Source organism: Euprymna scolopes, chromosome 29 (assembly GCF_053919585.1).
Source record: "Euprymna scolopes isolate OS-2025 chromosome 29, ASM5391958v1, whole genome shotgun sequence".
Classification (NCBI taxonomy): Eukaryota; Metazoa; Mollusca; class Cephalopoda; order Sepiida; family Sepiolidae; genus Euprymna; species Euprymna scolopes.
In genome coordinates this window covers 1,731,651-1,792,598 of record NC_136510.1, presented here as the reverse complement: position 1 = coordinate 1,792,598, position 60,948 = coordinate 1,731,651, and the positions used below count along the sequence as shown (strand labels likewise).

Below are 60,948 nucleotides of genomic sequence, written 5' to 3'. Positions count from 1 at the left end.
ATGGCGTCTGACTCCCTCTTTAACACGGTAAGTTTGGGAAAAGGTGTTATAAATAAAAAACTGGTTAAAATACTGTAAAAAACTCGCTCAATATATGTTACCGTGACATAGCTTGACATATATTTTTTCTAGTTTTTTTATTTATAACACCTTGTTTTTGGAGCTGAATAAACATGTTACATTGAATAAAAACACGAAAAATATATCTAGTTTGGTAGAAAAGTAACTTATCTTGCCTTTGATAACATTTATTTGTCATATATTTGTTTTTTGACAACTTTTTCGAATCTGTGTACATTAATACAAACCCGAAATGAACGCGCGTTTTTTTTTTTTTTTTTTACTTTTAAGTTTCATATATATATATATATAGAATTTAGGAAAACTCGTCCCGGGAAAACTCGTCTCGGGAAAACTCGTCCCCTTTCGCTAGGTAGGAAAACTGGTCCCTTATTGAATAAATATCGATTTTATGATCGTTCTTGAAGGAGATATTGCTTTTTAAAATAGACTATAGCCCCTCCCCTAATATTTAAAAAAAAATATTTTTATTTGTTTAATGTTTTTTTTTTTTTTTTTTTTTTTTTTTTTAATAAAATCGATTGCCCGTTTTCTACCTAACTGGCTAAGTTCTTAGTGGTTTCACTTATTTTAAAGCGTTTATTATGTCCATACAAAGTTAATTACAATTTTTTTGTTTCTTATTTTAACGATGTTTTTTGGAGTCATAAAAACAATAATAAAAAACAAAACAAAAAAATTAAAAACAGGGAGCGATTCGATTTTTCGTTACTTTTTTGTTTTGTTTTTTAATTATGATAGTTTTTTGTTGTTATGTTTTTGTTTTCTCTCATACCAAATGCATTCATGCGTTATTTAAAATTATAATTTTATCAATTATCAACATTTATTGTCGTCCTGTCAAATTTTGCAAAAATTAACTATTAAATTAAAAGCGAAATATTTTTAATTTTTTAAATTTTTACTTCAAAATTCTAAAATCAATCATTCAGAGAAAAAGTAATCACTAAATAAATTTATTAATCAATTTTATTGAAAACTCCGCTATGGTTTATCAAGAATCTTTTTAATTTCATTTTTTGTTGGTTGTTTTTCGGAGGGAGACATAGTTTTACCCCCCCCCTCTCTAAATTATATTTTAAAAAATATTAAAATTTGGGTTTGTATTACTGTACACATAGATTCGAAAAAGTAGTTAAAAAAACAAATATATAATAAATAAATGTTATCAAAGGCAAGATAAGTTGGGTTACCCGATAAGTTACTTTTCTACCAAACTGGATATAATTCTCATGTTTTTATTGAATTTAACATGTTTATTCAGCTCGAAAAACATGCCGTGTTTACCGATGTATTGGAAAATTCAAAATGGCGGCCGACTCTCTCTTAAACACGGTAAGTTCGGGAAAAGGTGTTATAAATAATAAACTAGACAAAATACTGTTAAAAAACAACCGAATATATGTCAACTTATGTCACAGTAACATATATTGAGCGAGTTTCTAACAGTATTTTGTCTAGTTTATTATTTATAATACCTTTTCAATATATGTTACCGTGACATAACTTGACATATATTCGGTGGTTTTTTAATAGTATTTTGTCTAGTTTATTATTTATAACACCTTTTCCCGAACTTACCGTGTTAAAGAGAGAGTCGACCGCCATTTTGAATTTTCCAATACATCGGTAAAGTCGGTAAACACTGTATGCTTTTTGAGCCGAATAAACATGTTAAATTAAATAAAAACACGAAAATTATATCCAGTTTGGTAGAAAAGTAATTTATCTTGCCTTTGATAACATTTATTTGTTATATATTTGTTTTTTGACAACTTTTTCAATCTATGTGTACAGTAATACAAACCCGAACGAGAAATAATGTCCGGTATATCACATCTTAGGGGTCTTGATAATCGCTAAAAAATAGAAAATTAAAGAAATTACGGTCGACCTAGACGAGAGGATCCAAAATGGCCGACCAGGACTGAGATATGACACGTGCCGTTGTTTCCTTAATAAATTATTTCAGTTAGAGCCGATGAATTGTCAGATATTTTTTTTTTTTTTTTACTTCGTTTTGTTTTGGTAAGGTTTCATTATTATTTAACATTTATTTGTGTGTAAGTTGCTATTTATTAGTATAAGCTCGAGCCGTTGTTTCCTTAATAAATTATTTCAGCTAGAGCCGATGAATTGTGTGTAAGTTGCTATTTATTAGTATAAGCTCGAGCCGTTGTTTCCTTAATAAATTATTTCAGCTAGAGCCGATGAATTGTCAGATATTTTTTTTTTTTACTTCGTTTTGTTTTGGTAAGGTTTCATTATTATTTAACATTTATTAATACATGAGATATTTCTTCCTAACTGAAATAATTTATTAAGGAAACAACGGCACGTGTCATATCTCAGTCCTGGTCCTGGTCGGCCATTTTGGATCCTCTCGTCTAGGTCGACCGAAATTACTGATGGAGATTTGGTTTTAAAAAGAAAATAATAAATTTTAATATTTTTTTAAATATAATCTAGAGAGAGAGAGAGAGAGAGAGAGAGAGAGAGAGAGAGAGAGTGAGGGAGGTAAAAACTATGTCTCCCTCCGAAAAGCAACCAACAAAAAATGAAATTAAAAAGATTCTTGATAAACGATAGCGGAGTTTTCAATAAAATTGATTAATAAATTTATTCAGTGATTACTTTTTCTCTTAATGATTGATTTTAGAATTTTGAAGTAAAAATTAAAAATGAGTTAACGAGAGATTGTTAGCACATGGCATCTCTCGCGCCAAAAAAATATTTCGTTTTTAATTTATTAGTTAATTTTTGCAAAATTTGACAGGACGACAATAAATGTGGTAAATTTATACAAATACCGTGACAGCGAATTAGTAGAAAAAAATGTACCCTAACCCTAACCCTAACCCTAACCCAGTTTTCAGATTCGTGTTCAGCACACCGAAACGTAACAGAATACTACGTAAAAGATTTTACTAATTCGCTGTCACGGTGTTTGTATAATAATACCATAAATGTTGATAATTGATAAAATTATAATTTTAAATAACGCATGAGTGCATTTGGTATGAGAGAAAACAAAAACATAACAACAAAAAACTATCATAATTAAAAACCAAAACAAAAAAGTAACGAAAAATCGAATCGCTCCCTGTTTTTTAATTTTTTGGTTTTGTTTTTAATTATTGTTTTTATGACTCCAAAAAATATCGTTAAAATAAGAACAAAAAAAATTTGTAATTAACTTTGTATGAACATAATAAACGCTTTAAAAGAAGTGAAACCACTAAGAACTTAGCCAGTTAGGTAGAAAACGGACACTTAGAAAATCGATTTTATTTAAAAAAAAAAAAAAAGAAAACATTAAACAAGTAAAAATATTTTAAAGAAATATTAGGGGGGGCTATAGTCTATTTTAAAAAATAATATCTCCTTCAAGAATGATCATAAAATGTGTTTTCAATCGGTATTTATTCAATAAGGGACCAGTTTTCCTACCTAGCGAAAGGGGACCAGTTTTCCGGAGACGAGTTTTCCCGGCACCATATATATATAAGTATTTTTAAATTTTATCTTTCTAGCTTTAAAAAAAAGTTTAAAAATGTTATCAGCCGGCATAATTTATTTTTAAATATTGAAAATTTCAGGAAAATTAATTTTTGCTAAATTTTTAAAACGTGTCAACAGCTTAAAAAAATCATCTCTTCAAAAGAGTCGATGTTGTCTCGCATTTTCATTAGTTTTGTATGCTGTAAAAAATTTTTTTTTAATATTAGCAATTTATTTGACGCTTCTTTTGAATGGTAAAAAACTTAGGATGATAATATTGAATTAAATTATAGTTACATCGTGTTAAATACAGGGGGGAGCACGTTAAAACTTAGTTTGTTGAATGGAGATATCCACGAGTTACTACCGGTGTTTACCGGTGTAAAGAAACAACTAATGGACTACCCGTGATGACGTCAGCAGATTAAATTATTTTTGCCCACCGGCCATCTTGTCTTTTAAGACGGTCTTGGTTTTACCCTCGGGCCCGAAAAGCCGGCCGAATCTAGCTCATTCTTGTAACGGCTTTTTACTTGTTGACTCCGATATATTGCTGATCCTGTTCTAGAAGGTTCATCGTCTCAGGCATTATTGGCTTCTTTCTTTGAGAAGAGGTTAGTTTATTGGTAATTGTCTGAAGCACCTCTGCTGAGGCATTTTTTGCAGGTCATGGCCCTCCCCCTCTAAACTTTTAATCCAATTTTCCAACCCTGGTGTCACATTTCTCACTGTAGGAGAGAGATAAATATCTAGATGTTAATCATGAAAGCTGCATGTCCAATGCTTTTGGTGAAAAACCATGGCAGACCCAATAATTCCTATTTCAGTCACCTAAATTATTTAGAATGAAATGCGTTTCAGCACGCTTGTACTTTGTAGGAAGGGAGAGTTTAGCTCTTTCCCATTGCAAGGTCAGAATGTACGATTGAGAAGTTAGCACCCCTGAGGAAAGGCATTATGACCTGCAAAATGTACCTGAGCAGCCCCGTCGACATTTTCCGGTAAGGGCACCTCAAGCAATTAGCAATGAACTAACCCCTTCTCAAAGAGAGAAGGCAAAGCTTGGAAGCGTGGACCTCCTAGAACTGTACAGAACACCGCAAAATCAACAGGGACTGGATTATTATAGGAATAGTCTAATCTCTGGTAATTTTGGAGGCCCAGAATAAAAATTCCTAGCTGAGCCAGTGGTACTTTGTTGGAATAGGTATCCAAGAAAATTTTAGTACTTAGGTTATCAGTGGTTCTCAACTCATTTCAGGCTATGGTCCACCAGCTCAATTAAATAATATTGTGGACCAACACAATACATGCACCAAGCATTTTGGTTTGATATATATTTCTTCAAAACAGAATTTCGAAAATTTATGTAAAATAATTACAGGTAACATTTTAATCTGAAATATATTTCTTTCAATAATAATATCTTGAAATTACATGAGCATTCATGCATCATTTTGCAATAGAATGTATGTTTAAAAAATGAAATGTATTAAAAAAATGAAATGTAAGTTAAAAAATGAAATGTATGTTAAAAAATGAAATGTTAAAAAGATAAAATATATGTTAAAAAAATGAAATGTATGTTAAAAAATGAAATGTTAAAAATGAAATGTATGTTAAAAAATGAAATGTATGTTAAAAAAATGAAATGTTAAAAATGAAATGTATGTTAAAAAATGAAATGTTAAAAAAATGAAATGTATGTTAAAAAATGAAATGTATGTTAAAAAATGAAATGTTAAAAATGAAATGTAAGTTAAAAATGAAATGTAAGTTAAAAATGAAATGTATGTTAAAAGAATGAAATGTATGTTAAAAAATGAAATGTTGTTAAAAAATGAAATGTTGTTAAAAAATGAAATAATTAAAGAATATACAATAAATATTTTTAATTGCCTGTTAATAAAATACGCTTAAATATGATATTTTAATTCATACAGATTTCATATTTATTATTATCAACCCAATTATCTATTGCTTATTATATTGTACCCAATATATATCAGGTTGACAAGAAAGTTTCTGCAGTTTTTAACTTTTAAATTCAGATGAACATATCTCGGCTCAAACAAAAATTTCTTGATCGAAATAAGCACTGTCAAATTCAACACACTTTTGCTAACGCAAAACAAGTTTATTTATGACAGTAACATAAAAATCTTGCGTTCTGGTGGCGATGAAGTCGCTGGAGGTGTTTTTGATATTGCTTAGGCTTTTGAAGCATTTCTCACACAAAAAGTTGTTGAAATGCTTGAAAAAGTCAGTAGGTGAGAGGTGTGGAGAGTATGGCAAACGAGACAGAGTTTTGTAGCCCAATTCATTCACCTTCTGCAGGGTCAGTTTAGCAACGTGTAGTCGGGCATTGTGGTGGAGGAGAATTGGGCTTTTTCTGTTGACTAATGCTGGGCGTTGTCGAAATTTCTGATGCATTTCATTGATTTGTTGATATTACTTTTGTGCCGTAATAGTTTCGCCTGCATTTAAAAAATTGTAATGGATGAGACTGATCGCAAACCACCAAACAGTCAACATGACCTTCTTTTGGTGCAACTCTGGCGTCGGGAAGTGTCATGGAGCTTCGTCAGCATCTAACCACTGAGCTGAGCCTCACCAGTTGTCATAAAGAACCAACTTTTCATTGCTTGTCACAATCCGGTCGAGAAACGAGTCATTTTTGTTCTCTAAAAGAAGGGAAGATGACACTTCATAACAGCGTTTCTTTTGGTTGTTGTTCAATTCATGAGGCACCTATTTATCAAGTTTTTCTAATTTCTCTCAAGTGGTTGGAAATCGTTGTATACGTTATGTCTAATTCAGGAGCAAATTCTCAAACAGTTGTGTGTGGATTGGCTTCGACTAAGGCTCTTAATTGATCATTGTCAACATCTGATGACTGACCATTACACTCATCATCTTTAAGACTCATTGCCACCACAAAATTTCTTAAATCACCATTGTGCTGTGTGTTCAGTAGTAATTCTCGGGCCAAATGTTTCGTTGATATTGCAAGCTGTTTCAGCAGAATTTTGGCCTAGCTTGAATCGAAATAATTGAAATAGTAGATATTTCAAAAGTAAAAAAAATATGACTTATTTGGCATCAGCCAGAATTGAAACCAAAACATTTAGTACTCCAGCTTTAGATGCTACCATTTGAGCTATCATCAGATGAATAAGAAATAGTTAAAAAGAACTATCTTTAATGTATATATATTTACACATGCATACAAGAGATCTTTAAGTCGATTTCCACCTGCCAAGTTCCAATTTCTTTCAATTTTGACCTCTTAGCAGCTATTTTTACCAGTTAAAGACCCATAAAAAAAGATCCGCAAAAATGCTATCATTTTACTTGCCTCGCGTTGTTCTGCAATCTCACGTTTCTGGGTTGTTGCAATTTGAAAAAATGGAGACAGACAGACATAGTGAGTTTTATATATAAGATTTCCAATTTGATTAACTCATTTTTTCTTGCAACCAGACTTTTGGATTCTCTTCTGACTGACAAGCTTCAATCTTAGGAGTAGTACTTGATAATGCACAATGAATATCAATTTTCACTGCAAGCCGATTCCTTTGTCTCAACTTAATGTGTAAATATGAAAATCTACTCACATCTGAAATGATCAAAGGGTCGCATCTTTTGCGGATCAGGATCTGATCACTTTCATCAAACATCAACTGATAGTTAAGATGTGATAGAAAAAGATAACATTCCTCGCTTGAAAAAAAAAAGGTGAACACAAGCAATGAGCCTGCGTGTATGAAAAGGAGTCAAGTATGAGCATGTGTTACTTGTTATATCGCATCACAAGTGTTCGGACGAGTTTTGCCACTTAACTAATTATACAAATCCTCCAAGATGCACCCTTCCCACTTTTAATTTTTTTATCCTTAACATTTGCAAAATGGCATTTATCTTGGAAAAAACATCCCCCATTTTCTAACATTTATCCTCCATTTTTTTCCTCCCCTCAAAAACCACTCCCATTTAAGAACTGACCTGCTTGTTTTTGGTTCTGAAGAAACCGGAAAACAGTAAGCAGTTTATTATTTAGAAAGGGTTATTAACCATTTTTTTTGTTTTTTCCCCACTCCTTGTGTTATTCAAATAAATTTTTGTACATGAATATAATTTTGAAAAATAAAACTTGGAATAAATTCGGGGATATCTTAAGTAGGATGACCTCTATAGTAAATGTGGTATTGTGGTAATTGAGATGATTCTAGAATAACCACATTTTATCAATTTAAACCAAGGATGACTGACAACATGCTTTCCCCTCACTCTTTTCATGATCTTGCACCTAATTTGTTTAAAATGTAATTTTTTTTATATTTTCTACAAATAAATATTTCAAAGTGTAGTATCTGTTTTACTACACTTCATCTTTTCTGCCTTCGACCAGTGAAGGAGAAATATTTCTAGACTGAGGCAATTTGAATTTTTGTCCCAATCTGGATAACCCGTTTTGAAGAGTTGAATTTTCTCCACGTTAAAAACCGACCTTGTGTCTAACTCTTCCCTCACAAGGAGGCAAGTAAATAGGGACTAACTTAAGAAGAGACGTTGTGAGCCTGTCTCTGCTTTATCCTTATTTTCATAGCAAGTGCTCGTCTGAGCTCCAATCTATGCCTCCCCCCTCGCCAAACATTCATGAGAAACATTCGTCTAGCTGAGAACACTATCAATAATATCCCCCACTCTTTATCTGTGCCTAAACCTAAACATAGATTCCATGAACAAAGTTTCTTTCTTAGAACTGCACATCTGTGGAACTCTCTTCCGTTTTCCTGCTTTCCAGCTGACTACAATATGGTCGTCTTCAAGTCCAACATAAACAAGTTCTTGATAAGCCATTTCCCCTTAAGTAATCCAATTTACTAAATTTACAGTTCTAACGATTACTATGACACTCTTTAATCCTTATCCTCGAGTGGCCTCTGGGCCTTGATAAGCGGTGATTCCTTAAAAAAAAAAAACCCTTCTTATTAGGTAAAAATTATTCATTTTGGTTTTATTGTTGAACAATAAAAATTGCAAGGATAGATATATTTTGAATTATTTTTCTCTGAACACTTTACCTTACAAATATGTCCCCATCATCTGGGCATCGCCGGATGGAGACAACATAGTGGAGTAAGTACGTAGGCTAGGACAACAGTATAATTCTTTTCGTTATTTTGACTCTCAAGGGTGTATCTGTTGATATCTTATATACTTTTATATAGAGTGATGTGGTTCTCGGTTGATTAACTGTATCTAACTGTGTCGGATATATACTAGAGAGTCAAAACAACGATAAGAATATTCTGTTGTCATAGCCCTAGTGATGAGTGACTGGGAGTCATTATTATGAACGCATGCTAAACATACGTTTTAGGTCCGGATGTTTTATCAGACGGGACTATTTTTATGCCTTCACCGCAGAGTTTGTTTTGCTTTTTGGTGTCATGGCGCGTGTCCTTATCGTCGGAGCGGGCATCACAGGTGCCTTAACAGCGGCATTTCTTCGGAGGCAAAATCCCCAGGTTCATATCTCGATTTGGGAAAAGGCTCGAGGACCAGGTAAATCACAGCCTCAAAAATATTTGCACTTAAATTTTTTTAATTTTTAAAAGAAAAAAAAAAAAAAGTCTTACATAACAAATCATAAAATTTGATTTTCTTTTTAAAAAATACAACTACTCTATCCATTTGGTACTTGTGCGGTTTAGTCAATACATTAAAAAAATGAAAATATCGAAAAAAGGTTATATTGCACGTATCCGTTATGGAACGAAGTTCTCCGAAAAAAAAAATTCACTTAATTTCATCAAGTAGTTTTTTTTTACAGCGAAAAAACAATTTGTTATGATACCGAGCAAAAGGTTCGATTTTTAGGAAGAAAAGCTAGTATTAAAGATGGGGAAGGAGTATCGGCGTTTTACATGGAGTTATCTCCCCGTGGCGTGTTCAGCAAATTTCAAAATGGCTGACTTAAACGCGCTCTCATAAGAACGTGTTTTTCAGCTGTACCCCCCCCCCAAAAAAAAAACTACTCGATCAAATTAAATGAAATTTTGGGTTTGTATTACTGTACACATAGATCCGAAAAGGTTGTCAAAAAACAAATATATAACAAATAAATGTTATCAAAAGCAAGATAAATTATTTTTCTGCCAAACTGGACAATTTTTTTTCGTGTTTTTATTTAATGTAACATGTTTATCAGCTTGAAAAACATACACTGTTTACCGATGTATTTGAAAATTGCAAATGGCGGGGCGGGCACTCTCTGGTAAACACGGTAAGTTTGGAAAAACGAGTTAAAACTAAAAAAATACACAGAATACTGTTAAAAACCCACCGAATATATGTCAGCCTATGTCACGGTAGCATATATTGAACGAGTTTCTAACTATATTTTTGTTAGTTTTTTAGTTTTAACTCATTTTCCCAAGCTTACCGTGTTTACCAGAGAGTGTCCCGCCATTTGCAATTTTCAAATACATCGGTAAACATTGTATGTTTTTCGAGCTGAATAAACATGTTACATTAAATAAAGATACTAAAAAATTATCCAATTAGGCAGAAAAGTAACTTATCTTGCCTTTGATAACATTTATTTGTTATATGTTTGTTTTTTGACAACTTTTTCGAATCTATGTGTACAGTAATACAAACCCGAAATTTTTTTTCGCCGATCTTCAGTCCAAAACGGATACGTACAATATAACCTTTTTTCGATATTTTCATTTTTTAATGTCTTGACTAAACTGTACAAGTACCATCCATTTAAGCGATTTTTGAAATATTTTAATTTCGTCACAGGTACGTACATCGTAAAGACTTTTCTTTCATTTTATTTTTTTAATATAGGGTGAATTTGGACCAGAACCTTAAAAATATAGCACGGTTTGTAAACTGCACAAGTACTTTTTATTTTAACCCTAAACTAAGACAAATTTTTTTTATACTTTAGTTCACCTCCAAGCAAAGCATACTTCCATTGAGAAGAATTGGAGAGTTTGTTATTCACATTACATTTAAATTTCTTCATAATAGTACAGTTGGAGAAACCGGGAACATGGAGGAATTCTGAAGGCAAGTGATTTGAGGAAAGAAGCTAAAAAGATAATAATAAAATAGATGTGCTAACGGTTATATTTCATAGTTAGCGAATCTCTTGACAGGCTTCCTTTTTAGGGTAATTGCTCTTGGCACATCAAAAACCTTTGATAGGGTATGGTGTAAAGGTCTACTCCACAAGATCTTCAGCTATGGTATAGCTGGAAATGTCTTCTCAATTATTAAATCATTTCTCTCTGATAGGTTCATAAGAGTAGTGATTGATGGGCAGAAATCCGAAGCTCACAGTATTAATGCTGGAGTCCCTCAGGGATCCACCCTGAACCCAACTCTTTTCCTGATCTACATCAATGATCTCCCAAATCACATCCTAAGATCATTCGTAGCTGACAACACTACCATCTATGGCAGCACATCAAAGATGGTAAATGACCAAGTTCTCTCTGATTTTCTTCCCTCTGATCTTAATCACGTGGTACAATGGGGAAAGAAGTGGCTGGTTACTTTTAATGCATCTAAAACCAAGCTTCTTTCTTTACATCATCAATGCTTTGATCCTCGTCTGGCATCAATTGAAATGAATGGCTTTCGTTTTGGGGAGGCTCCATGTTTTGACAAGCTTCTGGGTCTGACCTTTTTCCTGATCTGAAATGGAACATGTACATCAGATACGTTGCAAAGGTCAGTGGAAAAATGTGAGATCCTTCTATTGATCCAGTAGATATCTCACTGCTGATGCAGTTCTTTACCTATATAAGAGCTAGGTACGTCCAAGGATGGAGTACTGTTGCCACATCTGGGTAGAAGCTGCTAGAAGTAGGTTATCTTCCTTGGAAGAGCTCAAAATAGACTTCGTAGTGGGGATGCCCTTTTCTCTTCCCTGCAACCTCTTTCCCACAGAAGAGATGTTGCGAGCCTGTCTCTGCTTTATCATTATTTTCATGGCAGTTGCTTATCTGAGCTTCAGTCTATGGTCTCTGCTTGCCAAACTTTCATAAAAAACACTTGTCTAGTTGAAGCCACTGTCAGTAATTTTCCCCAATCTTTATCTGTGCCTAAACTTAAACATAGATTCCATGAACAAATCTTCTTTCTTAGAACTGCACGCCTGTGGAACTCTCTTCTGTTTCCCTGCTTTCCAACTAACTACAATATGGCCGTCTTCAAGTCCAATGTAAACAAATTCTTGATGAACCGTCCTCTTAAGTAATCCAATTTACCAAATTTCCTTTACTAACGGTTACTACGATATTGTCCCATTCACTACTGTACACTCATTAACCCTTATCCTCGAGTGGCCTCTGGGCCTTGATAAGTGGTGCCGCTGAGGTAAAAAAAAAAAAAAAAAAAGAGCCTCTAAAGTGGAAGGGTGGGATTTTGTTGTTTGTCGGGGTATTTACATTGAAAGGGGGGCACATATGCAGCAAATTTGTTGCCGCAAATTTTGTTGAAGTATGTGTAAAAATCAGCACAGGGATGCAACATTGAGGTGATGGGACAGGGGCTGCAGCTTGGTAGATAGTGTGCGACTTATTTGATTAGAGATGTTTTACACGGTCCGAGATGGAAAGACTAGTGTCTGATGCACCAGCTCTAATGTGACAACAATACTGCATGCACAAATGGTGGTTTTATAAAGATATAGGATAATGGCAAGTGGGAGAAGTTTTCTAGCTTGATAGAGGGATTCCACCTTCTTTGTAGCAGACTTGGCAGTGTTTATTCCAATCTTCCCTACTCCGTTACTTATCACTTTTCTCTTTTCATATTGCAGGTGGACGAAACAAATCAATAAACACCATAGAAGAAAAGAAATCCTGTATTTCTTTCAATATCAACGTTCCAAAGTGCATGAACAACATGAAATTGATATTCGTCATTTTTACACACATACGCATACAGAAAGACTGAAAAGAAATAAGTACTACTTATAAAAATATAGACATTTATCTATCTATACTCCTATAAATTTTTTTTTTTTGTGTATTGATATTCATATTAAAAATGCTTTTTTCTATTTATTTTAAAAAAAAATACAACTTTGTTATATATGGGCTGTGGAATTGCATTCATCTTCAAAATATCTAGCTAATTTGCATATTCTTTTAAACATCAATTTTTATTAATGTCACATTATTTTTTTCGGTTTTCTCCTAGGATGATCATCTTAAGTTAACTATTACATGTAATTATATTCATGCAGATGTTCTGCATGATTTATACTTGTGTAATATTTATGTAAAAAGGTTATAGTAAACACAAACCTCTTTCTATGTTTATGTATGCGTATATTTGTTTAAAAAATTTTGCCTACCAAACTCCTCTGTTAGTTTTTGGTCTACAGACATGAAATTTAATATACAGGGTATTTGAAACCATGCAAAACTTTGTTTTAGCCGAGGAAAATCAGTACAAATGTGTGAAAATGAAAAAAATGGAATTTGCCAGGTGAAGATCAAACGATGGCATTACGAATATGCGTGCATAACGTAGTAGCTATTGGTTCATGTTTTGATTTTTAGCCTTGCAGCAAACATGTCTTCATAGTACAGTTATTAACGTCAAAAGGAAAAGTAAATCGTAAGCTAAACGTTTTGGTTTCAATTCAGTGTGAACAGGTTATGAACTTCATTTTTTTTTAATTCTATAATTAACTTAATCTGTAGTTAGTGTTTACGATAAATTATATGAATTAAATTCGCTAAGGTGGACACGGATCATTGTGTAATGAACTGCAGGTAAATTTGGTATTTTCATTTTTGTACTTTGCTGTTTTTCTTTTTTTTTTAAATTATCCGTGAAGCCAGAAGATGAGGCAGCTTTACGGTCAAATGACCTGCTAGAACAGCTTAGCATCCACGGACATTGATATCATTGATAGAAAAGAAAAGTTTTGTTGTGTGAAAATGTAAATTGTCAATCGTTAAAATCAACCCTAACCCTAACCACAACTTGACGTGAATATTTCTTACTCGATTACCTATCACCTTTCTCTTTTCATCTCGTAGGTGGACGAATGACCTCAACCCGAAGTCCAAAATACAGTAAGAACACGGTAGATCTTGGTTTACAGTACATCACTATCACCCGAGAACTACTTGAGAAATATTCTTAGTAAGTTGAACCAAATCTTATTTTTATCTCTTGCATGACTGTTTCTTAACCTGTGAATCACAACTTATCATTCAAAAGAGAACTTCTTTTTATTGGCTCACGTATTAAAAATTATTTTAATATTTAATACTAGAAATTTAACATAAAAACTTTGCAGACTGTCATGTTACGAGGTGCCTTCAATAAGTTTCCAGATTTTTTGTACAGGCATTTAAAATTGTCGAAGACTCTTGAAAATTCAGTATGTTATTGCTATACATCTTATGAGATGACTGACCAGTTTTTATGATTTCACGTTCAAATCAACAGCTACAGCAGGAATTGGAATACACCCTACTAAAGCCTGATTGTCACAACTGGTGAATTTCAAAAATGCAAGCTGGACGTGAGGACACGTTAGAAGAATGATCTGCAATTAAATTGTTTTAAACTTGGAAAAAATGCCACAGAAACGTATGGAATACTTCAAACTGCTTTTGGGCCATCTTGCATGAATCGAGCATCAGTTTTTGAGTGGCATAAGAGATTCCAGGAAGGCAGTGAGTCTGTGAGGAATGATGAGAAGTGTGGGAGGAGTAAGAAAGAACATCAGAGTTGATTGGCCAAATAAAGAATTTCATGGATAAGGACCGTCATATGTCTCTAGAGACAATAATTGCACTGTTTGATGTCAGTGTGGGAACTGTACAAGCAATTATTCGTAAGGAACTGAAGATGCGGAAGATTTGCGTGAATGCACCAGTCCACATCTCCATCCCTGTCACAGACTATTTGACCAAGATGGACATCAAAACAGTTCCTCACCCTCCCTATTGTCCAGACATTGCTCGCTGTGACTTTTGGTTATTCCCTAAGCTCAAGGAAAACCGTAGAGGCTGTCTTTATAAGACAATTGTGGAGATGAAAGAGGCTGTGACGAAAGTCATTGATATACTCACACAAGAGGACTTTCATCAGATCTTTCAGAAGTTGTTGGAATGGTATTTGTATGTTTTTTTCTGTTTTTTTTTTTTTCAGATTAGTGACTTTTTGATAATAATCCGCTTTAAAGAAGAAAAGACGAAAAAAAAAAAAAAAATTACAGAGGGAGTCAGTTTTAAGTAATTTTTATTATATTCTTAGTTTCTCCTATGCCGAAGATTGACTTTTCAATATCCAAATGACTGTCACTTAGAACTGATTATATTTAGCACTTTATCCATTGTGCCACGGGTCTATGTGAATAATCCCAATAATAAAAATTATCCATTCTTCAAAGTTTCAAAACATATAAATAAGTAATATGCCACCTTCCTCCAACTCGGTTACTGTTTAGACGAATACTTAGCTGTTATGGCCATAAGCAATATTTGCTGTTTATGATGATAAGTTTGGTTATTACTGAACCTTTACAGTCAGTGCAGCCTTTAGGACCACATAATAGTCCAATTATTAGTCTTTAGAAGCGGAATTGTGGAGTCAGAATTTATAATAAATTTATAATACATGCACCAATTTTTATAATTTTTCAACTCGGATTATTTTGGTCCCAAACAAAAATGGCCCTACACTTAACATGACAAAAATGTCATAAATGACTTAATTGAATTAAAAATCTAAAAAATTTAGAACCATAAATGATTATTTTGCTTGAATTTGATCAAATCTTTTCTTATTCTACCCAGCGTCTATAATGGTTTGATGTCGCATGGAATATTACAGCCAATCAGTGGTTTTATTGATGGAGAAAAGAAGTCTGATCCAAATCTAAAAAACCTGGCTTGTCCGGAAGGATTCTCATCTCTTGTTAAATATTTTTTGATGCAAGCGGGTAAGAGTTTTTTTTTTTTTTTATATGACTAGCTGAAATACCCTGTCTACATAGAGTAAAGAAACATTCAAGCTAAACATTATATTCTTCACTTTTTCTTTAATAACTTGTCAGTACCATTGATCTAAAATAAAATTAATATTTTCATAATATAAAAAAGCATAGTTATTATTGAATGGCACAATAATAAAACTAAAAAGGACCCAAAGCAACACCAACTAAGTACAGTTAAAAACAAAAACAAGGTCCAACTTTGTCGCTTTTTTTAGTGTTTTTGTTTTTAATTCCAATATTTTTACTGATTCTGATACAATTACTGATTCTGATTCTTTCTAAATCTCTAAATATTTTACTATCGAGTTATATTTTCCTGATTCTCATAAAAATACACCTTAAATATGCTGATAGTTTTCTTGAACATAAAAAAAAAAACTTGTAGGGGGGGAGGTGATTTATAGGTTTTTAGTTTTACTGTTTTTTGTTTTAATCAATAAATCTTTATTTTTTTTAATCAATAAATCTTTATTTTTTTTAATCAATAAATCTTTATTTTTTTTAATCAATAAATATTTATTTTTTTAAACATTACTACCAACAGTGGATGATGTTATTTTAAACTAATTCAAATAAAAAAAAATGACAATTAAAAGAATCGTTTTTAGCATCGGAAAATAGGTGCAAATTTTTTTTGATTCTGATACCAATTCTGATATAACTAAGACGATTTTGGCTTAATCATTGAAAGAACAAGCAATTATAACCAAAGTTAACACCTTACACAGCCTAACATCATAAAACCGCCCTCTCATGACGACGACCGGTTCTACGCATGCGTCAGATGACGTCATGACCTGATTTAGTTTAAATAGTTGAAGAACTGACTAAATTTCATGTACGTCGTGTTAGCTCAGTTGGTTAGAGCGTTTTGGGTTCGAATTGTGGTGTGAGATGTCTTCTTTTTTTTTTTTTTCGATTTTTTAAATTTAAATATTGAACCAGTGTTATTTAAGCCATTTTTCACATAACGTTCGTTTTTCTGTTGTTTTTTTTTTACTTCGCTTATTCTTACGTTTTCATTAACAACCACACACACCTCCAAACACTCGGGCAACGTGCCAAGAAGATAAGTCAAAGTTTTTTAAAAGACTGATTACACAGGATGAAACCTGGGTCCATCACTATGATCCAGAGACCAAAGCCCAGTCAATGCAGTGGAAGCACTTGGACTCACTACCTCCAAAGAAGGCAAGGGTGCAGCCCTCCGCTGGCAAGGTCATGCTCACAATCCTTTTGGACCAGGATGGAGTAGTGATGACAGATTTCCTGGCAAAGGGTACCACAATTACAGAAGCCTATTATGCTTCACTTTTGAGGAAATTAAGGGAAGCTATCAAAATCAAGAGGCGGGGCAAGATCAGTAAAGGTACCCTCCTCCAGCAGGACAACGCTCCGGTCCACAACTCGCATGTTGCCAGATCAGAAGTACGGGTGTGTGGTTATGAAATCCTTCTCCATCCTCTCTACTCTCCAGACCTTGCACCGTCTGACTTTCACCTCTTCCCATCCATGAAGTTGTTTTTGAAAGGAAAGCGTTTCCCAGATGATGCAACCTTGATTTCTGAAGTCACGTCGTGGTTGGAGGACCAACCTGGGGTGTTCTACAAAAACGGTCTCCAGAGCTGCATCAAACGATGGGAGAAATGCATAACTCTGGGTGTTTCCTATGTAGAGAAAGACTAATAACTGTGCCAAGTTTCGTTGCTCTACTGCTATGGGAAGTGGGTCAGGGGCATTACTTATTGCACACCCCTTGTAGCTCAAACTTTCTTGCTTTCGTGTCTTTTACGCATTTTTATGAAAAGTTGATTCTAATAACTTAGTTTGTACGTTCTTTTTCCACTTATTTCAGATCCCGTTGAAACAATGTATGGCGAGCGTGTCGTGAATATCGACAAAGAAAATAAGGGTACAAACCGACTAAATGTTCTCACCGATTCTGGTCACAACGAGTTTTTTGATGCGGTTGTCCTCACAATGCCAATTCCTCAACTTTTCCTTCTGCAGGGATGTGTTAAAGACATTTTTGGTAAGTGCAGACGGGAATTTATTTTATAATACCTGTAACATACACGAGGGAAGAATGGATGTACACAAATATAAGACAATGACAGAATTGTTAAAAAATTACCTCTCGACCATAATGGAATGGGGCCATAAATGGAAGGTAACATTTATAACTAGTAAGACCAAGCTGCTCTCCTTTAACAATTACAAGAAGCCTCTTCAACCATCGATATCCATGACAAATAACATCCTACCTCAGAATTCTTCCTTGAAACTCCTTGGCTTAACATTCACAGGCAATATGAACTGGAACAAATATGTGACCTTACACGTGACCTTACACGACCATAAACCTCTGATCGCGGCCCAGTTATAATCTTAACCCTGGGTCGATGCCCAATTATGACTATCCTAGTCACCGGGTAATTAATTATGTCGACTGGGCAACCAGGTCTGCCAACCGTTGGTACGTCGCGTCACCCAGTGAGCCCTCGTCAAGGCGTTGGAGGACACTTCTCGGTTGCACGGTCCTCAAGGCCTGTTCTTCTTGATCATCTAGTTGGTCGTCCTGTTGACGGGAACGGGGTCACAAGTGGCAAGTAAAAGAAATAAAGTTACATGGAACAACAGCACATCAGCACACAAACTCCGGAGGTTGGTTGATATATAATGTATTTAGGAAATTCATAAATGATTATCTACAGACGTATGTACAATTGAAGATTAAATGGAAGCAAGCAATTAGATTTATGAATGAGCTTCTTGTTGTTGAAATACTCGGTCGGAGTCGCGGACCGTTGTAATTATCGTTAAGGTGTTCTGGCTGGTCTCTTCCTAGGTCCTCTGAATTCTATTAAGTTGCAAATTGAGCTCTCTAGCGACCAGCGAGGGGGAGAGAGAAGTTGGGTGGCTGGATTCCTCTGCCGAGACCTTTATCTCTGTCTTCTCTCTTCTTCTATCTCCTTCTATCTGATTAAATCGAGTTTTACAGATTTTATATAGTAAAACCCTTGAATAATGACGACGCCTACGTTCGTCTTCGACCAATCAAATTGATTGATAACAATCCACCTGATTCCTTCTCATTGGTCAATTTGGCCTGTGGCAGGTATTATTTTTCCAAAATCAAATTGACTCCTCCCCAACTTGCCTGACCCCGCCTTCTTGATAATGGTTTTTTTTCATATTATCAACTGATAATCAGAGGAAATATTATTTTTAGCTTGTAATAGATCACCAGGTTTCATCTATTTAAAAATATCCGTTTGATCTTCTTTCCTCTTTGAATTATTTGTTTTGTAAAAACATCCGTGTGATTTTAAAAAAAAATATTCTTTACATATCAGAATTCCCCTTAGCGCCCAAAACAATTTGCCAAAAGACATTTTTAGATAAGTCATAATTGGAAATAAACACTGGCTTGCTTTTGAAGTCCTTTGTGCATCGGCAGATTTGAGTATTTCCCCAAAATATTCTATTTACGCCGAAAACATATTATCATTCTGAAGTTTTTCAGATAATACATATTGAAAAACAATTCATGTCGAACCTTGGGCTGACGTCATTAATTCTTTTATCAGGCCCAATCTGTTTCGTGTGTATGTGTGTTTCTCAGATCAAAAACGATCCGACATTTCACCTGTCAAACACCACATTTCAAGCCGACCGACATTTCAAATCTCTGTTTCGGAATATTTTGTGTTGGCTCGTTTAGTTCAAACACGAGCGTATTTTGGTTAAAAAATGTTTTAAGTAATCTTTCGCTTTGAAGTTTAGCATGCGATTTCTATTTTTATTCCCCGACCGTATGGTATTTCAACAACAAGATTTTGACACATAAAAATATTAACTAAAAAAAAAATTTTTTTTTTTTCTGTAACCGACGTTCGCCCGGGATTGAATATTACATTTAACACAAAAAAACGTCACATCGACCCTACTGATCTGATGTGGCCCCTCTTTGGTGTTACAAATACATTGAGGACATTGCAAAGGCTGCTGCAAAGAAGGTGGGTTTTTTCTGTGCGAGAAGACTGCTCACACCTGAGAGTATCCTGTACCTCTACAAAGCCACCATTCGCTCATGCATGGAGTATTGTTGCCACATCTGGGCTGGCATCTACCATTAATCTCTCCCCTCTTGGATAGAGTCCAAAAGAGTTTTCACTCTAATAAATCCCACTTTATCTACTAAGCTCCAACCTCTGTCTCATCACTGCAATGTTGCATCTCTGTGTCTGTTTTACAAGTATTTTAATGGAAAATGCTCTGACGGACTGAAAGCACTAGTACTCCCTCGATATAAACACTCCTGAAAAACCTAACAAGCAGCAAAATCCCACCCCTACACTGTAAAGATCCCTTGTAAAGCCTTCAAATAGCTTCTTCCCTTGAACTAGATTTTGGAATTCCCTCCCAGCCCCCTGCTACCCTGACTGAATTGACATGCAGAAGTTCAAATGTAATGTGAACAGACATCTTGCTGCCCAACTCCCTGCATAATATCCTTGCAAATTTGGTCCCAAATAGTAGAACTTATGACAGTGGCACTGTGGGGTGAGTTAACAGGAAAAAAAAATCTAATAACTTTTCCATTTTTTGTATGAGTTATTTCCCTTGACATAGATAACAAGATAATGCTTGCTTTTTAAAAAAAAATTTTTTTTTTTTATTACATTTTCATTCCAAACAAGGCACGTTGCCACTTTGATGTAGGGGCCTACTATCAGGGACCTAAGTTGCAGGGGTACTATGTAGGGAGTTTAGTAGCAAGATGTTTGTTCACATTACACTTGAACTTCTGCATGTCAGTACAGTTGAGGAAGCAGGAAACCGGAAGAGAATTCCAAAGTCCTGCCATTCTGGGGAAGAAGCTATTAGAGTAAAAGGCTTTCTTACATCTAGGGATCTCTACTGTATAGGGGTGGGACTTCGCTGCTTGTCGTGTTTTTCGGGGGTATTTTCGTCGAGGGGGTACAAAGGCTTCTAGTTCATTAGAGCATCCATCATTAAAATACTTGTAAAACAGGCAGAGAGATGCAACATTTCCTCGGTGGGACAGGGGCTGAAATTTAGATGACAGTTCGGGACCTATTAGGTTGGCGATTCTCTTTTGGATCCTGTCCAGGAGCGTGAGACTAGTAGCAGATGCACCAGCCCAAATGTGCCATCAGTACTCTGTACATGGGCGAATGGTGGCTTTGTAGAGGTACAGGATACTTTCAGGCGTAAGTAACTTTCTAGAACGATAGAGAGAGCCCACGTTTTTTGCAACAGCCTTAGCAATAATCTCGATGTATCTATTCCAACTCATGTTTCCTGTGCCAAGGAGCTTGAACGAAGTGCTCTCAGGTAAAGTATCTCTAGCCATAGCTATTGGTAGCTGGTAAGGTTTCAAGTAATTACTAAAAGAACATTACCATCCATTTTTGATCCCATTCCACTACAGACTAAAGGTCTTCCTCTAGGGTTTCGGCCATTACCTTAGATATGTGCTCATTAGTTTTCCCCACGTGCCTGCTATAGAGTGTGGTGTCGGCAAATATACCCCAGAGACAATTTTATCTGGCAAGTCATTTACACTAGTTATCTTTTAAAATAACGCATTTCAGGAGAAAACATTATTACATACTTACAGAAAATGGCAAAATTAGTATTAATCACAAAAATTAGAAAAAAATGATCCAGTAAAAAAATAATTAAAAGTATAAATAGAATTTATCGAATTATCAAGTTTTATTGTATGTTTTAATGTGGAAAAATCAATTCAGTATGAGATACAAGGGAGATAACCCTCGAGGGTCCGCCATCTTTGTTGGATTTATTTGCTTCCCCACTGAGCAAATTAGGCACAAGGCCGTTTTTTAATGTGGAGATAGAGGGAGGGGGGAGGGAAAGGGGGACCAGCTCCCGAGAGGTGGGAAATGGGAGCTGGATAGTAACTGTTGGTATGAAGGGTTGCCCCTACATTGACCAGGGTCAGATATGTGGGGTTACCCCCACATATGGTCTTTGCTAGTCATAGTCGGAACAGATACTACACTTTGATCTTGTCCCCCGTGTCGCTGAAGCGGGGGGCATGTTGGGATCCGACATCTTTGTGCAGTATATTTGGGAACGTAATTGTGATTGATTTTTTATTTAAAATATTTGTAGCACATCATCTACCAGCTCGTATTTCATAATTTTTAGAATTTATATTAATTCATATTGTTACGTACTTATGTTAGCAATATACATGAAAAAATTGAAATGGCTTAAAATATTTCAATAACTGTATACATAGAAAGAGCTTGATGAGCTAAGAAAGAATCTCTTTAAATTTTTAAAATCTGTTTTAATTTAAGGAAGTTATGGTTAAGTCTTTTAAAGACCATATGCATAATTTTTACACTACTTTTTCAGTAAAAATGTTATATCTTTGTTAAAACATAAGATTAAGCAATGAAATTTGCCATATAAGTGTATTTTTGTGCAAGGAATCAGAGTATGTTACTGAAAATCTTGAGAAATTAAGTTTCAAAATAATATGCAGTAAATGCACATAAATATGCTGCAATCCATTAAAAGAAATGAAGTTAGAGAACTCAAAGTTGAATTGTAAAGCATTTTATGTGCAAGAAATTAAAATCTGAATCTGCGAATGTTTAAAAATTAATACGTTGCAATATTTCTTTGGTATTATTGTAGATTAACGTATTCCATTACCCACTCCATCCCTCATCTAACCACCTCTTCAAAATATGTGATTCTACCTGTTTAGGCAGTTATGCGTGAACACCATGAAAAACTTTAATGAAAGATAAACAAAAATTATTTTAGAATTTAATGTAAAATGATTCCCCATTTTGGACTATTCTAGCGTTTTAAGGCAGTTAACCATTTTTTTCTATAGGAGGTAAATCCTGTGCATTTTGTTTTTAAAGACAATTACGTGTGGTTTTAAGAGAGTCTTTGTGCAATTATGGGAGGATGGAGGGGGAGGTTTGCCATTCTGACTTTGGGTTAATGGTAGAATTAAGAAAAAAACGAGTGGTCAAGAGTATTTTGGATACCCCAAACTATTAAAAGCAACATCTCTTTTGATTAGTTTCCAAATATTATGACAAAATTCTTAATACAAATGCAGTACAAGCATTTACAAATTGATAAGGTGGGATCCTTATAAAACCTAAAACCGAAAACGCTGTTTTATGATGTTAACATTTTTATCACTTTATTTGTTTTAAACTCTTAAAATATATAATGTACATTATTATTTATTAATTCATTTGAAAGTATATTAATTTCTGAACAAAATAGTGGAATTTGGAGAGCTTAAAGTGCTTTGGTTTTAAAAAATCGACTATTTTAACAGAACCTCTTTGAAATCTGTGATTATCCAAAGCCTTTTATCATCCGTGTGTATTGCTATTTATGGGTCATGGCAAAATTGGTATTAATCACAAAAATTACAAAAAATAATCCAGTAAAAAAATAATTTCAAGTGAAAATAGAATTTATTGAATTATCGAGTTTTATTGAATGTTTTAATGTGGAAGAGTTGTGAGACCAATTCAGTATGACAAACAAGAGAGATAACCCTTGATTTAAATTGAAGGTCTGCCATCTTTAAACACGATATCTGGGAACGTAATTGCGGTTGATTTTTTATTTACAATATTTTTAGCACATCATCTACAAATTCATGTTTTGTCAGTTTTAGAATTTAAATTAAATTCTCTATGCTGACTACAATATGGTCGTCTTCAAGTCTAACATAAACAAGTTCTTGATGAGCCATTCGTCTTAAGTAATCCAATTTACCAAATTTACGCTACTAATGATTACTATGATATTGTTCCATTGGCTACTGTACACTTTTTAACCCTTATCCTCGAGTGGCGTCTGGGTCTTGATAAGTGGTGACTTCTTTGTAAAAAAAAAAAAAGACACGTAAGTATGCAATAATGTTTTAATACGTTGGTTTAAAAGACCAACAATATATTGGATTTTGTTTGATATTTCTCATTGATTTCTTTCACCAATGAACAAAGGTTCTCCGGGTGAATTCATATCCTCTCATCTCCCAACTTGTTAGCCTGTCTCTCAGACTCTTCTCCTGTTGAATACGATTTGTTTACATCTAATAGGTTCCACACTTTAGGTCAAGCTCCAACGTCTGACCCATCATTGTAATGTTGCATCTCAGTTTCTGCTTTACGAATAATTTAATGAAATATGCTCTGATGAACTCATAGCACTTGTGTTCCCTTGACATATATACTCCGGATTAACCCAAAAAGCTGCAAAATCCTACCCCTTCATTGTAGAGGTACTTCCTACATGCTGGAAAGACTTTTACGCTAATGATTTCTTTCCTCAGATTGCTAAACTTTAGAATCTGCTTCCTGCTACTTTGATTGACTGACATGCAGGTTTAAATGTAATGTGAACAAACATCTCACTACTCAACTCCCCACAGTCCGCTGTTAGACATGATGCCAAATAGTAGCCCTTCTGTCCAAGTGGCAATATGTCTTATTTGGAGTGAAAAGGAAAGTAAGCGCGAAACATAAATGACAAAAATAATTTTTTTTTTTTACTTCTATACAAGCATGGCTATCTAGCATTGCCCGGGAAAGGTATGAACAACAGAATAGAAGAGTTAAAAATGTGTGTATTAGTTTTCGTTTAAAATCTCTCACTCACCCTTCTCCCCTCTCTATCTCTATCCTTCTATACTATTTTCTCTTCCTCCAAGTCAAGAAGGATTTCCCATCCTCTGACAGATCAGATACCGTACATTGATTCTAGCCCCAAAGTCAATAATGTGTATTTAATTTGAGTTTTATACCAAAGATAGAAGGAAAAAACTGCTTTCAATGTCGCCTCACACGCTCTCTCCTACCCGACTAATATTGTTTCTGGTGACCCCACCCCTCTCCTAACAAAATATGTGTCAGTGGTCTGTCTGAGTCTGTAGGGAAAATTATAATGATTGCAGAAATGGCCTACCTCAGAAACGACAACATGCCTGTGCATTTTGTAAAGTCTAATTACTTAATAATAGGAAAAACAAAATGGCGACGCACAGCTCAACGGTTATGCAAAAGTAACATAAATGCTCAACATTCGTATGCAAATTAGATGGTCCTGGGCTGTGTAAAAGCAGGCTGTTTTAAGAACTGGGGAGAACGTTTGAAGAAAACGAATCTTGCATATGTGCTGTGTTGCGATGTGGTAGATTATTTATTTGAGTCAATGCGGAAGGTCAAAAAAGACGAAGAAGAAAACTACAGTTGTTCAATGCTGAAAAAATATATCAGATTTATGGCTGGAAATGCACACACAAAAACAGACAAGGATAAAAGTAACGAGACTTATTTTTAGTCACGCAAGAAAAATATTTTATGTCACAGTGGAATAAATAGTAGTTGTGACTCAATGGGTCACAAATATGTTTACTCAATCAATATCTGATCGCTCAAATTGAAATCTTGAAAATTCAATTGTTGTACTGATCATTATTTTATATCGGGTCTAAAAATAGGTATCCGTGCCGTCTTCCAAATTTAAATGCCTTCATTAACATTGTTTTTCTTTCTCTTTTTTTTTTTTTTAGAATCAAATGCTGATTTAACGAAAAAACTGCAAGAAGTGAGTTACTCTTCTCGATTTTGCCTGGGTGTGTTTTATCCTCCAGGGACCAACCTGGATTTGCCCTGGATGGCCAAATACGTATATAATCATCCGTGCATCAGGTATATATGTGCTGACAGTGTAAAGAGAGCAGCAGGTAAAAACATAAATTCCTATTCAAATCTGAACGATGTAAATCTGTTTTTATATGCAATTCTGAATTTTTGAAATGAGATGTTAATGCAACCTGCGACCTTCTTCGGATGTTCAGAACATGCTTCTTTTCCTACTAAGGAAAAAGAGGGTTGGCTCTGCATTACAAGAATTCAAATCGTGGGTTTGAGGGTGGGTCCGTAGATCATAAAGAAAGTTCAATCATCAGGGGTCACTAAGATATTTTTTAAAGGCTTTCCTATGACTCAATTTTTCGGGATAGCTATACTAATTGTTAATATTAGTGAAAAAATGTTTTACGAAACAGAGGATCGATACCCATGCATATTTTTGTTTAAAAAAAAAAAAAACCATGATGTAAGAGGGACAACTCTAAGAAAAAAGAGTTTTTTGTTATTATGAAGTTACCTCCCTTGGGATGGGCATATATCATGTTTTCTTTTTCTGTGATTTTGTCATTAGAGACATCCAAATGCAGTTAAGGTCTATGCTGGGACGACTAATGATGTTATTTTCTACTATATGTGTTGCCTCTTTAAGTTTTCTGATCCGCCATCTTCTGGATCCAATATTTTGACATTGGGGAATGGTTACTCCCTTTCTTCCACACATGTTCAGCTACGGCTAATTTTTCGATTTCTCTGCGTATGACAGCTCTTCGGTGTTCTTCTAGTCTCACTTTGAAGGGGCGGCAGATTTCACCTTTGTAAAGTTTCCCACATTTACATGAAATCTTATAAACGCTGTTTTTATATTATCTTTTAGGTTGGTGCAAAAATAATGTCATTTTTTTTTTGCATGAAGTTAAACGTCAAAAAACATTATTTTTGCACCAACCTAAAATATAATGTCTTGAATTCAAAGTTATGTTTAATTTCAGAAGAATTTATGATTTACCAGTCCTGTATCAGTGGGTAGCTGTTCTGTACAGGTCCTGGACTTTAACATTTTGCAGGCAAAGAGCAAAAGATCTTTCTCGTGTTGACACAAAAAATTTTGTGCCAGAATGCTAAAAGATTCAACATTTTTATAGGGCAATTCTGGTTTCTGATTAGTTGCTAGCAGAAGATGGTTCCATTTGATTGGTCAGTTTCTATCACCATAAGTCTATAAGTAGAATCTTCCAACTTTCGGTGATCATACCCTGTTTTTATATTAAAAAATATTGCAATATAATGTATATATGGAGTGCAACATAAGTAATGTATTTTTATTGTAATGCTGAAATTTATTTTGTGCAGACTATCTAACGCTGTGTAAATCTTTTCTCAATTTTAATGAAGAAAAATATATCAAAATAGATTTGGAATTTGATATGATTAATTACAGTAAAAACAAAATGTTTAATAAAATTTACTAAATATCACTGTTAAAAAAAATTGAATAAAAAAAAATTTGTGTTGCATCCTATGTATATAATCTTAAATATTTTTCAACATTTAAAGCTATAAAAACAAGAAAAACACAATTTTTTATCCCAAGTTTTTTGTTGGAAAATTCTGCTACTTGTAGGTCAATTTATCTCTTGCAATCACTGTATTAGTTTGCTTCCAATAATTTATGCTAGTTTTAATATTATTGTAAAATCATCAATTGTTGATCTAGAAAAACTGAGGATTTAATATATAAAAACAAAACAGTATATTAAATCATGGCTCCCCAGCAGTATTAATTAAACACCACCTCCTTTAAATATAAGAACAAAAATGTAACATAACTTTTATCTCTTTTTCACATTTCTCCCTCCCCACTCTTGTTTCGTCTTTGCCCAGCCCATTCCTCTCTTTGGACAAACATGCACACATCACTCGAGTTGGCATAAGGGAAATAATTCTGTGAAAAAAATCAGTTAGTTTCCTTTACAGGATAACATTAAAAGACGTATGTATGTGTTGATAACTTTAAATTATAAAAAATGGCCATTTCCATTTGACCCCCTCCCCCTGCCCCACCTCATATAATGAATTTTTTTTTTTTTTTTTTAATTTTAGGTATTACCATCAGGGAGGCCCAACATTGCTTGGGAATAAATTAAAATCAACAAATGTTCACTGAAAATGTCATTGAAAAATCGGTAAAATTACCCATTTTTCAATGAAATTTATGGACTGCCTGCTCTTGCTGAAGAACCCACTAGGGTATATCAGCAGGAAGCCTCACATGCCTCCCCATAGTGACTTATACCACAATCTATTGTAGTCTACATTGCACTGTAGAGAATATACTCTTGATAACTGTGTTTAGCTTAAGGTCCTTATTTTGTGTCTGTGTGTCCTCTGTGTGTGGAAAACTCAGTTCCCATAGTGTTGAATTTTTTTTTTTTTTTGCATTGCAGAACATGATTGGCTTTATCATTTAAAACATTTTGTAAAATTATTTGAAAAATTTAGAAATTTAGTGTTTTTGCCTGAAAGTTTCAGAAAAAAATTTTTTTTTTTTTAAATAATTTTATTCATTTAATAAAACAAATTATGGAATATTATTTAGCATTCTAAAAATTTTTTATGAAATTTAGTTTATTTCACTGAGAGTTTCAGAAAAATAATTAAAAAAAATAATTTTATTCATTTAATAACAAAAACAAATTATGGACTATTATTTAGCATTCTAAAATTTTTTTATGAAATTTAGTTTATTTCACTGAAAGTTTCAGAAAAATAATTAAAAAAAAAATAATTTTATTCATTTAATAATAAAAACAAATTATGGACTATTATTTAGCGTTCTAAAATTTTTTTATGAAATTTAGTTTATTTCACTGAGAGTTTCAGAAAAATAATTTAAAAAAATAATTTTATTCATTTAATAATAAAAACAAATTATGGAATATTTAGCATTCTAAAATTTCATTAAAAGTTTCAGAAAAAAAATTTTTTATTAATTTAATTTGAACTGAAATTGAACAAATAGAATAAATGAATGAGACATTTTTTAATAAAAATTTAAATATTTATTTTTAACAATTAAAAGGAGCATTTAACTTTGGAACCCATTCTTGACCGTCTGTCATCAACCGGTGCAAAAGTACTATATGCATCGCTAGCATGCGACCATCTTCTGTTGTGTACAAGATCCAAGCTTCAACTGTTTAAAACAATGCAATTAAAATTCAAATTTCCTCTCTTCATTGAAAGAGAAAAAAAAGTGAAACACAGAGAGAGAAAGAAATATACATAACAATTAAACATTGTTTAGTGTAGGCCTTGATGATGAGTTCCCCACAAGCACAGTCAAACAGAAGTTAGGTATAAGGTTTATTAATGTAGAAACCTCAACTCCCGCAAAAGAGACCTTCATTGTGCCACACTTGTTTTTAAATAAAATAAATATAACAATATAAATACTAAAATTTTCATTGTTCTGATGAGCTGAAAAGAAGATTAAATCTGAACAGCATACAGAAATGTATGCAGAACAGGAGACTTTGATGGTATGGTCACGCTGAAAGAATGGATTATAGTTCTTTGGTTAGTAGATGTAGGACAGTTGAGGTAGCAGGTTCAGTTTACAGTGGAAGGCCAAGGAAAACACAGGGGGTGGGATGATAAAAATAAACTCCAGAGAAAGAGGGTTAAATAAAGACCTGGCCAGAGATATGTTAGATAATTCTGATTTCTGGTGGATGTTTTCAATTGCCGTTTCAGTTAATTTTTTTGGATGAAAAAAAAAACCTTAACATACTCTTTCATACCCTCCCATTATTTTTTATGTTGAAGGATGAGTCTCCTTGATACTTCGGTTGCTTGGAGACAGGGTAGAAAGTACCAGTCAAAAATTCGTTCTTGACCATCAGCTCAACAGGTGCAGGGCCAGGAATTGGCCCTATACCTGTTGAACTGAGGTACGCTGCGTGGATATTACCTAGGATATACATCCTTCCAGACTTTGCCACTTGGCTTTTGGGTGGGGTAATTTTATTGCTTATTGCCTGACGCGCCCCTACTGGGAAATGCTGATAGGGATCCTCCAGGCAATTTTTGCGAGGCCAGAGTGCCACTTTTTTTAGGGGCGCTGGCTGGACATCCTCACTTTCCGACCTTGTGTCACATCTTGCTGAGGTGGGCAGCAAGTTAATATCTACTCTCACTTTCATTACTCGTCCCTTCTCTTACAGCTGCTGCTGCTGATGATGATTCACACATTTGTTTCTTCCTAGATGAGAAATTGGTTGGCGCGTCCCTCTTGGTCCACACGAGCGTGCCGTATGCAATCCAACATTTGGAAGAAGATAAAGAAGCCATGAAACCAGTGTTAATGGAGTTTTTAGATAATTTGTTACCGAACCTACCTCAGCCAGATTTTGTCAAAAGCCACAAATGGAAATATTCTCAGGTAAGATGACCTCCAACCCCTGCTCCTCCACTTCCTCTTGTTCTGGTAATGTGAGGTTACGATTAGGGTTCGGTTCTGGGGTTCGGGAAGGAGTGAGTCACTCGCTCGATAACAGCACGTTTCTGCACTCTTCTTTTCCAATCGACCACACCTGGCTTCTTGCCACCAATATCACACTGCACAATCTGAAAGTCAGCAACACAAAATACTTTTCAAGAGAAGATGTTCACGACTCTTTTCTTTTTGTCCCATGCAGGGAATTTTTCCCAGCTTTTATGTCCTCCTATCAAAAAAAAAAGGAAGAGACAAGAAAAAATAGCTTCTCCCATCATGTACTGCCTTCCCAAGATGTCCTTCGGGTATATAAATGAGCTAGCCATCCTTTCCTTCTTCTTTCCCAAAGAGCGATGTAGATACGCCCGGTACGTCGTATATTACCTATTTTTTTTTGTTCTTGTTTCTAACCATAACCTAGCCTTAAACGGTACCTTTTTTTTCCCTTTCGCATATACTCCACAGGTAAACAATGTCATTGCTTTGTGATCAAATCATTCAGGAAAATGTTAAAAAAAATGTTAAAAAAAGAAAATGTTAAAAAAAATGTTAAAAAAAAAATGTCTAAAAAAAATGTTAAAAAAATGTTAAAAAAGAAAATGTTAAAAAAAGTTTTAAAAAATGCTAAAAAAAAATGCTAAAAAAATGCTAAAAAAAATGCTAAAAAAAAAATGTTAAAAAAAGAAAATGTTAAAAAAAAATGTAAAAAAAATGTTTAAAAAAAATGTTAAAAAAGGAAATGTTAAAAAAAAGTTTAAAAAAATGTAAAAAAAAATGTTTAAAAAAATGTTTAAAAAAAATGTTTAAAAAAAATGTTAAAAAAGAAAATGTTAAAAAAAAGTTTTAAAAAATGCTAAAAAAAAAAGTCTGTTCTTTTTTTGTTTTACTCACCTTCACCCCTCACAAGGCGTATTATCGCCACTTGGACGTAAGGGGCTACTAATTAGAACCATGCCTAAGAAAGATTAACAAGATGTTGGTTTACATTACATTTAAACTTTTGCATATCAGTACAGTCAGAGAAGCAGGTAGCAGGCAGGGAATTCCAAAATCTAGCTGTTCAAGGGAAGAAGCTATTAGAGTAAGCTTTCTGGCATTTAGGGACCTCAACAGTGAAGGGGTGTAATTTTGTTGCTAAGTAGATTTGTCAGGGATATGTACGTCAAGGAGGCACAAGTACGAGTTCATCAGAGCACGTTCCATTAAGATATTTGTAAAACAGGCACAGGGATATAACATTGCGACGGTAGGACAAGGGTTGGACCTATTTGATTAGAGATTTTTTTTTTTAACTCTATCCAAGAGGGAGAGACTAGTGATAGATGCGAATAGTGGCCTTGTACAGGTACAGGATACTCTCAAGTGTGAGATGCAACATTGCAGCAATGAGACATTATTACCTTGAAAGGCCTTGGAAATATGGAAACTGTTTTGAAAAAAGCTTGAAAATTGTATTCTTGATATTCAGCAAAAATTTTTGTTGAAATATTCAACAAATTTTTGTTGAAATATTCAAAAAATTTGTGTCGAAATATTCAAAAAAATTGTGTCAAAAAATTTGTGTTGAAATATTCAAAAAATTTGTGTCGAAATATTCAAAAAATTTGTGTTAAATATTCAAAAAATTTGTGTCGAAATATTCAAAAAAATTGTGTCAAAAAATTTGTGTTAAAATATTCAAAAAATTTGTGTTGAAATATTCAAAAAATTTGTGTTGAAATATTCAAAAAATTTGTGTTAAAATATTCAAAAAATTTGTGTTAAAATATTCAAAAAATTTGTGTTGAAATATTCAAAAAATTTGTGTTAAAATATTCAAAAAATTTGTGTTAAATATTCAAAAAATTTGTGTCGAAATATTAAAAAAATTTGTGTCGAAATATTAAAAAAATTTGTGTTGAAATATTCAAAATAAAATCGAAATAAATGCATTCTAAAATTGCATCATATTACTTTGATATTTTCAATACAAGAGTTACGCCTCTTTATCATAAAACTACCCAATGTCGTGTAAGTGAAATTCAAAATCGAAATAAATATTATTAAAATGTTTTTCAAATATTAGTTTTTTTTGGTTTATTATATTATCTATATATCTATAAAAGTGAACATGTCTGTGTGTCTGTGTACATTTCCCTATGCAATAACTCTGTCAATTTTTAGTGTACAGACTCGAAATTTGATATACAGGGTACTGAGATTTGGGAAAATCGATGTGATCGGTTTTTGGCCAGAAATTTGGCGATTAAGGGGTCAAAGTTCAATGATTTGACCTTTGAGAACTCTACCAAACTCCTCCGACAATTTTGGGTCTACACTTGAAATTTTAGATATAGGTTCCTTGGATATGGATCTAACTTAATAACTTGATTTGAGCCCAAAACAATAAATGTTAAGGGGCCATAATAGGAGTCAAAGTTAAAAAAAAATTGACCTCTGCGGTCTCTTCCAAATTACTCAGACAATTTCTGGTCTAAATATTTTGAAATTTTACATAAAGGGTATTCAGAGATAGGGCAAGCTTTTTCATCAGTTTGGGTCGAAAATTTTTAGTTACCAATATATAAATGTATGTATGTATGTCTGTTTGCATGTCTGCCTTAAACTTTCAATAGAGGTGGCAGATTTTACCAAGATCAGTATCGTTTTAAAGTTCGACCTTTCATACGACAAATATTGAAAAATTGTCTAAAAACATTAATATCTTCCCCTTCAACTAGGCATTTTTCTACGGGGTGGGGAGGGTCATTTTTTTCGCAGATATTTTTGAAAGTTATCCTCTCCTTTAGATTGTCTAGCCTTAATTTTAAAACATGTCGCTTCCGGTTTGGCGGCGGTCGTGACAGCATAAACGTTAGGTTTTACCCCGTTCTTTTCCTCATTTGTGGTACGGGTTCGAGCCTGCCTTCCTACTACCACTTTTTTTTTTTTGCTCAACATACACATCCAAACACCCGGGCAACGCCGGGCATAAATGCTAGTTCTTTATATATCAGATTTTGTTTTTTAAATTTGAATTTTGCCTTAAAAAGTCTTTGAAAATCTGTATGAACCTTGTATTCTTACATATTCTAGTGATGGGACGATTCCAATATTTTTCCTGATTCCGATGCAATTCCTGATTCCGATACAAATCTCTAAATATTCAACTATACAGTTGTTATCTTTCTTGATTAAAAAACGCATGTAAAATGTGCAGATATTTTCTCAAGCACAAAAATACATTTGTAAAGGGATGATTGATAGATTTTGATTTTACTATTAGTTCAAAATCAATAAATATTTATTATTTTATCATCACTACCAACAGTGGAAAAATTTGTTTCAAATAAAATCAAATAAAAAAAAAAAAACTACACTTGAAGGAATCGTTTTTGGCATCGAAAATAGCCACAAATTTTCCTGATTCCGATACCTCAAAATGCTCCATTTTTTTCTGAGTGATTAATTGTCCCAACACTAACATATTCATAGGAGCAGTGACAACACATCTTAACGTCTAACCTTTCCTTACTGTGAAAAATATAATAGTCTCAGAGCTATGCTGTTTGGAAATCATATTCCTGACAGTCACCCATGGTGGATAGGTCTAACATGCAACTTGGCTAACAGGGCTCTGGTGAAAATTCAGAAGGATTCAACATCAAGATCTGTCATCCTCTGGTTGTTGTTTCTACTCTTGCATGTGGCAAGCAAGGACATTTTAGGTATGATTCTTTTTTTTTTTTTACAAAGGAGTCACCACTTATCAAAGTCTGGAGACCACTCGAGGATAAGGGTTAATGGGTATACATAAGTAGTGGAAATTTTGTAAATTGGATTACTTAGGGGGATAGTTTATCAAGAACTTGTTTACATTGGACTTGGAGACAATCAAATTGTAGTTAGTTGGAAAGCAGGCAAATGGAAGAGAGTTCCACAGGCGTGCAGTTCTAAGAAAGAAGCTTTGTTCATGGAATCTACGTTTCGGTTTAGGCACAGATAAAGAGTAGGGGAAAGTTTTGATAGCAATTTCAAGTAGACTAGTGATTTTTGTAAAAGTTTAGCTGGGGGGGGGGACCATAGATTGGATCTCAGACGAACACCAGCCGTGAAAATAACAATAGAGCAGAGACAGGCTCGCAATGTTTCTTCTGTAGGAAAGAGGTTGCAGGGAAGAGAAAAGGGCATCTCCTTTGAAGTCTATTTTGAACTGTCAAGGCAGAATTTTACTAAGAATAAAAAAAAAAGAGTGTGGGAAATTATTGATAGTGGCTTTGGCTAGATGAGTGTTTCTCGTGAAATTTTGACTAGGGGGATTATAGATTGTAGCTCAGACGAGCGCTTGCCATGAAAATAACGATAAAGCAGAGACATGTTAATTTTATTTTTTTTTCGGACTATTAGTCATCTTTATTAGTTGTTGTTTTTTGTTTTTTTTAATCTTTTTTTTTTATTGGTTCACAACGTTTCGGCCAACTTCCTCTGGCCTTCGTCAGGTGGTAACCGCGACGGATAGGAATTTCGAATCTCCAAACTGCAATCTCAGCCAACACTGCCATCCGTAGTTATTGTCGTCTCACCACATTTTTAGGAGATTCGAAGTTCCTATCCGTCGCGGTTACCACCTGACGAAGGCCAGAGGAAGTTGGCCGAAACGTTGTGAACCAATAAAAAAAAAAAAAAAAAGAGATTTAAAAAAAAAAAAACAAAAAAAAACAACTAATAAAGATGAGACTAATAGTCCGAAATAAAAATAAAATTAACATAAAATGCTCATCTCAAAATAAAAAATTCCAATTAAGGAATAATATATATATAAAGCAGAGACATGTTCGCAACATCTCTTCTGTGGGAAAGAGGTTGCAGGAAAGAGAAAAGGCCCCCCCCCCCACTAAGCTACAAAGTCTATTTTAAACTCTGTTACGGCAGGATAGGCTGTTTCTAGCAGCTTCTGTTCAGGTGTGTCTACAGTACTCCATCATTGGCCGTACCTAACTTTTATATCGAGAATTGCATCAGGAGTGAGATACTGCTGTGCAATCATATGCTCCCTCTTGCTTGACAACAATCACCAGCTGAAACGCTGTTTCCATGGTCTTTCATCTTCTTTCCTTCCCTTCTAACTATGTCATCATCTCTCTCTCACATAGGCGACTGCCAAGGAGGCGAGCACAGGTTCACAAGTCTAAAGGAATAAGTCTAACCTTTCCTTACTGTAGCTATAATATAATAGTCTCGGAACTCATACTCCTGACAGTCACCCATAGTGGACAGGTCTGACATGCAACTTGGTTAACAGGAGGAGGCGAGCACAGGTTAAAAAAAAAAAACAATGCAAAAGCAAGTACAAAAACACAAATTCCGACACATTTTGTATGTATTAGTTGACTCTGGGTATGTGCGTGACACCATCGTGGAAAACATCCGTCTAAGTGTTAACGTCTGCACCTTAGTCTTCTGTCGAGGCTGTGTTTGTCTGTTAATGTCAGCTCATCTCAATCTGCTGTAAGCCACGTCCTTTTTTTTTTTTATGGCATATCAACCCTATTTGGAGGTTATTTAACTTCAAAACACATTTTTTGGAAAAGATTTCTTCATGTTTTATGGCATATCAACTGTTTTTAGGGTTTAAAAAAAAATTGTTATTGATGTTTCACCCCAAACAAGGCACAGGGACACTTATTTGTGACTAGATTTGCAGGGACGCTATTTATGTAGTTCGGCAGCAAGATGTTTGTTTACATTTGAATTTCTGCATGTCAGTACAGTCAGGGAAGCAGGGGTCTGGGGGAGGGGGAATTCAAAAGTACAGCAGTTCAAGGGAAAAAGGTAGAAGACTTTATGGTATTTAGGGATCTCTACAGTGTAGGTGTGGGATTTTGCTGCTTGCCGGGTTTGTTGGAGATTCCAAAACCTTTTTAAATGTGCACGGCTTGTATGAATCCCAATTTTGTTTTTGTTTTATCAACATGTTTATTTCCAGATTTCCATCTCAAGTGTAATCTTGCTTACGTTAGCAATATATAACGTAATATATATACAATATATAACGTAATATATATACAATATATAACGTAATATATATACAATATATAACGTAATATATATACAATATATAACGTAATATATATACAATATATAACGTAATATATATACAATATATAACGTAATATATATACAATATATAACGTAATATATATACAATATATAATGTAATATATATACAATATATAACGTAATATATATACAATATATAATGTAATATATATACAATATATAACGTAATGCATATACAATATATAACGTAATTTATATACAATATATAACGTAATTTATATACAATATATAACGTAATATATATACAATATATAACGTAATATATATACAATATATAACGTAATTTATATACAATATATAACGTAATATATATACAATATATAACGTAATATATATACAATATATAACGTAATATATATACAATATATAACGTAATATATATACAATATATAATGTAATATATATACAATATATAACGTAATATATATACAATATATAACGTAATGTATATACAATATATAACGTAATGTATATACAATATATAACGTAATGTATATACAATATATAACGTAATGTATATACAATATATAACGTAATGTATATACAATATATAACGTAATATATATACAATATATAACGTAATGTATATACAATATATAACGTAATGTATATACAATATATAACGTAATGTATATACAATATATAACGTAATATATATACAATATATAACGTAATGTATATACAATATATAACGTAATGTATATACAATATATAACGTAATGTATATACAATATATAACGTAATATATATACAATATATAACGTAATATATATACAATATATAACGTAATATATATACAATATATAACGTAATATATATACAATATATAACGTAATATGTATACAATATATAACGTAATATATACACAATATATAACGTAATATATACACAATATATAACGTAATATATATACAATATATAACGTAATGCATATACAATATATAACGTAATATATATATACAATATATAACGTAATATATATACAATATATAACGTAATATATATACAATATATAACGTAATATATATACAATATATAACGTAATATATATACAATATATAACGTAATGTATATACAATATATAACGTAATGTATATACAATATATAACGTAATGTATATACAATATATAACGTAATGTATATACAATATATAACGTAATGTATATACAATATATAACGTAATGTATATACAATATATAACGTAATGTATATACAATATATAACGTAATATATATACAATATATAACGTAATATATACACAATATATAACGTAATATATATACAATATATAACGTAATATATATACAATATATAATGTAATATATATACAATATATAACGTAATATATATACAATATATAACGTAATGTATATACAATATATAACGTAATATATATACAATATATAACGTAATGCATATACAATATATAACGTAATGCATATACAATATATAACGTAATGTATATACAATATATAACGTAATATATATACAATATATAACGTAATGCATATACAATATATAACGTAATGCATATACAATATATAACGTAATATATATACAATATATAACGTAATATATATACAATATATAACGTAATATATATACAATATATAACGTAATATATATACAATATATAACGTAATATATATACAATATATAACGTAATATATATACAATATATAACGTAATATATATACAATATATAACGTAATATATATACAATATATAACGTAATATATATACAATATATAACGTAATATATATACAATATATAACGTAATATATATACAATATATAACGTAATGCATATACAATATATAACGTAATATATATACAATATATAACGTAATGTATATACAATATATAACGTAATGTATATACAATATATAACGTAATATATATACAATATATAACGTAATATATATACAATATATAACGTAATATATATACAATATATAACGTAATGCATATACAATATATAACGTAATATATATATACAATATATAACGTAATATATATACAATATATAACGTAATATATATACAATATATAATGTAATATATATACAATATATAACGTAATATATATACAATATATAACGTAATATATATACAATATATAACGTAATGTATATACAATATATAACGTAATGTATATACAATATATAACGTAATATATACACAATATATAACGTAATATATACACAATATATAACGTAATATATATACAATATATAACGTAATATATATACAATATATAATGTAATATATATACAATATATAACGTAATATATATACAATATATAACGTAATGTATATACAATATATAACGTAATATATATACAATATATAACGTAATGCATATACAATATATAACGTAATATATATACAATATATAACGTAATATATATACAATATATAACGTAATATATATACAATATATAACGTAATGCATATACAATATATAACGTAATGCATATACAATATATAACGTAATATATATACAATATATAACGTAATATATATACAATATATAACGTAATATATATACAATATATAACGTAATATATATACAATATATAACGTAATATATATACAATATATAATGTAATATATATACAATATAGAACGTAATATATATACAATATATAATGTAATATATATACAATATAGAAAGTAATATATATACAATATAGAACGTAATATATATACAATATATAACGTAATATATATACAATATATAACGTAATGTATATACAATATATAACGTAATATATATACAATATATAACGTAATATATATACAATATATAACGTAATGCATATACAATATATAACGTAATGCATATACAATATATAACGTAATATATATACAATATATAACGTAATATATATACAATATATAACGTAATGCATATACAATATATAACGTAATATATATACAATATATAACGTAATATATATACAATATATAACGTAATATATATACAATATATAACGTAATACATATACAATATATAACGTAATATATATACAATATATAACGTAATGCATATACAATATATAACGTAATGCATATACAATATATAACGTAATATATATACGATAGAGTAATTGGAAAATGTGTACCTATTTTCTAGCATTCATTACTTTTGGGAAATTAGTTTGTATGTTTTAAAATTAGTATGAATAAAGAAATCAAAAATTTTCCTTCCAATTAAATACAAGAAAGGAAATAATAAAACTACTGACCGACTGTTCAAAAGAACACACTGAGGTCTTAAGGCAGACCCTCCCTCTTACTACCTCTCAAATAGATAATAATCTTCGCACGCCAAATTCATTTGATGTAAAGACATTGTTCTGCTAGCTGAGCCATCATGGTGCGCTCGAAAAAACATCAAGCTAAGTACATTTATCTGTTTGTGTTGTATGTAACCTCTATATGTAAATCTAATTTCACCTAACAACAAAATCACACCCCTTCACTGTTGAGATCTCTAAATGCTAGAAAGCTTTCTTCCCTTGAACAGCTAGACTGGAATTCCCTTCCTGCTACCCTTACTGTACTGATATGCAGAAGTTTAAATGTAACATAAACCAACATCTTGTTAATTTTTCCTAAGCATGGTTACTAATAGCAGCCCTTTTACATTCAAGTGACGATATGACTTTTTAGGGGCGAATGTGAGTAAAAAAAAAAATTGTTCCTCACTGGAAACGGTCCTCAACGTTCGCAAACACAAAACTGTCGGTAAGCTGTTTCTGTCGTAAACTGTTGTAAGAAATATTTACAGTTAATAAGGCGGACTTCATGCAGACCAGGCAATTTTGAGGCATAATCTGTATTGACTCTGTGCAAACAACAGCAATAACAAAGAACTTGTTAAAGGGAAGTTACTCATCATGGCTAGGCGCATTTCAAACTCTGGATTATCGCCCTTGCACTGTTTTGTTTTATATATACACGGTGTCCACAAAGTCTGGCTACATAATCTACACGGTGCCCACAAAGTCTGGCTACATAATCTACACGGTGCCCACAAAGTCTGGCTACATAATCTACACGGTGCCCACAAAGTCTGGCTACATAATCTACACGGTGCCCACAAAGTCTGGCTACATAATCTACACGGTGCCCACAAAGTCTGGCTACATAATCTACACGGTGCCCACAAAGTCTGGCTACATAATCTACACGGTGCCCACAAAGTCTGGCTACATAATCTACACGGTGCCCACAAAGTCTGGCTACATAATCTACACGGTGCCCACAAAGTCTGGCTACATAATCTACACGGTGCCCACAAAGTCTGGCTGCATAATGTAGCCATACTTTGTGGACACCCTGTATATATATAAAAAAATCATAATCTTTCCCGATCATGCTAAATACATATATAATTTGGTTAATTATTTTGCTTTATAGCATATCAACCCATTTCGTGTTATTTAATTTTAAAAAGTCCTTTATTTCTTTAGTCAAAAACTTACCTTTAAAAAGTTGGGTTTTTAGGGTCTGTTTTGTACAAATATCACATTTAAAATTTTAGCTGGCAAGTAGATTTTATGATATAAAGATATTTATTATCCAATTTATTATGTTTGCTTTGATTTGTATCGTTGTAAATGACAAGCACAAAACTGGCGACCAGTAAGAACAACAGGGAAAACATCTTTATATATTAAAAATTACTTGTTTGCAACAATTTTAAATGTGATATTTGTCCAAAACAAACCTGAATACCCCTAAAAATCAACTTTTTATAAGTTTTTAGTTGGTACTCAACAGCACTTTGACCATATCTTCAAAAATTTAATCTTGTTGTTTGGTTGTTTTAAAGAGGAAGTTGTTTTTGTTTTTGCAGAGCATAATTTGAGTTTCACAGTGAAAAAACAAAAACAAAACAAAAAGCAAAAAAAATTTCAATGTTTAGTGTAGGCACAGCCAAAAAGTAAAAGGAAAACGAAGTTGTTGTTGTTTTTAAAACGAATTAAAATCTATTAGAATCCATTATTCTTTCCAGAAAAACAAAAACCTGAATTTACTCATGAAAAGCAGAATAATATAAGACTTTTTCTACTATTTTTAATAGAATTTTAAATTAAAAAATTTCCAAAACCACATCATTCACCATCATTTTTGTTTCAATCACTAAAACATTAAAAAGGTTTTTGAACCAATTTATTTTTTTTTTTAGTCTAAATTAGATTTAAGATGATTTGCTATAAGAATATGCAAAAATATTATAAAATAAGTTCCTGGATTTCAAATGATTCCAACTTTTCATATCACTCTGTAAGTTTGCATAACAAAATTAATAAAAATCAAAATTTAATGATAGTTTAAAATTAAGTATGGATGTCGAGAGGGGAATAAATAAACTATATTTAGCCATGTATTTTTAACGTTTGCTTTGATGATTAAATGAAGGGTTTAATTCTTTTTTCATAAGCGAGATATACGTACATATAAATGGACTCTCCCATCGATTTTGGTGTATGAGGTTCCACCACAACAACTAAGTTGTTCGGAAATCCACACAGATGATTTTTTTTTATTGTGGTGAAGACTTTGTGTAGAACCAACCACAATTTTTTGCTCTTACTGCTAATCCTTGTCAGTGCAGATGACTGTCACAAGACAAAACACAACGCAGATTTTTACATCAGAGTTACCTTCTTCTAGATGCATGTCTTAACGAAGACCGGGGGTGCATCTCTCCCAGTGAATTAATGCGCCTCCAGATACCAACCTGGAAATTTCTATTACTCGGCGCAGTACATATAGCACCTAGCCTTCCCAAATGGTCACCCATCTGGTACTGGCCAGGCTCAATGTTGCTTAATTTCAGTGATCTGGCGAGAACCGGTGTGTCAATGTGATTGTGCCATATATATATATATATATATATAATATAAAGCTGAATGTCTATGTGTGTATGTGTGTCTGGTCACGAATAGGCTCCTATATGGTTGACTATTTTAAAAAACTGATTACATATAATGATAGAAGATGTATCAAGACACAGAAATGAGTATGTTTGATCTGGCAGAATGGTGGTTCATTAAAATTGTGGGGTCTGCGTGCACACCTGGTCCACAAAGTATGGAAATAAAAAATTTAAAAATTAAAAAAAAAAACGTTTACAAGTGTTTTTGATATAGATGTACATAAGAATACTTTGATAAGTATGTTTTAACTTAAATAGGGATGATATAATAAAATTGTGGGGTCTGCGTTCGCGCCTGGCCTCCATAGAATGGAAATAGGCACAAACTTTAATAAAGACTTTTCATATCTATCTGCGTAAGTATACTTTAGTTTGAAGAAATATGGTATAATAAAATTATGGGGGTGTTCGTTTGCGCCTGACCTCCATAGAATGGAAATATGTCACAAAGTTTAACAAGGTTTTTTAATATAGATCCACAGAATATTGTGATAAGTGTTTCAGTGTGAACAGGTATGGTATAATAAATTATGGAGTTTATCTATTTTATTTTTACTTTCATCATATTTTGCTTTGGTTTTGATACCCCTAAATTCGAAGCTATCTCTTTACAACCCTTCCTTTTCATAACCTATCATACTTTCATAAATCAGAGTCCATTTTCTGTAGGCTGTTTTTGAACCCAGTCAACGACGGGTACTTTTGCTAGTATATATATATATTTGTTGCCTACATAACCCATGAAGTTAAGCAACAATGAGGTTTCCCAGTACTAGATTGGTGACAATTTTGGGAATGCTAGGCTTCGTATGTGTTGAAAATAACTTCTGCATCTCGTATCACAGTTGGGCCACCATAGGTTATTAAACAAGAAATTGCTGAAAAAAATTATCATATTTTTAGCAAAATGTGCAGTTATTTATCGATTTTTTTCTTTTTGGTATCGATTATTTAAAGCATTTTCTATTTAGTGGTATGTTAGCAATATTGCATTCACTAAAAGAAAATTTTTATTTTTTTCAAACATTTAAAAGTAGTGTTTTTCATAAAAATAATGCAAATGTATAATTTATTTTTTTTTTGCTAATCTGAAAGAATAATTATTATTAACATATCCAACGAATTTCACATTTCAAACACACAAAAGATGAAAAATGAAACAGATTCAAAATTCGGATTTTCAACCATAAAATCTGATACGTGCACAGATGTTTTTTGTTTTGTTTTATCTACACTCCTCATCCTTCCCACAATACAATATATTTTGTTCAGTTTCGGCTGATTATTTTAAGCATATTTGCACCTACAAATAAAGAAGGGAGGGTTTTGTAGGCAAATATATATATATATATAAATATATATATATATCTATTATAATAAATCCGTATTCTTGTCTGTTTGTCCAGAATGACTTCATAGCATATATATTATGTATGATATAATAGCAGATGACGTCATGTATGGGGACAAAAATGAAAGTAGTTTCCCTGGGCAACGCTGGGCATCCTGCTAGTATATATATATATATCGATTACGAAAAAAAACGTACACCATTATAAAGTTCATTCTTCACTTAATAATTAATGAAAATTTCGTATTGATTGAATAATTACTTGGTCTTTGGTAGATTTTTTAAAGAAAGACTCTGTCAAAAAAAATACTTACTCCCTCCTTTCGTTTTGGCTGTGCCTAGTTTAGTGCAAATTAGGTCAAGAAGCCAGCATCTTCAGACGGCCTGATTTGATAGCACCAAGTACCTACATGTTTATTTTAATAGAAAATTACAATGTTTTGAATACAAGAAAATAGAATTTTAATTTGAAAATAAAGGAAAAATCATTTAAAAGCTACTAATAATGTGACGTCACATACATTTACAGATGGGACCCAACACATAGTAGGATACATCGCAAATGAAACCAAGACACAAAGAATAATTCAAACTCACTTTTTCGTGTAACAACGACATTTATTTCTTCATTCTCCCACCAGTGTTTTTAAGTCTGTAAACATATTTATTGTTGTCGTATTGACTTGTTTGAACACCTTAGTCAGAACTTTTGAGCACATGCCCTGCTAATAGATAGAATAGAATGGTCAAGTTTCTAGAAGCATATTTTTGTTTTTTGAATTTAAAAACTGTTAATTGATGCGATGCATGTTTGTTTTTTTACTTTTGTCATAAATTTTTAAAATATAAATCCTTTCCTCAAAGACATTTTGAGCGTTTCTGTCGTACAAAGTGGAACAATAAAATTGTCACCTTAGAAAAGATAACATGATTCCATTTCATGAAAATCTTTATTTTTTTTTCAAAACTAAATGTCTCTGATGAAAGAAGTTTTTATAAATGAAAGATTTATGACAAAAGTTGGAAAATAATAAAAATATTTGCATCTTATCAGTGGTTTTTAACGATATTTTCCTTGGTTTTCAAATTTAAAATAAATAAAAAAGATGCTTCTAAAAACTTTCTCATTCAATTATGCAAAAAAAAAATGGTTCAATATTTTTAGGTTTCTTAATCATTTGGAGGAAATCCTGGTTGCGTCTGCCGTCAAATATTTAGGACAAAAGTAATAAGATTAAAAAAAAATATTTGCATCTACTCGATGGCTTTTAACGATATTTTCCTTGGTTTTCAAGTTCAAAATAAAAAACAAAATGATGCTTGTTAAAACTTTCTCATTCTATTATACAAAAAACTATTTTTGTGATTTTATGAATTTTAATGAGAATTTTCTCACTATTTCTAGGTTTCTCAAGCATTTGAAGGAAATCCTGGTTGTGTCTGCCTTCTTGATGAGCCACAGATATTAATTGGAGGTGACGCGTTCACAAGATCAAAGTTTGATGGGTGCATTGAATCAGCAGAAGCCATCGTTACCTCCATTTTAAAAAAAGATCGTCTTAAAGCAACGGGATGCTGAACGTCTTGTTATAAAAATAGAAGTACCTATGTATAAAAATGTATAAAATTATTTCACTCCTATTGAATCTATTTACATAGTAATTCTCTTGGGAAAGGTATGAACCCCCAAATCCTCTCCTCTCCTCCCAGTTATGCATAAAATAGCAACTTGTGTTTCATGGATTTTATATAATAGTTATTTAGTTTTGGCATTAAATAACTAAAAAAATATGTCGTTAAAAACAAGCCAATTTTTTTTTATTTGAATTAAATGTTTAGAGTTATTGCTACTGAGCCAGGAGACCGGGGTTCAGTCCTTGGTTGAGTCGTATCAAATACTTTAAAAGCAATGGTACTTGGTGCTTCCATTTAAACACTCAGAATTATAAGGTGACGATTAAGGTTAAGTGGAACAAATCTGGAAAGGAGTAGCACCCTCCCTTACATCTCAATTTAGTAACTAATGGAAACGGAGCCTTCGGTCACCCTTGATTGTGGTTGATCTATTTTATTTATTTTGGGGTTTTAATTCCTAGTTGATAATGGAATGAATTCGATTAATGGTTATTGCTGTTCGAAATGCAAAATTTTTCCTCTTAAAAATCCAAACAACATTCATCATTTTAAGACCCTATCGCACGTCGTACAAGTTTTCATGAACACCAATATTATAGTTGAAGTTTTTTTTTTTGTTTAAATTTTAATTTAGTGAATAATCTGATGTAATTATAAAAATGTATAAAAAGAAAATTTTTCTGAAATGAAACGCAGAAACGCAAGTTTATCTTTATACTATTACTAGCATTTCAGCCCGGCGTTGCCCGGGTGTTTGGCGGTGTGTGTGTGTTAAGCAAAAAAAAAAAAAAAAAAACGTGGTAGTAGGAAGGCAGGTTCGAACCCGTACCACAAAGAAGGAAAAGAATGGAAAAAAAACATGACCTTTGCTGTTACGACCACTGCCAAACCAGAAGTGACATAGGTTTTAATTAAGGCTAGACAATCGAAAGGAGGGGATTACTTTCGAAAATATTCGGCGAAAAAACGACCCCCCCTGTAGAAAATTGCCCAGTTGAAGGTGAAGATATTAATGTTTTTAGCCAATTTTTCAATATTTGTCGCCTGAAAGGTTGACTTCAAAACGATACTGATATTGTAAAAATCCGTCACATCTGTCAAAGTTTTAGGCAGACATGCAAGCATACATACATACATACAAATATTGGTAACTCAAATTTTCGGCCTAAACTGATTAAAAAGCTTACCCTATCTCTGAATACCCTTTATGTAAAATTTCAAATGTTTAAACCAGAAATTGTCTGAGTAAATTGGTAGAGACTGAAGCGGTCAAATTTTTTAAAAATTTGACCCCCCTTCTGACCCCTTAACATTTATTGTTTTGGGTTCAAATCTAGTTATTAAATTAGATCCATGTCCAAAGAACCTATATCCAAAATTTCAAGTGTTTAGACCCAAAGTTGTCTGAGGAGTTTGGTAGAGTTCTTAAAGGTCAAATCGTTGAACTTGGACTCCTTAACAGCCAAATTTTTGGCCGAAAACAGATTACAAAGATTTTTCCAAATCTCAATACCCTGTATATCAAATTTCGAGTCTGTAGACTGAAAATTGACAGAGTTATTGTGTAGGGAAATGTACATAGACACACAGACACTTTCACTTTTATAGATATATAGATAGATATAATTTTTATTTTACTTTTTTAAAAACAGTATTCTGCGTATACATGTTTTGCTGCTCTACAGCTCATCAGCATAGCTTGACTGTATTATTTATATATATATATATATATATATATATATATATACACACTTGGTTATATTTTGGGGAAAAAAGAATTCCAGCAGAGTACTCTATTATAAAGAAAAAATTTTTCAAAATAAGAGCGTTATTTATATATTTTTTATTTTCAGAAGTTTAGAATCTGTTGCCAAGGCCGCTGGAAAAATGGTGGGATCTTTCTATCGATCCAGTAGATATCTCACTGCTGATGCAATTCTCTATCTATATAAGAGCCAGGTACGTCCAAGGATGGAGTACTGTTGCCACATCTGGGCAGGAGCTGCTAGAAAGGACTGACTTGTCCTGCCTTGATAGAGTTCAAAATAGACTTTGTGGCCTCGTAGGAGATGTCCTTTTCTCTTCCCTGCAACCTCTATCTCACAGAAGAGATGTTGCGAGTTTGTCTCTGCTGTATCGTTATTTTCATGGAAAGTGTTCGACTGAGCTTCAGTCTATGGTCCCCCCTCGCCAAACTTTCACAAGAAACACTTGTCTAGCTGAAAACACTATCAATAATTTCCCCCACTCTTTATCTGTGGCTAAACCTAAACGTAGATTCCATGAACAAAGCTTCTTTCTTAGAACTGCACGCCTGTGGAATTGTCTTCCGTTTTCCTGCTTTCCGGCTGACTACAATATGGTTGTCGTCAAGTCTAACGTAAACAAGTTCTTGATGAGCCGTTCCATATAAGTTAACAAATTTACTGAATTTCCATTACTAATGATTACTATATTGTCCAATTTCTACTGTACACTCTTTAACCGTTATCCTTGAGTGGCCTCTTGGTCTTGATAATGTGGTGATTCCTGTGTTAAAAAAACCCCGAAAAAACCCTGATATTAGAGAACCGTTTTAGGTCCCAAAATCAAGCTCTCTTCAGCCGATCTATGTCGTGTCATATTCAGCCGATCAGCTGAAGAGAGTTTGATATTGGGAACTAAAGCGGTTCCCTAGTATCAGGTTTGAAACCGATGGTACTGATGGCTTATCTTAACTTCTGAAAATAAAAGAATATATATATAATATTAAATGAAAGACGAGGAATAAAAGTTATATATAACTTTATGATATCATCAGAACAATAAGGAAAAGTTAAAGGGAAATCTAAGAAAAACCCACTCTAAGCCATGCCATTTCGAAGCTAAATGCTTTTCATCAGAAGAGAAGGGCCAGAATTATACAAGATGCAAATATAGAAAAAAAAATAGCTTAATGACATTTAGAAATGAAATGAAAATTAAAGAATAGGATAAAATGGTAAAAAGTAATTCAAAGTAGGTGCAACACAAGGGTAATATATACGTAGGTAATGTTTTAAAAATATACGCCACTATAAAATAATTATATAGAAGAAGAGCCAATAATAAAATAAGAAAGAAAAAATAATGAAGATAGAAGAGAAAGTGGAGAAAAAAGGGGGGGTCTGGAAATACTTATATAAATAGATTAAAAAATATAAATAAAAAAATAAAAATAAAATGATCTGAAAATGAAGACAATGAGATTAGAAAAATGTTCAGGAAGATATTGAAAATAAGTTCAAAAATAATATATTTGAATATTTTAGCATGCTGAAAGAAATAAATAGTAAGATGAACAACATCTTAAAATTTGGAATATAGACTCTAGAAGTGTAAGCCATTTTGAGTTTCAGAACAGTTTCAAATGGTTCGCTGTTACACACAAGTCCTGGGAGGTGACTTGTTTGTAGTAGACAGTTCCACAGAACAAAATATTCTTACCGTGTCAAAACCCGGGAAAAGAACATGTGAAATTGCTCCAGAAAAGGTTTAATATTTATGAAGCAATTCTGGTTTCTGATTGGTTGGTAGCAGAACGTGAATTAATTTGATTCGTCAGTTCTTAGCAGCATCGTTTATAAATAGAATCGTCTGACTGTGTGGGATCATACCCCATTACAACTCCAAAATATTGCAACATAGACTTTTTGTCATTTATTTTTATATGCTCTGTAGTTATATTGAGCTTCATAAATTAAAGGATTGGTATAAAAAAAGTGAAATATAATTGAATAAGAATATTTTTCTTATATACAATTTAGGCAATAGGAATGAAAAGTTTACCAGACAAAAGCGAGTGTAAACTTAAATCTAATATTAATATTAATACTTAGTAATCAGACAAATATTAATACTTAGTAACCACAACCAGATAAAAAAGGTTAATACCACTTTGATAGGAAGTAGAACTTGTCATAAGAAAAAGAAATCAAGATTGTAAATTAAAAAGTTACAAGAAAATTTATTGTTTGACAGAATACTTCCCCCCCAAATTTTAATCAGAATAAAATTATTTTGGGGTATTCTGTCGAATAATAAATTTCCTTGTAAATTTTTAATTTACAGTCTTGATTTCTTTTCTTATATATATATATATATATATATATATATATATATATATATATATACACACACATTGTTAAGCAAGTTGGGTTAGGGTTAAATACTAACAACACATGAAAAGTTTACCATGACAACTTTTATTGATGCACAAAATGCTCAAAATATTCAGCTCAGGTGAGCAGTGGGTCTTCTACATGAGTTAGTCTTCTCTTAGAGCAAGGGTCTCCAAACTATAGCTCGCGGGCCAGATCCGGCCTGCCAAATCTTGAATTCGGCCCGCAGAGCTCTTATTGAAAACGTAAAAATATTCATGAAAAATTTTTTAAATGGAAATATGTGAAAATAGTGTTTGTGGTGTTTTTTTCTTTTTGTTCATAAAATTATTACAAGAATTAGGTTTTGGAAGATCAGTTTCATTAAAAATCAAAGTTAATGAACAAAACAGTATAAATCAAAGAACTGGCCCCCAGCTTCAAGAACTTTGAAGACTCCTGTCCTAGTGATGTCTTGAAAAGGTGGAAAGGTTCCTCAGACACATATGAATAAACTTTGAAATTATTTAAACTGTGGACCTGTCTGGAAAAAATAGTATTTTAAATTATTTTTTTTTTTAATTTACTGTCCAGCTTTTTCTTTCTTTTTTTTTTTTTTAATTAAATTAAAAAATTTTTGTCGCATCAATTTATACATTTTTTTTTTATGCCACTCTCAACTAAAAGGAGAAACAAAAGAAAAAAAAAAAAAACCTGGTTTATTTAGTACATTCCCCCTCTGATCTGTATCTCACTGTGGACGAATTGAGAATTTCTAATTCTATTTTCTTTGTCATTTGATGTGGATTTTTTTTAGTGAAAAAGTTGATTCAATCACTTATCATCAAAGTCAGTTGGATGACTAGTACGTGTGATCCATCCTTGAAACCTAAATGTCCATTTTGTAAACAGCGAAAAACATCCTCAGGAAGTACTTTATGGTACAACACAGATTTTACAATCAACTTTGTGTTAAATTCTCGATGAAAATGCAAGAACGAAGTTGATGTAAAAATATGCAGTTTAGTTCACTTGGCATTCTATTTTAATCAAATGTGAATAAAAATGAATAAAATTTTAGAAAAATAATAAAAATTATTGCAAAACAGAAAATGATCTTTAAAAAAAAAAACGAAACATTTTTGAAAATGCGTTTGATTTCTGTTTTTATTTTTTTAATTTGAAGAAGAAATTTTCATCCCAATTTACACAATAGCGAAAAAGATTTTTTCTATTTTTAATATAAATTAGCAGATGGCCCAGCATTACTTAGTTGTAAAATATGCTTCAATATGATATTTTCATTGTTGCAGATTTTGTATTTATTATCATTAAACTAATTCTCTATTGAGTATTATATTGTATCCAATATATGGTAGTGGTTATTATATTGTACCCAAAATATGGTAGTGATTCTAAAAGTTAAAAAAAAAAAATGACTTGGGTGCCATCAGCTAGAATCGAAACCAAAACATTTAACGTTTAAGCATTATTCATTACCATTTGAACTAAGATGACATACGCATCAAAACTTTAAAAATTGACAAACTTGCAAATACAGGGAGGAACGATAAAATTGTCGTCCTAGAAAAGACAGCATGATTCCATTTCCGTTTAATGAAAACTAGGTTTCTTATTTGTTGCAGACCATCTACTAGTTGGCCAGTTGTGTACAAATCTCAAGAGCGATTGGAGACTTCTATCACGTCTGAAAGTGACACAATGTTTAACGAGTGAGATTGGAGATGTGCCGCTGTACAACTCACGCTCTCTACTGATCCACGTTATGACAACAGGACCATTGTCAACACCCTCAAAATGCAAATCCGGATGGTTCAACGCTTGCGGGCACATCTCAACGCATCAGATGACCCATGGTTATGATCTTTGGTTTGGATCTTCGAACTTGGCTTGAAAGTCAACACCAAAGTGCACCTGGATATGCTAAATAGTGTGTTGATTTCCTGATGCAATCAAGTGGCTGCTGGCAAACCTGGGTGTGGCAGCAGGACTCTGTGCCGGCCTACAAATCCAAAGAGACCCAGGCTTGGCGTCAGAACGAGTGCTATAACTTTGTACCCTTTTCTCAGTGCGCGCCCCTCCCGACCTGAACCTGCTGGACTACTTTGTTTGATCATACATTGAGAAGATCACCAACATGACCTCCCACAACACCAAAGTTAGCCTGATCGCCGCCATAAGCCGAGTATTTGCCAAACTCCCATCGGCACTTGTGGAAAAGGTATACTCCCAGTTCCAGACCTGTATTGAGGCGGTGATTGAGGCTGAAGGTGGCTACCTTGAATAGATGTCAGCTCTACTACATAAACAAGTTACTTAAATTGATTTGTTTAATAAAATTTTTAAAATAAAACTATAGTGCTGTTTTCTTTAGGACAACACATTTATCGTTCTGCCCTGTATTTTTCACATTATACGATGCCAGACTAGATTTCAAACTAATTCTTATGCTCTTTGTCCAGAACTTGACCCAATTTCTACCAATTTCACAGCATCAAAAAGACCCCCTTTCAAAAAAAAAAAAAATTAATTAAAATAAAAGTTTTTGCAGAAAAAAAAAGAATTTAATTTGCAACAGTTATTTCTTTTATGTTTTCCTTGTAAGAGAAAGAAAAATATTTGAAAGTTTTATTGAAAAATTTTTTTTTTTCAAATAATTAAACAGTTTAATAAAACTTATGGTAGATATTTTAAGAGAAAGAAAAAAATATTTGAAAATTTTATTGAAAAAATTTTTTTTTCAAATAATTAAACAGTTTAATAAAACTTATGGTAGATATTTTAAGAGAAAGAAAAAAATATTTGAAAGTTTTATTGAAAAAATTTTTTTTTTTCAAATAATTAAACAGTTTAATAAAACTTATGGTAGATATTTTAAGAGAAAGAAAAAAATATTTGAAAATTTTATTGCAAAAATTTTTTTTTCAAATAATTAAACAGTTTAATAAAACTTATGGTAGATATTTTAAGAGAAAGAAAAAAATATTTGAAAGTTTTATTGAAAAAAATTTTTTTTTTCAAATAATTAAACAGTTTAATAAAACTTATGGTAGATATTTTAAGAGAAAGAAAAAAATATTTGAAAGTTTTATTGAAAAAAATTTTTTTTTCAAATAATTAAACAGTTTAATAAAACTTATGGTAGATATTTTAAGAGAAAGAAAAATATTTGAAAGTTTTATTGAAAAAATTTTTTTTTCAAATAATTAAACAGTTTAATAAAACTTATGGTAGATATTTTAAGAGAAAGAAAAAAATATTTGAAAGTTTTATTGAAAAATTTTTTTTTTTCAAATAATTAAATATTATAATATAATTTTTTGTCATATAATTAATTTAATTAAACTTATGTTAAATATTGCAAGGAAAAGAAAAAAAATTATTTATTTGAAACTTTTCTTGAAAAAAAATTTTTTTTGTCATATAATTAATTTAATTAAACTTATGTTAAGTATTGCAAGGAAAAGAAAAAAAAATTTATTTGAAACTTTTCTTAAAAAAATTTTTTTTTTGTCATATAATCAAACAATTTAATTAAACTTATGTTAAGTATTGCAAGGAAAAGAAAAAAAAAATTTATTTGAAACTTAAAAAAATTTTTTTTTGTCATATAATTAAACAATTTAATTAAATTTATGGTAAGTATTGCAAGGAAAAGAAAAAAAAAATTATTTGAAACTTAAAAAAAAATTATTTTGTCATATAATTAAACAATTTAATTAAACTTATGGTAAGTATTGCAAGGAAAAGAAAAAAAAATTTATTTGAAACTTAAAAAAAAATTTTTTTGTCATATAATTAAACAATTTAATTAAACTTATGGTAAGTATTGCAAGGAAAAGAAAAAATTTTTTATTTGAAACTTAAAAAAAAATTATTTTATCATATAATTAAACAATTTAATTAAACAATTTAATTAAACTTATGTTAAATATTTTCTTGTTTTACAGTTTTGTTTTCAGTTGTTTTTGTTTTGCTTGATTGCAACGCTGCATTTTGAATTTATCATTTGGGAATTTGTGCATTTTTTTCAGCCGCTTATGTAACCAAGTCAGAAGCTGACATAAAGTTGCCAGAAATGGGGTCGTATTCTGGATAAGAGTATCACAACTAATTAAAAAACGAATTACTATTTTTTTATCGATAGAACAGACTTTGTTAATATAACAACAGTTGAGTTACATCCTAAGGATGTTGTGGATTCAAAATGGACACTAAATTGAAGCTGGTGCTTATACAATTCAGTGTGAACAGGTTGTGAACTTCGTACTATTTTTTTTTTTAAGTTTCAGTTTATAATTAACTTGGTAGATGCCCGACGAACTACAAACCCGACAAGCAGCAAAGTCCCACCCCTTCACAGTAGAGATCCCTAGATGTAAGAAAGCCTTCTATTCTAATAGTTTCTTCCCTCAAACTGCTAGATTTCGGAATTCCCTTCCGGGTTCCTGCTTCCACAACTGTACTGACATGCAGAAGTTCAAGTGTAATGTGAACAGACATCTAGCTGCTCAACTCCCTTCATAGTATCCTTACAACTTATGTTCCTGATAGTAGCCCCCCCCTACATCAAAGTGGCACTGTGCCTTGTTTGGGATGAAAATGTAAAAAAAAAAAAAGAACCTTGATCTGTAGTAAGTGTTTACGGCAAATTATATATATATATATATTTTTTTTTTTTTACATGGAGATCATCACTTATCAAAGTCCAGAAGCCACTCGGGGATAAGGGTTATTGCGTGTACAGTAATCAATGGTATAGTGTTGTAGTATTCATTAGTATTGGAGATTTGATAAAGTGTCATTACTTAAGAGGGCGGTTCATCAGGAATTATATGAATTAAATTCGCTAAGGCAGACATGGATCCTTGTGTTATGAACTACAGATAAATTTGGTGTTTTCCTTGTTTTTTGTTTCTTTGCTTTTCATTTCTTTGCTGTTTTTTAAAATTATCTGTGAAGCCAGAAAATGAGGTAGCTATACGGTCGAATGATCTGTTAAAGCTTCTTTCTTAGAACTGCACGCCTGTGGACTTGTCTTCCGTTTTCCTGCTTTCCGGCTGACTACAATATGGTTGTGTTCAAGTCTAACGTAAATAAGTTCTTGATGAGCCGTTCTATATAAGTTATCAAATTTACCAAATTTTCATTACTAATGATTACTATATTGTCCAATGTCTACTGTACACTCTTTAACCCTTATCCTTGAGTGGCCTCTTGCCTTGATAAGTGGTGATGCCCGTGTAAAAAAAAAAAAAAAAAAAACATCCATGGACATTGATATCATTGATAGAAGAAAAACGTTTTGTTGTGCTGACCACGTGGAACGCTCCAATAGTAGTCTGAGAGTTGGAAATTCCCAGTAGACAGGCAAAAAGTTTATGTAAATTGCCTTGCATGGAACTGCAATGGGGTACTGTCGACATATTTGGGCTGGTGTATATCGCTCTTATTTGAGGGTTCTTGATAACGTGCAGAAACACATCTGTAATTTGATTGGCACTATTCCACTGCAACCTCTCTCTCACAGACGTGATGTTGCTAGTCTCAGTCTTTTTTATAAATACTTTTATGGCATGTGTTCTTCAGAATTGTCTGATCTGTGTTCTGCTTCCTTTGTTCCAGTTCATTCGACTCATTGATTGAATGATCTCCATCGGTTTGCTGTTTTGATATCTCATTGCAATGAAGTTTCCTGTTCCAGTTTCTCCTTTCCAACAACTGCAAACTTGTGGAACTCTCTTCCTGCTGACTGTTTTCCTCCTACCTTATGCATCTCCTGTTTTTGTGATAATCATTTTTTTTTTTTTTTTGCTTTTTACATGAAGTGGCTTCATGCCTTGTCCAAAGCGATTTCCATGAAAAATACATGTTTGTTCACATTGCAGTAAAATTTTTGCACGTTAGTACAGTTAAAGAAACAATAAGCAGGGAGGGAATTCCAAAAGTAGATGGTCCTAGAAAAGAGGCTATTAGAATAGAATTTTTTTTTCAGTATCTAAGAACGTCTACAGTAAAGAGGTTAGATTTTTTTTTTTTTTTTGCTACTTAGGTTAGGGTTAGCGGATTTATGTTGACGGATACGAATGCATGAAGTTGCACTCGCAATTTTGCATAACTATTAACTCAAATCCAGAATTTTTTTTCTTTACGTGTTAAATTTCTGGGCAGGAGCTGCTAAAAACATCCTATCCTGCCTTGACAGAGTACAAAATAGACTTTGTGGCTTAGTGGAGGATGCCCTTTTCTCTACCCTGCAACCTCTCTCCCACAGAAGAGACGTTGCGAGCCTATCCTTGTTTTATCGTTATTTCCATGGCAGGTGCTCGTCTGAACTCCAATCTCTGGTCCCCCCTCGCCAATCTTTCACGAAAAACACCCGTCTAGCTGAATCCACTGTGAAAAATTTCCCCCACTCTTTATCTGTGCCTAAATCAAAATGTGGATTCCATGAACAAAGCTTCTTTCTTAGAACTGCACGCCTGTGGAACTCTGTTCCATCTGCCTGCTTCCCACCTGACTACAACTTGGATGTCTTCAAGTCCAATGTTAACAAATTCTTAATGAACCGCCCCCTTAAGTAAACACGTCATCAAATCTCCACACTAACGTACTGTACTTGCAATAACCCTTATCCCTGAGTGGCTTCCGGGCCTTGATAAGTGGTGACCAGTGTAAAAAAAAAAAAATTTAATTCTGATCGTATGTATGTGGTTACAAATCAGCAAGAGATGAGCTTAAAGACTACAAAATCAATAACCCAAATAATCCAGACAGTATAATGGTTTCATGGCTTCAAGCTGAAATGGAATAAATTGTATAAAAATTAATTCTTTACATCATTAGGAAATATTATTGCAGAATTTGTGTTGATGGATCGGAATTTTGTTGTTTAAGAATTCGATTATTATAACCATAAATGACTATTAATCCATGTTTGTATATGGAGACTGCAGTGGAGATGAAATATAAAGTGCAGCCCATAATTGTATGGCAGTAGGTCAATATTTAGCAATTTTCCAAAATAACATTGCGATATCAAATAAGTGGTCGAAAGTTGAGTCGCATAATGACGTAATAATTAGTGTTAATGATGATTAAATGGAATGCACACTTAGACCTAGCACCCCCCTCCCCTCCTAAAAAAAAAAAACTTGCTCTTTTGATGGAATGTCGGCAGCCGAATGGCAACATCATCCTTTTCTGTAACAACAAATTATATTAGGTTGGTGCAAAAATAATGCGTTTTTGGGCTTTCAACTTATATATATAAAAAACGACATTGTTTTTTCACCAACCTAATATGATTTCTTGTGTGATTTCTTATTAATACTGGCTCCAGAGAAAGAGTCTTATTGAAAACTCAGAAATTGTACCGGAGACGATTTCTGTTGATTGATTGTCACAAGGGTTCATTTTTTTCATTTTGATCAATGGGTCATGGAACAAGACACTGGAAGCTGTGATCAAAGTGCAGATGTCCAAGTAGGTCAAGTAGATTCTTGATGTCGAGTTGTTTAATTATATGACAAAAAAAACTTTTTTAGGAAAAATTTCGAATAAATGATTTTTTTTCTTTTTGTTGCAATAAGTTTAATTAATTTTTCAAAGAAATGATTTTTTTTCTTTTTGTTGCAATAAGTTTAATTTTTCAAAGAAATGATTTTTTTTCTTTTTGTTGCAATAAGTTTAATTAATTTTTCAAATAAATGATTTTTTTTCTTTTTGTTGCAATAAGTTTAATTTTTCAAAGAAATGATTTTTTTTTTGTTGCAATAAGTTTAATTAATTTTTCAAAGAAATGATTTATTTTTCTTTTTGTTGCAATAAGTTTAATTAATTTTTCAAAGAAATGATTTTTTTTCTTTTTGTTGCAATAAGTTTAATTAATTTTTCAAAGAAATGATTTATTTTTCTTTTTGTTGCAATAAGTTTAATTAATTTTTCAAAGAAATGATTTTTTTTCTTTTTGTTGCAATAAGTTTAATTAATTTTTCAAAGAAATGATTTTTTTTCTTTTTGTTGCAATAAGTTTAATTAATTTTTCAAAGAAATGATTTTTTTCTTTTTGTTGCAATAAGTTTAATTAATTTTTCAAAGAAATGATTTTTTTTTTGTTGCAATAAGTTTAATTAATTTTTCAAAGAAATGATTTATTTTTCTTTTTGTTGCAATAAGTTTAATTAATTTTTCAAAGAAATGATTTTTTTTCTTTTTGTTGCAATAAGTTTAATTAATTTTTCAAAGAAATGATTTATTTTTCTTTTTGTTGCAATAAGTTTAATTAATTTTTCAAAGAAATGATTTTTTTTCTTTTTGTTGCAATAAGTTTAATTAATGTTTCAAAGAAATGATTTTTTTTCTTTTTGTTGCAATAAGTTTAATTAATTTTTCAAAGAAATGATTTTTTTTTTCTTTTTGTTGCAATAAGTTTAATTAATTTTTCAAAGAAATGATTTTTTTTCTTTTTGTTGCAATAAGTTTAATTAATTTTTCAAAGAAATGATTTATTTTTCTTTTTGTTGCAATAAGTTTAATTAATTTTTCAAAGAAATGATTTTTTTTCTTTTTGTTGCAATAAGTTTAATTAATTTTTCAAAGAAATGATTTTTTTTCTTTTTGTTGCAATAAGTTTAATTAATGTTTCAAAGAAATAATTTTTTTTCTTTTTGTTGCAATAAGTTTAATTAATTTTTCAAAGAAATGATTTATTTTTCTTTTTGTTGCAATAAGTTTAATTAATTTTTCAAAGAAATGATTTATTTTTCTTTTTGTTGCAATAAGTTTAATTAATTTTTCAAAGAAATGATTTTTTTTTTTTGTTGCAATAAGTTTAATTAATTTTTCAAAGAAATGATTTTTTTTCTTTTTGTTGCAATAAGTTTAATTAATTTTTCAAAGAAATGATTTTTTTTCTTTTTGTTGCAATAAGTTTAATTAATTTTTCAAAGAAATGATTTTTTTTCTTTTTGTTGCAATAAGTTTAATTAATTTTTCAAAGAAATAATTTTTTTTCTTTTTGTTGCAATAAGTTTAATTAATTTTTCAAAGAAATGATTTATTTTTCTTTTTGTTGCAATAAGTTTAATTAATTTTTCAAAGAAATGATTTATTTTTCTTTTTGTTGCAATAAGTTTAATTAATTTTTCAAAGAAATGATTTTTTTTCTTTTTGTTGCAATAAGTTTAATTAATGTTTCAAAGAAATGATTTTTTTTCTTTTTGTTGCAATAAGTTTAATTAATTTTTCAAAGAAATGATTTTTTTTCTTTTTGTTGCAATAAGTTTAATTAATTTTTCAAAGAAATGATTTATTTTTCTTTTTGTTGCAATAAGTTTAATTAATTTTTCAAAGAAAGTTTCAAAGAAATGATTTTTTTTCTTTTTGTTGCAATAAGTTTAATTAATTTTTCAAAGAAATGATTTTTTTTCTTTTTGTTGCAATAAGTTTAATTAATTTTTCAAAGAAATGATTTTTTTTCTTTTTGTTGCAATAAGTTTAATTAATTTTTCAAATAAATGATTTTTTTTCTTTTTGTTGCAATAAGTTTAATTAATGTTTCAAAGAAATGATTTTTTTTCTTTTTGTTGCAATAAGTTTAATTAATTTTTCAAAGAAATGATTTTTTTTCTTTTTGTTGCAATAAGTTTAATTAATTTTTCAAAGAAATGATTTATTTTTCTTTTTGTTGCAATAAGTTTAATTAATTTTTCAAAGAAAGTTTCAAAGAAATGATTTTTTTTCTTTTTGTTGCAATAAGTTTAATTAATTTTTCAAAGAAATGATTTATTTTTCTTTTTGTTGCAATAAGTTTAATTAATTTTTCAAAGAAATGATTTTTTTTCTTTTTGTTGCAATAAGTTTAATTAATTTTTCAAATAAATGATTTTTTTTCTTTTTGTTGCAATAAGTTTAATTAATGTTTCAAAGAAATGATTTTTTTTCTTTTTGTTGCAATAAGTTTAATTAATTTTTCAAAGAAAGTTTCAAAGAAATGATTTTTTTTCTTTTTGTTGCAATAAGTTTAATTAATTTTTCAAAGAAATGATTTATTTTTCTTTTTGTTGCAATAAGTTTAATTAATTTTTCAAAGAAATGATTTTTTTTCTTTTTGTTGCAATAAGTTTAATTAATTTTTCAAATAAATGATTTTTTTTCTTTTTGTTGCAATAAGTTTAATTAATGTTTCAAAGAAATGATTTTTTTTCTTTTTGTTGCAATAAGTTTAATTAATTTTTCAAAGAAATGATTTTTTTTCTTTTTGTTGCAATAAGTTTAATTAATTTTTCAAAGAAATGATTTTTTTTCTTTTTGTTGCAATAAGTTTAATTAATTTTTCAAAGAAATGATTTTTTTTCTTTTTGTTGCAATAAGTTTAATTAATTTTTCAAAGAAATGATTTATTTTTCTTTTTGTTGCAATAAGTTTAATTAATTTTTCAAAGAAAGTTTCAAAGAAATGATTTTTTTTCTTTTTGTTGCAATAAGTTTAATTAATTTTTCAAAGAAATGATTTATTTTTCTTTTTGTTGCAATAAGTTTAATTAATTTTTCAAAGAAATGATTTTTTTTCTTTTTGTTGCAATAAGTTTAATTAATTTTTCAAATAAATGATTTTTTTTCTTTTTGTTGCAATAAGTTTAATTAATGTTTCAAAGAAATTATTTTTTTTCTTTTTGTTGCAATAAGTTTAATTAATTTTTCAAAGAAATGATTTTTGTTCTTTTTGTTGCAATAAGTTTAATTAATTTTTCAAAGAAATGATTTATTTTTCTTTTTGTTGCAATAAGTTTAATTAATTTTTCAAAGAAAGTTTCAAAGAAATGATTTTTTTTCTTTTTGTTGCAATAAGTTTAATTAATTTTTCAAAGAAATGATTTATTTTTCTTTTTGTTGCAATAAGTTTAATTAATTTTTCAAAGAAATGATTTTTTTTCTTTTTGTTGCAATAAGTTTAATTAATTTTTCAAAGAAATGATTTATTTTTCTTTTTGTTGCAATAAGTTTAATTAATGTTTCAAAGAAATGATTTTTTTTCTTTTTGTTGCAATAAGTTTAATTAATTTTTCAAAGAAATGATTTCTTTTTCTTTTTGTTGCAATAAGTTTAATTAATTTTTCAAAGAAAAGATTTATTTTTCTTTTTGTTGCAATAAGTTTAATTAATTTTTCAAAGAAATGATTTTTTTTCTTTTTGTTGCAATAAGTTTAATTAATTTTTCAAATAAATGATTTTTTTTCTTTTTGTTGCAATAAGTTTAATTAATTTTTCAAAGAAATGATTTTTTTTCTTTTTGTTGCAATAAGTTTAATTAATTTTTCAAAGAAATGATTTTTTTTCTTTTTGTTGCAATAAGTTTAATTAATTTTTCAAAGAAATGATTTTTTTTCTTTTTGTTGCAATAAGTTTAATTAATTTTTCAAAGAAATGATTTTTTTTCTTTTTGTTGCAATAAGTTTAATTAATTTTTCAAAGAAATGATTTTTTTTCTTTTTGTTGCAATAAGTTTAATTAATTTTTCAAAGAAATGATTTTTTTTCTTTTTGTTGCAATAAGTTTAATTAATTTTTCAAAGAAATGATTTTTTTTCTTTTTGTTGCAATAAGTTTAATTAATTTTTCAAAGAAATGATTTTTTATTTAGATGATTTTTCACCCTCTTTTATAACTTGTTTTTTCATTGCTGAATTTCTGCGATCAGGATTGGTAATTCGTATTATTTTGATTCTTTGGACAACTGTTTGTTCTCATTTTGAGTGTTATTTTCATAATGTGTTCGCTGATGTAACCTCCGACCTTCTTCAGTTGTATCTTGTTGAACTCTGAATTTTTTCTGTCGAATTTAGGAATCTGTGTGGAATTTCAGAACAAAATTTAAAATGGAATAATTCCGCCAACCATGACTGGATAGAAATTCTAATTTGCAATTGTATTTTCAGTTGCGCAAGGT

At 31.3% G+C, this 60,948-nt stretch overlaps 1 protein-coding gene across 2 annotated transcripts; it reads left to right on the top strand.

Annotated features, from left to right (window-relative positions):
- The first annotated feature begins 8,971 nt into the window (after positions 1–8,971).
- LOC145252432 (renalase-like) lies at positions 8,972–49,628 on the top strand. Of its 2 annotated transcripts, none has more exons than XM_080111828.1 (7): positions 8,972–9,153; positions 13,665–13,770; positions 15,435–15,580; positions 17,490–17,666; positions 25,248–25,421; positions 29,595–29,770; positions 44,632–49,628. In XM_080111828.1, the coding sequence occupies exons 1-7, from the start codon at positions 9,039–9,041 to the stop codon at positions 44,803–44,805; spliced, it is 1,068 nt and encodes a 355-aa protein (XP_079967954.1). In that variant the 5' UTR covers positions 8,972–9,038; the 3' UTR covers positions 44,806–49,628. The 2 variants fall into 2 exon arrangements, with proteins under 2 accessions (XP_079967954.1, XP_079967955.1); XM_080111829.1 differs by lacking the exon at positions 8,972–9,153 and adding an exon at positions 12,442–12,577.
- The last annotated feature ends 11,320 nt before the right edge of the window (positions 49,629–60,948 follow it).

Excerpts from the sequence above, each read along its gene's own strand:
- LOC145252432 (XM_080111828.1), top strand. The coding sequence starts at position 9,039 with ATGGCGCGTGTCCTTATCGTCGGAGCGGGCATCACAGGTGCCTTAACA. Across the intron at positions 9,154-13,664 it reads GGAAAAGGCTCGAGGACCAG|GTGGACGAATGACCTCAACC; the intron begins GTAAATCACAGC and ends TTCATCTCGTAG. Across the intron at positions 17,667-25,247 it reads ATGTGTTAAAGACATTTTTG|AATCAAATGCTGATTTAACG; the intron begins GTAAGTGCAGAC and ends TTTTTTTTTTAG.